At 35.6% G+C, this 72,089-nt stretch overlaps 1 protein-coding gene across 2 annotated transcripts; it reads left to right on the forward strand.

Annotated features, from left to right (window-relative positions):
- The first annotated feature begins 7,110 nt into the window (after positions 1–7,110).
- On the forward strand, positions 7,111–37,796 carry LOC149796237 (ras-related and estrogen-regulated growth inhibitor-like). 2 transcript variants are annotated; one of them, XM_089964213.1, is made up of 4 exons: positions 7,111–7,583; positions 13,641–13,697; positions 32,041–32,114; positions 36,176–37,796. In XM_089964213.1, the coding sequence occupies exons 1-4, from the start codon at positions 7,511–7,513 to the stop codon at positions 36,584–36,586; spliced, it is 615 nt and encodes a 204-aa protein (XP_089820339.1). In that variant the 5' UTR covers positions 7,111–7,510; the 3' UTR covers positions 36,587–37,796. The 2 variants fall into 2 exon arrangements, with proteins under 2 accessions (XP_089820339.1, XP_089820340.1); XM_089964214.1 differs by lacking the exon at positions 13,641–13,697.
- Positions 37,797–72,089: the final 34,293 nt, after the last annotated feature.

Raw genomic sequence — 72,089 nt, forward strand, 5'->3', positions numbered from 1 at the left:
CACAGATATTATTAACTTTTGTTATTCACGAAATGGGGATTGATGTTCGGTACTTAATTAGTGAGGGACTAAAAATGGCTTGTCAATCTCCGCCTTACCTATCCTTCAGGAATCATTATTAATGTGAAATTTTAAGATAACTGTCACTGGTCATCCTTATGAACGGAATGTTAATTTGTAGATTTTCTGATTAAATTCATTGTAAACAAGGGTTCAAAAATAAGTGCTAATTCTGATGTCGTATGTATGGAACATTGTTTTTCTTTTTCCGAACATAAGTAACTCTCTATTCTTAACAATATGTGTTGCATTGGAGAAGAAGGACGATCTTCATGAGAAGAAACTCAAAACGAAAAAATATCTGGTGTGAACTGATATTTATGTAGACTTCTGCCATGTATAGGGGGTGCAAATTAAATGTGCAAAAATATTTTTATAACCACGAATCTCAATTTCAGTATTTCAAGACGCGTTTTCAAACATATGGATTCCATGCTTAGCTTGTGAGAGAGTCAAATAATATTACTATCTTGGAATAGTTATTAGTAGCGAAAGGACTAAAAAATAAAATAATAATTTTGCATATCGCTAGAACCAGCTTTTCGTTGAATGTGAGTTAGCTTGTACAATTACGGTTTTGAAAAATAAATGAAATGGCAAAAATCATACTTCGCATAAGACATCCACGGCTAATGTTCCTTTACATTTCATTGGCATGCACGTTCTTGTAGATTGATAGCTGGTTGTTCTTGTTTATTGCTGGATGTAAAATGATAGGACATCTAGCTGTGAATATAGAAGAGTTTGGCATAGTTCAGCCAAGATATTTTGAGGTTAGTAAACAGTACATATTCTTGTAAACAAACCGTATGATTAATCATTATTAAAGACAAGTCATTATTCAACTTGGACGTTCAGATCCAAGGTCGATTGCTATGAATACATATTTCCATTTTAAAATAAACTCATGTGTCCTGTCTCTTTATATCATTTTAATTGCGTGGAAGATTATTAAAATTCCCCTTTCTTGCACTGGTATTTTTAAAATATGATTTTCTTAAATTGTTTTAAAAATATTGTATTCTATCCACTTTAAAATGCCAAACAAATCCCGTATAGTCAAATACAGCCAAAACATACTATAATATTTGACTAACTTAAAGTTACCAATTGGTTTAGACTTTACATACTCTTGAAAGAATTTTAACTATTTACATATAGTTACTAATTACATCGATTTGGGGCGTGCATTTATCATGCAGACTTTTCACATGTTTCAAGCGCACCGTTATTTAAATTCCTAACTAATTCGTTCACAATATCTTTTCGGTTGTGTTCTAGCTGATGTTAGTACATACAAACTATCCTTTTAAAGTCAATTGCCTATACCATTTTCGGCCGATGTACAAAGCATCGCTGTTCCATTCTATTGGTTAGTTTGCATTACTAAGGGAGGCAACTATGAATTCGAAGAGATGTCGTTAGCACAAAACACTGAAATAACTAATCAATCCGCCAAGGGGTGGATAGGGTTAACATAGCAAAACCTTGGCTAGCGAAGATAGATGCTTATAATTAAGCCCTTGAAATGCTAAAAATGCTAGAGCTTCCGTTTCATCAGATCACAAGTTCCTTAGAGTCAAATATGAGAAGAAGAATTACCGCAGGTTTGCTGCAATACTATACACAAAATCTTATTCCTATAGTTAGAATTAATTCTAGCACTAGCCTCCGACCAAACAAGTGACACTGAGCCACGGGTCAACATATCTTATATCCCACTGATGTTTTTTTTTTATATAGATACCCATCTTAATGTCTAGACTTTGCTAAACTTTATACTTCATAGCAGTAAATCATACCTCCACCTATCTAGTAATATAGTATTGTTTCACATCCAAGATTGCTTTCCTGAAAACATATTATTGTGTTCAGATGATGTTATTTGAGTTGAACAACCTTAAACTAACAGTACTTGAACTCACCTGAATTATTGTCCCATCACATTTTTGTTAGCGTAGGACACGCGATGGGTTGCAATTATATAATATGTAAAGCCACCCTAAAAATGCAGCTGCTCATTTTCTAGTATATTTATTGATACCTTAGTGTGAGATCATGCTGAGAAATCATTACCGGTAAAACAGAAAATGAAATTAGAGTACCCAGTGGCATAACATAAATTGTAGTATTATGCTCCCAGATGTGAGAGATCTCGTGGCCTAACGTAAATTGCAATGCTATGCTTCCAGATGTGAGAGATCTCGTGGCCTAACATAAATTGCAATGTTATGCTTCCAGATGTGAGACATCTTGGAGAGCGTTTATTTATTATTCTTCCTTTTTTTTTCTTCTTCTGTTTGCACATGTATACAGGGCAAGGATAACGTATCTGTCTTTTTTCACATTTGATATGAGACTGATCTTTATTGAATATAAAGCGACTCACAATGGAATGTAATATTTGCATTTGGCAGTGTATGACAAGGAATGTTTTCTTTAACATGTTTTAAAGGACAAAAGTTGCATCTAACTTTCGTTCTGATTGTTTTCATCCTATGTATGTATGTGTGTGTGTGTGTGTGTTGTTGTTGTTGTTGTTCTTGTTGTTGTTGTGAAACGAGTAAACTATAGCTAGGGCACTACTTTGTGTTCTTTAATATTGAAAATTAATTGAACAGCTATACATGATTTGTATAAAAATAATTCCATCCGTTAAGTAAGTCTATGTCCCCTGTACAAAAAGCTTACTATTTGGAATAAAGTATATGCATCGGCCTAAATGTATACCATTATGATACATGTGAGAAGATGTTCAATATTAGATGATGTCAGGGGTTAAAGTTTATTCAGTTCATACTTTCAGGTCGCCTAGACTCTGACCTTTTCTAATAATGGACTTGCCTACCTATAAATAACTGTACCCTTCCACATTCGACCTTTGGATTACTGTCTTGCCAGCGACAATAGTGCATTTTGTGGACTATTTTTAGAAACGTATATCTCTATTTAACTTGTAGGAGCTAACGTTATTTCTGAGGATTGCTATATATAGCAACCTAATTGCATTGTCTCCTGACCCTAAGAGCTTATCTCCTGACGTACTGGTGGCAAAAAGAGAGCACCAGTGACACATTAAATTTATCGGGTGCATGTGCACTTGCTGCAATACGGGATTATCAGGAACTCTCAAATGTTGCATCTATTTATCTGTGATACTCTAACTTCCGCACGTTAATATGTATCTGTTTCATTTACATTGGTATCTGTTTCATTTACATAATGCACAACCTTCTGAAGCTGGTATATCTGTCAAACATATTTATGTATGTATGTATGTATGTATGTATGTATGTATGTATGTATGTATGTATGTATGTATGTATGTATGTATGTATATGTATGTATGTCTGTATGTATGTATGTATGTATGTATGTATGTATGTATGTATGTATGTATGTATACATGCATGCATGCATGCATGCATGTATGTATGTATGTATGTATGTATGTATGTATGTATGTATGTATGTATGTATGTATGTTATGTATGTATGTATGTATGTATGTATGTATGTATGCATACATGCATGTAACAGCCAGCCAAGAAAAAACGGCACAGTCAGATGTCCAAATCCCGATCGCAAGAAAAAGATAAAAAAGTATATTTTTTAATTAAAAAAGCAATGTAGTTTTTTATCTTTTATATACAAACCATAATATGCAAACCATAATTTGTAAACTGGCCTCGGCGTTCTTGGTTTGAACACCATCACATAATATATCCAACAGCAAAAAGATAACCTCTTTTAGTCACCTCTTGCAACACGAAGGAGGGCGCATTGGGTCATGAACCTGCTGTGGGAATGAATCGTAAGAAAGGGATCTCTCAACTGTAATCCATCTCATGGAGGAGATAAAGCATTCCGAGGTCAATATTAACGGTGATGTTCAGGATATAATCCAGACATATGTTAAGCTGGATTACAAGATTGAAATAACTGAGAGATAGCTTCCTTTCGGGGAAAAAAAAAAGCTGTGCAAATTTAGCTGGTAAACTTCTTATTTTATGCTCCTTCTTATCACTTTTTGAAACAAAATGTTCCTACCTGTATCTTTACAAATGTTAGGCATTTGAGGATATTATGGTCTGTAACGTCGCCCTCTTACTAAGACGGGTGGTTAATTGGATTTGGCTGGCGTTATCTAGAGGATGACCTCCCTCGATATTATAGCTCGGCGGGAGTGAAAGAAGAATATAATTTTAACAGAGAACAAATTAATAACGGCAATTCCAATTAAAGTTAGATTATATCAATATAATTTAACAGGAGTGTCCAATTTGGATTTATTTCATCATCATAACGAGCGATGAAAAGAGCCCAGTGTCCACGATTGATTTGTATCACTTTCCTCTTTTTTGACCGTATATCAACGCCTCCTAGTTCATCATTCCTAAGCTCCATGCCTTGCCCCTTCATGGACTTCCTTGTCCTTTTATTCTGATTTTGTCCTTCTTTTCCTCAGAGTTCTGTCTTCAGACTGTCCCGTCTCTTTCCCAGAAAGCTGTTCCTTAAAGGACAAAATTACCCCTATATTTCTGTATACCCCAATCTCTAAGATGTACATAAAATTCACTCACGTTACTCAGAGCATGTTGGCTATCCACACACTGCGTAAATTCTGATTTAGTACGGTAGGACATTGACTTCACTTCCAGCGGCAGGTCTTAAATTACCACGTGAGCGTCTATCGAATATCACCGTATCCTTTTACATGCTACTACATCTTAGATTACTATTGCATGAAATTCACAAATTGTAACTCACGGCAATCCTTAACCTACAAGAGTATTCAAACATTTCAAAATCAGATATAATTAGGTAATTATCGTTAACTCATGACTGTATCGTCCTAACAAACAAAGGAAGTTATTTCATATCACCCTATGAAATCCTACACATATGAACATTTGGATCGCATGCAATCAATTCTACCAATGAACTAATAACTGTAAAATTAATTAAAAGGCAAATTGCATAACAATTCTAATATCAACACTTTCCATGAACTCGAATACAATAAACTGCATAATAACTCTAGCATCAATACTTTCCATGAAATAGAATAAAATAAATTGCATAACAACTATAGCATCAACACATTTCCATAAAATTGACTAAACGATACATAATATGGAAACCTAATCATAGCAAACACATTTACATAAAACAAACAATAAAATAATAGCATATTACGTGAAACTAAAATTGCACATCTTATTGCTCTTCTCTTTCAGAACTTGTGCGTCCTAGCACTGAAACCTGCCTTTCTTTTTGCAGGACGGCCATCTGGTCCGTTTCTTGCACTATTCTCTTTAGGCTTCCTCGGATTCGACTCCACTTCCTCCTTCAGGAAATTTCAGACTAAAGAATTTCGACTAAGGTCGTCAATTTAAAGTCTGATTGCTTTAAAGTGTACGCCTTAATTTATTCTGCCCAATCGTAGGCAGCGTTCCAAACTTTTTCCCAAAGAAATAATTCCTTTCAACCGGTTTAGACAGCTCGGACTCTATGAACGACGGTGCGTAACAATTTCCCTTTTGAAAAAAGTGATAAGTGGACATAGGTTCCTACCAATCGGTTAGGGTTGGTAGCTCAAATGTTTACTTTCTAAGGCTGTGTTAAGATAACCCGGTCAATTTCACTGAGTTGGAATGGTACCCCTATTGAAGTTTACACTGACATGGGGAGATGAACGAAGAAAGGTCGAAGTGACCCATCACAAAGACTTTTCTGGCTTAAATGCGATAAAATGTTAATGCTTAATGCATTCAACTTTACAGTTCACTGCAATTCAAAATTCGACACTTCACATGGTCCCATTATATCCCAATAGTTAAAGCATTTCTAGGATAGGAACCGTGCTCCTATTATATGAAAACATGGAAATACATATATACCCACTTGAAAAATATCCCAAGGTCAATGGCAGAGTTTAAATCCAATGGGGAGAGAGAGAGAGAGAGAGAGAGAGAGAGAGAGAGAGAGAGAGAGAGAGAGAGAAACTGTCTGACAAGATAACACGTTGTAAACCACGTGCATTTGTCTGTAATTCTCGATGTCAGATAGAGTTATAGCAAGTCATTGGATGTCATTTTAGAGGTAAGAATCACTGCCATTTATAATTAGTCTGATAACGTGACAGTTTATCTATTCACATAGGTAGATATGTGGATGTGTAGATAGGTTGGTTGGTAAATGAGAAGGTATATTTATGGAGAGGAGAGAACACTATCAACCAAGAAAAGTATTCTTTGAGCCCAGAGAAGCAATACATTTAATGTATAATAATGAATTAACTATTGCCGGTACGAGAATATTAAACAGATAAATTGTACATATGTACTCCATATTGTCACTTAGACCATAATGCAACATTATAATGCACTTCCTTAATTCTGAGATATCGGCTATATCATTCCGTGTCATTTTCATTTTGCATACATTACAACATAGGCTGAAGACACGGGCAGGAGTATCCGTTACATAAAATGATATACATTTATATTTTTAAATGTCAACATTATGAGCTAGTGGATTATATCTTCCATTTTGTTATATCCTTTAAGTGAAGATGAGGAAGAACATACAGACTGGGTCACTAGACATTTTCTAAACTGACAAAATAATTCGCTGTTCATTCAATTAAAAGTACCTGCATCCTTGATAAGCGCATGACGTTCGTACCAAGTCTAAAACATTTTGGGCTTCCTTTTTGTGATTTATCAGACAATTAGCACATTAAGAAAACATCTTGATAGCTTGCAATGAGGGTCTGAGAAACGTCATTCATACAAAGTGAGTAATTTCAAGTCGTAGGAAAGAGACCATGTCTCATACGTGTTTAAAGATAGAAGTTAAATATTAACAGTATAATTGGCAAGGCACTGCGAAGATAACCCGTTAGTACAAGTGATGAATTGATGTTTTGTGTTTTGAATATGGCACACTCAGCGAACCCTTGCGTTTCTGCTGGGTTCATTAGCACCTTCAACAATCGGTGAACAAGAAAGACTACACACGGATTTTGAAACGTGATTACAGTCGGTTGATGATTGATTTCTATCCTTCCTGTGTACATTGTTTCTGCCACATGTAGGAAGCGAGGAAATCCTATGCAGACTCTGGCCGAGACAAGTCTTAATGTGCAATTTGGGATTTTTTAGGTGTCATGATATCCTTGTACCTTGATAAAGAAACGAAACACAGTCTTCTACTATTTTTGGAATAGCAAGCGCTTGTAGGATAAATCAAATAATCGAATGAAGTAATCGCATGAACTCGTGGACTCAGGAATGAACTTTATGTCCATGAGTTTTCTAGAATACTATACAGACAAATGTGTTCGTTGAAGGATATATTTCGGTGATTGTATTTTATTCCAGTTGTTGCATTGCTTGTAGTTTGTTGTCGTTGCTTGGATCTGTATCAAGAAAATAAGAACAAAATGTCATCCACTAGCAAAAAGGGCGCGGACAGCAAAATTGCGATGCTTGGAAATGCAGGTGTTGGTAAATCTGGTAAGTACGTTTGTACACCTGCGCTTTCTCCCTACGCAGTGCCGGATTACCATTAAGCTCACTAAGCACGTGCTTAGGGTACCAGCCCAACAGGGGAACAAAAAATTCATGATAAAACTGAATGAATTAAATATGACCATTTCAATCTACATGCATGTGTATTTTGATTTGGAATGATGGCAACACTGGTATTTTCCCACCTTTGTTGGAATGGGTGGGGTCACCATAATATTTTCAATACTTAGGACCTTGGATGGCCTGAATCCGGTAATGTCCCTACGATACATTTTAGCAATGTCGATAGAGTCACTGATATTTTTACAGTAAGAAAGCAAATATAGCAAATAGTTTGGGGGAAAACTTTATTTTCAAATGTCTTTTTAAAAATTTAGTTGTGATAATTTATGTTGTGTAGATGATTAAAAATTACCGTGATTAAGAAATAATTATTTGGATACAATATCGTGCTTTGGGAGTAAACGGCTGATTTTGTGGGTTTGCAAATTCGTAAGGTCACGCTCTTTGCGATTGTATGGGGATAAATTTCCTGAGATTAAAATACTTTGTATTTTGTGGAGTCACTTTAACACCCAATCTGCTTATTATTTTTCTTGGCAGATTTAATTTGATTTTTGCAGTATGATTTAGCTTTTTGTACGTTTGAGATTTAAGTAAAACTTGCTGCAACTCATCAAAGACGCAGAATTACCAAGTTCTATTGTATAGATTTGGAAAACAGTTTCTAGGCCAGAAGGTTTTATTCAGTGAATCAATAGGCATTAATTAATTATTTAAAGTTTGAAGCAATTTCGTCATCCTATTTACGATATAATCTGAAGATGTGTATTTGGTCCATGTTCAAATCTTGAAGAAAAAAATTTGCTCCAAGCCAAAACGTATTATGGGGATAAATATTGCTTTAAACTGTTTTACTCCAAAGTTGATGGGGAATTAAGAACGAATCGTGTTTGAAGAGCTATCGTTACAATTTTGGTACAGAGCACACTTTCATATAATTTAGAAAAATGTAGAAAATAAATAAACTCTCAAGCGACTTATTTTTTATTCTTGTAGTATCCAAAAATTACCTGATGTTTCATATTTGTTTCGTTTTTGTCTTGATTGTTACCGTTATTGATGTTTTACAGTTAAAATATTTTCCTTTACGTCCACGAGACATGTCCCATTCACATCAGGAATGATTCAGTCCCATTTATTTAAATTTGTTCTCATCAGTTAGGTCACTTTTGAACTCATTGTTTAATTTCCCAATACAAGCATGGTCTTACATAGGAGATGGTACACCTTAACTAAATAGAAACCTGAAACGACTGAACACTTTCATTCATGGTTCAAAACCGTCAGAAAGAAAGTGGAACTTAATAACACATTAATGAGCGTTAGGATGAATATAAATGGAAATGAGTTTAATTTTTGTATAGATAAAAATCCCTTCCAGTGACGTTTCCGACCTTAGCATGCCTTGTTTACATTATATATTGTATACAATTTCTCACTTCAGTTGAGATCATGTGACCCAACCAATATCCTCGATTACCTTAATTGAACTTTCTGACATGTTCAGTCAAAAGTCAAGCATGTTTTGCATCGTCGTCAGCGTTATCTCAGTACTTAACGCCAGTGAGAGGGCAGTCGGTTAATAATATTTTAGTTTTAGTGTCATAATTGAATTTCCGCTGAAGGAAAATTGGCGTTTCAAAAGTAAGGTCCTTTGTGATTATTTATCACGTTTAACACAAAGATAATATGAAATAAGCAACACATTCGACAAGCACTGGCGAATTACTGACTCCTCGGGACTTTACGCCAAAGCTGAACGAGATCTCGCGTAACACTGTGGAACTGTATCGCAACAGAAACTGTAACTTTATTGCTCTGTATATATTTTGATTTTTTTAAATTATTGCTCCTGTTTATAATTATAAAAAGAACTTTTTGTGTATTTAAACTGATTGGTTTATACCTAATTACATAATATTACTTTCCTTAAGATTAATTGATTGGATATCTTGAGTTTTTTTCCCCAATAATCAGCTATGTTCCGATTTTTCTCAAAGCATACGTTATGGAATATGTTGATATATACATCATTTACAAGAGCTCGTTCATACCAAAGACTTTTTTTGTTTTATAAAAATGTTACTAAGCAAATGCCTCGCGTGGCGCTCAGCATTAAGAGGTTAGTGGTAGGACTGGTCGACCCGGTGTCTGGATTATGTGACTGTTTGGGACATGATGCTACATATCTGCGGCATGATGCCCAACTGCTATACATCACTATAAACTGCCACACTGCAGATATCGTAACGATAGTTTCTTTTTCTTTTTTTTTTTTTTAAAAAGTCTACGTTAAAAATCCAAATGTAACATCCAACAAGAGCTCGCTTTGCTACTCCCGCATAAAAATATGTGCACATCATTAATGGTGGATGTGGATGAATCTGATTTCACACGGGACTGCTGCCGTGGTGTGTGTTATGTTTAACACAGAAGAAGACGAAATGTAGTCAATGACTCCATGAGAATATTGGCCAATATTTTCGCGTTGACTGATTTATTCATTCGTTCATTCATTTAGTTGCCTCGTCATCATTATCATGGGTTAAAACTTTTGGCCTTGACACCAATAAATAACTCACTGTTCGCCTCTGACATCCTAGATTCAAGCCTTGTTCCATTACATCCAAGAGTTTTTGGTAATCCATCTATGATCGAATTTTTCATCAGGATACTGCAGTTTTCTCGAGTTTCGCTTTGCTTTTCGGACCAATCTAAGGACAAGATTTACACCGTCGGTTATTTAATGCCAGGATAGACTTTATTGGTCACCGATTTAATATCGAATTTTTCTTTACGGTAATCCATTTGTATTCATTTTACATGTGCCTTGATGACCGCTATGCTTGGTAACGTTTGCACGGTCAAGTGCTTCTTGCTATGACAAACGTTAGGACGATTCTACCAAAACATGTACCAGTATTTATTCTTTCTCAACACATTCATCACAACGAAATAATTAAATGATCCGTACGTAGTATTTACAGCAGGCCAATTATACTGTCCATATTTAAATATTTAAAAACATTTTCCGTTTATCATGAGAAAAACCTGACGATGCTTCGTTAGAACCTATTTGTTTCTAAGTTTAACACTGCAGAGATTTTCTGATGCAAAATGAAGTTAGACTCGGCTTGAAATAAATTGTAGAAAGGTCAATGCATGTGCATTTCGCCTGGATAAGTAAAGAAAACTACCAGTATCACAGGTGGTGTAATCCGTTATGCGTCTTATCCGATTTGTATATCTTAACTATGTCAGTACTATTCCACCTAAGATAACAGACTTCTATCAAATCACATTTCCGGTATTAACTTAGTCTTGTTGACATTTGTGTTAGCCAGGTACGTCGCCAAGAATAATGTTCATATTTGCTTCATGCCTATTATCAATCTGCTATTTCATGATTGAATCTAGTAGACATATAAGGCAGGAAAATGCAAATAAAAGAAAACAATAATCTACACGTCCTATATTAACAATACCCATTAAGTATTAAAATGCTGGCACAACAAAATTTAAATTAAATCATTTTAGAACAAGTCGGAGACTACATGATATATTTTTCCCGTTATGTGTGTTTTCATGAAGAATATAAATGGAGTACGGAAATTTCAAAAGACTTGAATCTTACATTTACATCAACGTGCCCCTTTCAATACTTTAGATGATTCATTCCAACCTGAAATAACAAATTATCCAGAGCTGCAGATAGACAGAGCTGTAGATAAATATGTTATATATTCCTTTTCCGGCTCCCTGACTGGCCATAAAAATGGAAAAGTATGAATATTACAGGACATGGCTTATGGTCGTCAAGCTTAGTAAAGTTGTAATAAAGTATGAACTCCTGCATATCCATTTTACCAAGATACAAATTCCAATTTTAAAGAAAGAAGTTTTTGATCCGATTAATTTTTATGCGTCTATCATTACTGGTTGTAGAGACAAAAGGAACAGCCAATAGTAGGGGTTCAAGTTTTAGTAATAACAACAATGGTTTTTCCTGAAGATTAATTGGTGCAATGCAAGCTCTGCAATTCCGTGCAGGTCACGATGCCAAGCAAGCCTTTAAGCTATTAAATCTACCATTTAGAACATGTATACATTAATTAAAACTATTTGTTTAAGTATTGAGCTGCTGAACAAATGCTTTGAGAACACGTACAATATTATGAAAAATCATACACGACTATACCTGTGTTTAACTTGGATCACAATTGTCGCGGAATTAAAAGTGTACAGAAAATTGATGCAACCAGTCACGTGGCCACAACTATCCATTTCTTAATCACCAAGAGCAGAAATTTCATTTGTCTGATTGCAGGAATTTGCTTTAATAAGGGACTTGCTAGTAAGTCGAGTCCAATTGAAAACTGCATAAACCCAGATCTGTCGTTGTATAATGCGCTGGCAGATATAAGTCAATGAAGTTTGTCAGAAGCGATCCGTAGACAACACCATATAGACCCTGATCTGCCGACGCATCATGTGCCACTCAGTCACATTATCCTGAGAGCAGGCCGACCAGTCATAACACTAACCTCCTGATGCTGAGCGCCAAGCGAGGCAGCTGTTAGCTGTATTTAATGCTTTATGTAAGATAAATACCTTTATAAATGATCCAAGAATATTATTCCTTTTATGTTTTTTTAATATTTTTATAGCAAATATCTTTTCTTCATGCCTACTTAATTCCAATATTCTATTAACCCGATATCCCATCCGCCAGACTTACAGGCAACTCTAGATGTCTAAGTGTATCTCTCTGTCTGCTTGTTTACCCGTCTATAAAGATATCTCCCTAACGAATAACGTATATTTTCTTTTTATGATTATTATAAAACCCTTCGATTTTGCAAGGATTTGGTTCTCTATTTTCAGTCTGTGTCAATGCGATTGACGGCCTAATTACTACCTCGATGAAACGAAGTTCCGAAATTTTACATTAATTTTACTGCAGGAGGTTTTCTGCAAATTTTGATTGCACATATAATACTTCAGACTGTGTTTCTTGTCAATTTGACATTCCTGTACAAACATGACTGAGCGCTCCAAAAGAAACTTATAGCAGTGGTTCCCATTTTCCAGGTCGCTACCCAAATCACTGTCGCGACGGGTAGCCAGGATTTTTGTTGAGTTTGGCAAAACTTATCATAATGGAAACGAGGTCGTGAGGCTCAGGAAATATATTTATTTGGGTCGCAGCCCAAAATGGCTGGGGACCATTTCCTAAGAGCGTAATTATCATTGCATAACATATTGGAATGATCGCGAGTATTTTTGAAAGGATTATGGTTGCCATTTTTGTTTATTTCTGCATTCAAATGTGTATTTTATCTGTTGGCGAGCTTGCGGTCTATTTCATTACAGAAGCTGCACCCAAATGTCCATTGTCACTTAATTTCAGTTAACAATTGACACTATTGCCAGATTTCTCCATTGTTCTCAGACATGATCAGCATTATTACCATATGTAATCAAGAGTTTTCTTTAAAAAAATTAATGGGTATTGTTTTTTTGTTGATCGTAACATGTACACGATACCGTAAGGGTGACAGAATATTGAAAAGCAACAGGTCATGTAAGTCATTGGCATATTATCGAGTCATGTGTGGAAAACTAATTACAAAAAAGGTAATACTTGGAGCATGCTTGCAGATCTTTGGGGTTCATGTTAATGCATTCTTAATGGCGTGTTATCATTGATTGATTGTCATTGATTACATCGATTTATACTTGATGGTCAACAATATTGACACATTCCAAGATCTATTCAATGCGCGCGCGCGCGAGAGAGAGAGAGAGAGGTCTGACTAACACATATAAGGGAAGATATACTTCGTCAACAGAAAAAGAAGGTAATTCCAAAGTGATATCGCCACTGTAGCGATAAAAGCGGTAAAGCCACTGTTACAATACAGTTTTTGTCTTCTACCAATGCTTTATTTCAATATCACAATATTTATTTCTTTGCAGCCCTGGTCGTTCGTTTCCTGACACGGCGTTTCATCGGGGAGTATGACCCAACTCTGGGTTTGTATGAATTTGACTTTTTCAAAATATAAAAGCTACTAATTTTAACAAAACAGCTATTAGCTTAAAAAAAATCTTTCCACTTCGAAATTCATCAGCTGTCTGTCAAACACACTCTGATGCAATCTATCATCAAGGCTGAAGTTCCCTAAGTGGCCCCACTTTGAGATCAAAGGAGTCGATCAAACGTGGTCTAATGCAAGATGAAAGTACCCTACACGGCCTCACTTTGAAATCCTGTAGCAGTCGTTTAAGCTTCACGTCTAAAAAATGGTTGGGAACCATTGCCTCAGAGCCGACTAAAATTGAACAAAAAATTTTAATGATAGCGAGTGGAAAAATATGATGATCAACAACCTGAAAATGACGGCTAGTAATCGCTATTTGTTGTTATAAGAGAGAGAGAGAGAGAGAGAGAGAGAGAGAGAGATTTAACACAGCCTATCAGTCCAAAAACATCTCTTTCAGGTACAACAGTGAACTTTATTCACCCTGAATCGCACTGTACAGTCCTTTATTCAGATCTGAATGAAGCACAAGCGACTCCAAAGTGAATCTATATCCCTGTTCCCTTTCTCTGGTATTTTCGAAGATCGATGAACCACAGTACCCTTGCAGCAATCGCTAAGCACATTACACGTTCAAACCAACCCGCCACCATGACAGCGGTTCTAGAACAATTACCGCCCCCCTCCCTGGCAGTTACACCCTAGTTAATTACTTCCCGGTGAATTACCCCTTGGAAAGCTACCCCCATGACAGTTTATACCACATTTTGGAATAAGGGATTATATTGTAATTCATGAAACCAAACAATTTTGTATTGCAAGGAAACTAATTGTACTCTATGTTTAGGACTATTGAACTTTAAAAGTGCAAAGTGAATGACACACAGGAGTATAAGCTGGGGACAATTGGAATTTAATCTAAGTCACAACAATTATTTATCCGTTTTGTTGCAGTAATATCATGTGATAGTTATCATACATTTGGTTCTCATTTGGAAATTGTTATTATACTTAAATAAAAATTGGTCATATTTGGTACACATCTGGCACTCATTTAGTACACATCTAGCACACACGTAGTACATATTTGACACACATGAAGTACACATTTGACACAAGATGTAGTACACATTTGGCACAAGATGTAGACGAAATTAAATTTTAAATTTCGAATGCAGCGTAATCTTTTTTTTTAACAGCTACTGATGATAAATTGGTCGAACATTATCAACTACCTGACATCTTATTGTTAATAATATTGTATGACCACCCCATGTTTAATATATTGTATAGGGACATATGTACTACATAGAGCAGGGTAGGGGACTCTAACACGGGTCCCGCAGAATGATTGGCGTCACAAGGTGTCATGAGAGATAACAAAGGTGGTGCGGCCCTTGGGTCGTTGAAATGTCCGCATGCGGCCCTCAGGGCGCTTTGAGTTTGAGACCCCTGGAGTAAGGGGATTAAAGACAATACCTGGACAATTAGGAGTTATGCAACTTATCCAAATTATACGGAAGCTCGTCACTTAAATAAGGTCATTAAACCTATTGTTGACAGGTAATATATTACATAGGAGCATATGTTTTTGTTTGATTAAAGCACCTTTTTCACATGAAGACATCTTGTTATCAATATCGTACAGCCGCCCCTTGCATAGTTCTTACATCTGGTTTTACTTATTTGTTCAGTGTATGTGCTTATTGTATACAGGGGAATGCCCCTGTCACAGCGGTAGTTGTCCTAGGGAAATTGACATGGAAGGCAATTGACGGGGTAGGGTAGGGGTGGGGTGATTGACGGGGGTAAGTGACCGGGGGTAATTGTTATGCCACCCATGACAGCAGCATTGATATGAAAGCAGCGATTTCCTCATCATCGCTAGCTAAGGTTCCGATAACCGCATCTACATCTCGGCTTAACGAGCACACATTTCTGTGCTTCGGGTCTGTGAATTTCATTGGATGCAGCTGCAAGCCACCGCTTCCAATCAAAATTAAGTTGTTCAAATTTGAACACTGTTCTTATGTGACCGAAACAAAGGGAGCACAGAACTTGAATGGACTGATAAATAATAAATTTTTCAGTGCCAGTTCGTGTTTGCACAAATACATTTCACTCAAATACACCGGTAATGGCTTCCCTCTGGTACATATCCATACTTTCGATGTTAAACTTACAAAGTATCCTTTTTAGGTCAATTCCCTCCACCGTTTTCGGCCGATGTACAATGCGTCACGCTATTAGTAAGTTGGCATTACATACTAAATGAGGCAAATAATAAAATCCAATAGATGTCACTAGGACAAATCACCAATATAGCTGCTCGATCCGCCAAGGTATAAATAGGGTTATCTCAACCTTGGCTAGCAAAGATGCAATATCCTTAGAATTATTTTTATGGCCAATCTTCATAAGGATATCTTCAAGTGTTTTTGATGTATTCTGTCATTTCTTCATAATATCAGTATTTCGTTGTGTTTATTTGGCTACACGGAAGTCCATCATTGGCTACATGACAGTCCATCATTGGCTACACGACAGTCCATCATTGGCTACTTGACAGTCCATCATTGGCTACATGACAGTCCATCATTGGCTACATGACAGTCCATCATACTTAACAAAGTTAGCTTCGTTTAGTGTTGAGAGAAAATCAAATCATACGAAGCTCCCAAGTAGTCAAGCAACGTGCGTTATTGCGCGGTGTTTGGATTTCATTAATTTCATAAAATACGTGCAAAATGTAAAAACAACAACAACAACAACTTTAACAACAACAAAAACAAAAAGGATCAAATATTTTTGTTTCAAATGTGTTATTCCTATAACATAAGGTATATCATGTACAGGTTATTGACTGATTATTTTTGGGCCATGTGTCATTTGGCGCAGAAGACCCACGCAAGCTTGGACATTATACACTACATAACTACAGGGCCAATAAATTTCAATACTCTTATATTAGCTTGCACATTCAAGTCAGGTCCAACCGCAAACAACATGGACCCTTATGCACCTTCGCAACACCCATTGATTAATCAGGACCTGTGTTGTATGTTCTACTAGTTTGACCTAAGAAACGGATTAGATCTAGATTTCCCAGCGTATTATGCGACGACAGATCTGGGTCTCGGCTTATAGGAGAGTGCGGATGTTAAGTTTCACTTTCCGTTAGAGCAGGGGAGGGCAAAATACGGCCCATGCCCTGGTTTTGTCAGTTAATTTAAATCATAGGGCTTGTTTTATCGGCCCCCCCACCCCCGCCCCGGAGGAGTAGCCCATGCCTGCTTTAGTAGGTAACATGTTACCAGTTGTCTCAGTTAAAGCCCGTCAGTATCTGCCCTGTATAAATCTGTCTAACATCTACCCTGTTTAAACATATCAGTATCTACCCTGTATAAACCTGCCTAGCATCTACCCTGATAAACCTGTCAGTATCTACCCTCTATAAACCTGTCTATTATCTACCCTGTATAAACCTGCCTAGCATCTACCCTGTATACAACTTTCAGTATCTACCCTGTTAGTATCTATCCTGTATAAACCTATCAGTACCTACCCTGTATACACCTGTCTAGCAGTGTCTACCCTGTATAAACCTGTCTAGTATCTACTCTGTAGTAACTACAGATTAACAAATTGACCGCTATCGCTTAACCGTCTTGAAGCAGCTGTTCCGATTTTTGTTACCGTTTTCATGACATTTGTGCTTGTTGCCTGTTTTCGTCTACGTTATTGTGTTCATTATGTATTAGCTGTTCAGTATGTATGTGTTTCTTCATCTCCTTGTTTTGGAAACGATAACAATTAGACTATCTCTCAGCTGTCTTGCTCCACTTCTAAAACTTCCTTCGTTTTTTGAACAAACCGCCATCACGTGATACTCGCCAGTCAACCCATTTATGCTATGATGAACCCTCATTAATTGCTTTAAATTATCACTCCTTGGCTCTCCACACCACATTGTGCTCTAGACTAAACGAACTGGGACTACATTCATCATCATTACTTAAATGTAAACAGAAGCGAAAGAGGAAACTTTGTTTCAAAGCTGGCCGGCGTAGAACAGGAAGAAGAATTCCAGTTATCTCCCTTATACGCTTTCCGACTCAACAATTTTAAAATTCGACCGTTAATTTAGATAACCTAATTCAAATCCCTATTAATTCGTCATCCTTTGTGTCAATTATCCAAGAGATACCTCTGCGTATTGCATTATTCAATCCCCATTCAGTAGGACGACCAGAAAAGTGCACAGAAATAGTTAATTTTATCAACGACCAGAATATCGACGTCTTTCTCCTGACAGAAACATGGCTAAAAACATAAGGCGATGAACCCAAGTGCGCGGATCTAACACCCACTGGTTTCTCCATCAAGTCGTTCCCCCGTAACTCTCGCGGAGGTGGAATTGTTGTCATCACAAAGAACTCCATGATCAAACGTCCTAACCACACCACAACATTCAATTTCGACCACACATCGTTTGAACTAGTCCAAACCACACTAACACTGGAGCAAAGGTCAGATAATTTTTTCTGCCTATACCGCCATCCTCCTAGTAAATAAAACAAGCTGACTGACTCTCTCTTTTTGGAGCAGTTTCCGAATCTCCTGGAGTATGGAAATTCGATAGGTGGCAACCTGATTATTCTTGGAGATTTCAACTTTCACTTTGACTGTCCTGGAAACCCAAACACATTAAAACTCCTAGATTCCATTAATGTTTGCAACCTCAAACAATCAGTTAACCAACCCACCCATAAACATGGTCGCATTTTTAGACTGGATTCTTCATAGACCTGATGATAACATTCTACGGTCCTCCCTGGTATCCCATGAACTTCCATCAGATCACCTCTGCATTATTTGCCATCTTGACATATCAGTCCCTAACCCTCCACCTTTATCTGCTTCTAAGAGAAACCTCCGTACGATAAATAGAACCAAACTACTGCATGACATCCAAGCAAACCTAACAACTTGCTTACCTCCTACAGCAGAATAACTCGATGACTGCCTGCGTTCATTACTCGACAAACATGCCCCAGCTACCAAGTGCAGAGTATCACTTCAAAAGTGTTCTCCATGTTATAGCAGTGTTAGGGACCAGCTTTGCACTGCTAAAAGAGACCGCCGTAAAGCTGTGAGGCTCTGGCTTTCCACCAGACTCACTATTCATAAGCAAATGTAAGTAGTCGCTAAGAAGAATGTCACAAATATAGTCCATGCAGCAAAATCAGCCCACCACACTACTAAGATCATGGAAGGTTCCAGCTGCAAAGAGCTCTTCGAGATTACTAACAAGCTAATGTCAAGGAACAAATCAACACCACTTCCAACTACCTTCTCTCCAGTCGACCTGTTTGCAAATTTCTTCCGTGACAAAGTACAAACCATTAGAGATAAGCTTGACACCACAATTTCAATTGACTCGTCGTCACCATACAGTTGGGATACAGAATTTGAGTAGCATTTGAACCTGTCTCTATGGATTTCGTACGTACAATCCTGATGAAGAGTGCACCAAAGTCATGTGAACTTGATCCAGTTCCAACATCACTGCTGCTTGAGTGGTTAGATCCAGTATTGCCTTCACTAACTGATGTTATTAATACCCCTCTCTCATCAGGGGAATTCCCATAATTTTTCAAAACTGCCATTGTAAAGCCTCTGCGGCAGAAACCAACACTAGACCATAACGATTTAAAGAACTACCGCCCAGTTTCTAATCTCCTATTCATATAAAAAATCTTAGAAAAGGTTGTTCTATCCCAGCTTGTATCTCATCTAAATTCAAACAGTCTTTTTAGCAATGTACAATCTGCATATCGCCCTTGCCACAGTCTGAAACTACTCTTATATAAGTAGTTAATGACATTCTCTATGCTTTGGATAGCGGAAAGATTACAATCCTCACCCTCCTTGATTTGTCTGCAGCATTTGACAGAATAGACCATGATATATTACTTCACCGTCTCCTGCATGTATTTGTCATTCATGATACAGCCTTACTGTGGTTCAAGTCCTACTTGGTCAACAGGACACAAATTGTGTCTGCAAATGGACTACACTCCAGCCCAGTTGATCTATGTTGTGGTGTTCCACAGGGGTCTGATTTTGGACCTGTTCTCTTCATTCTATACACTCAGCCGCTCGCAAGTGTCATAGATCATCATACAGTGTCTCACCAATTGTACGCAACACCAACATTAAATTCACACAATCAGTAAGAAACCTAGGTGTTACTCTGGACAGTAGTCTCGCATTGCACCAACATGTCATGAACATCTGCAAAACTGCATATCGTGAGCTGAGACGCATCAGCTCCATTCACAGATATCTTTCAGTTGATGCCACTAAAACACTTGTGTGTTCATTAGTACTTTCAAGACTGGACTATTGTAACTCCATTCTGTCTGGTTCATCTCAATATCTACTCGAGAAACTTCAAAAAGTTCAAAACACAGCTGCTCTGATCATACTTAGAGTACCACGATCAGAGCACACCTCCCCGCTGTTCTGTACTCTACACTGGCTATCCATTCGATCCAGAATCAAACACAAAATTTGTTCTCTTTGCTACGTTTCACTGACGGACTCCAGTCCAACATACCTATCCTACCTCACCCATATATGAACACACCGGCAAGATACTTGCGCTCCTCTTCTGACAACTGTATACTCATTATTCCCAATATGAAAACAAAGTAATATGGACAGCGTTCTTTTGCATACCAGGGCTATGCAACATGGAATGAATTGCCCACTGAACTTAGACACAAAAACACAGTGATCCCATTCAATAGTTCTCTCAAAATTCACTTATTTCGAATGCAAGAACAAACTTAAAGACCTAATAGTATTTCCTTCCTTAAATATTTTCAGCCTGTTTTGTATGTTTTCTAATTTCATGGTGTTTGTTTTTGTAGTCATATCATTATATGTTTTTTTGTCTTATAGGTGTTGCCTAATGTTGTAAATCGCTTAGAGCTTCTAAAGATTAGGCGCTATACAAAGTCCTCATTATTATTATTATTATTATTATTATTATTATTATTATATCCTTGCTCTTAGCTGGCAAAATACTTGCTCACATCATTATCAACTGGCTTATTGCGCTAGTGTCAGAAGATAACATCACCGAGTGGTTTTCGCCCAGACCGCAGCACCGTTGACATGATCTTCGAAGTGAGACAAGTCCAAGAGAAGTGCCTTGAGGAGAATATGAATCTGTATGACACATTTGTGGACCTGACAAAGGCTTTCGATACAGTCAACATATATGTACTGTGGGTAAAACTCAAGAATCTTGGTTTTGTCCTCAGAAATTTGCCAACCTGATCCGGTTCTTTCACGATGACGTGACTGGAGAGATTCTCTCAGACGGTGAATCCTCTGAGAAATTCCCCATATCTAATGGTATCAAATAGGACTCTGTACTCGTTTCGGTACTCTTCAACCTCTTCTTCACACAGGTGCTGCTCCATGCCATCCGCGAGCATGACCTTGGTATGTACGTTAGATATCGCCTGGATGGATCAGTGTTTGATCTCCGTCGCCTAGCTGCAAATAAAAAGACACTAGAAAGACTCATCAATGAAGCACTCTTTGCAGATGACTGTGCCGTCCTGGCCCATGAAGAGCCTTGCCTACAGGCAATCGTGGACAGGTTCTCTGAAGCCTCCAATCTATTTGGATTCACAATTAGCCTAGGAAATACAGCAGTCTTCTTCCAGCCCGCGCCAAACACTGTCCTTTCACAACCCTGCATCACCATTGGCGACACTCAGCTGAAGATTGTGGACAGTTTTAAATACCTAGGCAACACATTATCCAGTGATGGCTCCTTGGACAAAGATATTACTGCGACGATCCACAAAGCCAGTCAAACACTCAGACGAATCCGATCCAAGGTTTTGCATCACAAGAACATACGCCTGTCAACAAAGATGAATGTATACAATGCAGTTGTCCTCACGTCTGTCTTGTATGGCTGACCAGAAAAGCCAGTTCCACCTTCGAGGATGACTTCCGCCAGTGTCTTGCTGAAGCTCGTGAGAAATGTCACAGAACTGTGTCCCAGCCAACTCCAACCACCGGTATCCCATGCCCCATTTGCAACCGTCTGTGTGCATCGTAATTTGGACTCCGGAGCCACATGCGTATTCACCATCGATGAGATCGCACAACTTGTCTTCCTCGGCCCTAGATACTACTAAGAATAGTATCTACTCTGTATTAACCTTTAAGTATCTACCCTGTATAAACCTGTTTATCAGTATCTACCTGTATAAACCTGTATAGTATCTACCCTGTATAAACCTATCAGTATCTATCCTGTATAAACCTGCATTTCAGCATTAACCCTGTATTAACCTGTCTTTAAGTATCTACCCTGTGAAAACCTGTCTATCAGGATCTATCCTATATACATCCATCAGTATCTACCATGTATAAACATATCAGTATATACCCAGTATAACCCTGCCTATCACTATATAACCTACAAACGTATATGACAGTATCGTCCCTGTATAAACATATTTATCAGCATATACCTATCTATCAGTGTCTACGCTGCATAAACCTGTCTATCAGTATCTACCCTTTATAAACTGATATATCGGTATCTACCTTGCATAAACTAATCTATCAATATCTACCGGAATCAACCTATATATCAGTATCTACCCTGTATTGACATGTCTATCCTTATCTACCCTGTAAAAAGCTGTCTCTAAGTATCTACCCTGCATATACATATCTATCAGAATTTACCTTTGATAGGCATATATATATATATATATATATATATATATATATATATATATATATATATATATATATATATATCAGCATCTTCCTTGTATAAACCTATCTGTTAGTATCTAACATGTATGAAGCTATATTTCAGTATCTACCCTGTATAATGCTGTCCATCAATATCTACCCAGTACAAACTTGTCTCTCAGTATCTACCCTGTATAATCATGTTTATCTACCCTCTATAAACTTGTCTATACAGGACGGTTCAGAGGGGGAAAATTGTTCTTGTTTAGCCAGCTGTTCTTAAAGGAATCACTACGCTAATTAAGTACATTATATATACTTTCTTCATTTTCTTGTTTTGTAATTAAGTTTTGTGCCATCAGTTAAAAGGTCAGATGCATCAAGACCCTCTCACTTATGTTAGTCACTAACCGGGTAACAACATATAAAACCCAGCATATGTTATGTTACATGAGGAAATATTAGCTGCATTTAAATGCAGTGACTAAAATTTAAGTGCTGGTTGCCTTTTCTGAATCGGCCAAATAACATTTGCTTGCTTGGGCATCCTTCATAAAACCCACAAAGCTTTAATGCTGATTTATACTGTATGAAAGTAAGATTCTTTATTGATAGTCAAATCTACAAAAATTCTATATATATCTGTCTATCTGTCTGTTTGTTTGTCTGTCTATCTATCTATCTATATATCTATTTATCTACCTACCTGTCTGTTTGTCTATCTATATATCTGCATATATATATATATATATATATATATATATATATATATATATATATATATATATGTGTGTGTGTGTGTGTGTGTGTGTGTGTGTGTGTGTGTGTGTATGCAGTGGCGTAGCTAGGATATTAACGATTTTATGCAAAGCTTTCCAATGTGACCCTGCCTTTATTTTTATTAACATATTAATATCAAATGCCAATGCCATAATTTTGTACTCGTTAATATGTATTGTCAGTAACGGTATTTGATGGGTGGTATATTGTCTGTTCCTAGTTTATATCTTAAGTGTAAAAAATAATTTATTTGGATCGGATTGTATGCCCCCCTGATTTTGTTGGCCCATTTGCTTTGCATACTCTTGCTATATCCTAGCTACATCCCTGTATATATGATATTCTTAGGACTACAGTAGGACGCATTCTAGATTATTGTACGTTCCACATACTGGCCAAGGAAGAAGTAAATCAACCTATATTGCAGATCTCGGTTAGACTTATCGATTGTCTCGTACGATGCGTGCTGTCGAGCAAGAACTGCTATCGCTTTTATGTGTTTAAACTTAACTCCGAAATAGATCATATAAATCTGCACCTGCAAACCATACCTAGTTGCTATAACATATACACACTTTAAAGTTTAATGACCCCTTTTGGGAAGATTAAGTATTTATACCGAGCCTTATATATTAAAATACTGTGAGAAACAGATCTATTCAGCTTTCGCAGTAACAAATATACAAATATATATCTCGTACATTCGTATTTATACAGTTACTCCATTGTCATCTTGCTGACTGTATGCTTTGGTATTTTGTCAGCCAAACTAGCCAATGCATCATGACAATATAAACTTTATTTCCACACAATGTAACCTCAGAAGTAACACATTTGCTTGAAACTGAATGAAATATTGCTGAATCTATTTCACACAATGCACACAGATTAAATCGACTTCTTTCATATACAACTTATGTTTGATTGGACTGGGTCATGTTGCACTACAGTGAATCATGATAACTTCAAATGATGTTTGGCTTTCGTTTAAAAAATGAGGCAACATATTCTTTACGCCTTTTGCATTAATCGAGAACACAGGATGATGGTTTTCGGAGTCTTTTTTTATACATGTTTTAGGTCATAATATACATAACAGTTGCAAAAAGCCACCTACGTGTGTATTCAAAGATAGCAAACATTCTCCGAATGAACTGATACACGAGAATGTAAATTTAATTAGTTTTTTTTTTATATCATATGACCTATAACCGCAAGAATTCGCTGGAAGACAGTACAATGATGGAGTCGTTTTATGTAAGCGTGCAAAGTTAATTCATTAAAATAAGCAAATTGAAAAAATATTTTTCTATGACAAATATAACGAGTTTATTTAGCAATTGTTACTATTAGGTGTAACACATTATTGTTTTGGGCAACATCGGCAAGTATGACACTCAGGGGCAAACAAATAATTCACAGAGGCCGTGAGGGATCTTTCTGAGGTAAATTTGAATCAGTTTCTTTTCAACAAAAATTACATTACTTTTAGAATGTTTCTGTGTTTTTTTTTATTTTATCTCCCAGTAAAATGATTTTAATAAATAACAGTATTATTAGAATTAATACTATGGAAACTCTTGTTTTGTGTACCTAAGTAAATATATTTATGCACTTTTAAGAAGAGTTAGTCATGATCTTGGTATGTGTTGCCTGACTTCTGTAAAATTACTAAAAATTGAGTATTTATTTTGTAACACCTCTCCTGAAAAATAAACTCCAACATTTGCTGAAAATTGTGCATTTTTGACTAAACCGAATGTAAAGAGATAAAAAACAAACTTGCATCGGAGACGAAGTAGCCACAAGGATAAAATGGAACTTGCTCATTTTTAATTTAACGTAATATTTTCATACAACACTAATCCTTTAGTAAAGAAATATCACATGGCTAAATATATATTGTTCTGATTGGTTATATGTATATCACATGGCTAAATGTTTCTTTTTCCGATGGGCTACATGTATATCACCTAGCTAAATATATATTTTTCCAATTGGCTACATCATAACACATAGTTAAATATTTATTGTTCTGATCAGCTACATGTATATCATGGCTACATATATCTTGTTCCGATTGGCTACATGTATATCGCATGGCTAAATATACCTTGTTCCGATTGGCTACATGTATATCACATGGCTAAATATATCTTGTTCCGATTGGCTGCATGTATATCACATGGTTGAATATATCTTGTTCCGTTTGGTTACATGTATATATCATGGCAAAATACATGTTTGTTTGTTTTTTGTCCATCGGCTACGTGTATATATCATGGTAAAGGTTAAATTCTTCCGATCGGTTCCATAAGTATCACATGGCAAATTATCTTGCTTGGATTGGATTTTTTTCAAGGCAGTGCTATGGTGTTGAGTGTTCATGCTAATATTTGCTCTGCTCAAATATTCAACGCTGAGTGAGTGCCTTAGTGCAATGAACGTTATACCAATATGGTGTTAATAATTTGTTCATTCTTAGTTTGCTCAGCATTATGGATTATTTAAGTGATGATGATAGGCCTACATATATGCTTTTCTGTTGTTCGACCATATTTATTCTTTATCTCAAGATACCAGGTCAAGAATAATTTGGACAAGCTGATACGAACAAGGACACATTTACTCTGACCACATATGTACAGAGAATAAAATGCCCATATAGTATGCATTAAATCTAGTAAAACATAACAAAATATCTGGACCAGGGAAAAATCTACGGAGGAGAGTGTGATTTATAAGAGTTAAATTGATTTTGTATATAAGATCAGTCGGGGGAACAAGTTTTCTTTCCAAAGAAAACGCGACTACTTCAGTACTAATAATTATATAAAAAACATGTAAGTAGTGATGTGAACAAACACATTGCTGATCCCTATTGCCCCCCCCCCCCGAAAAAAACAACATTTCCATTATGATGAGCTTCGACCTGTTCCTCGAGCAGCTTGTGGCCAGTTTTAAGGCTATATTTCACCGCCACTCTAGTTAGATTACATCACCGAAGGGCTAGTTAATCAATCTCAAATATGAAACTGAAAGAAAACCAGACTTCTACACAAGTAATAAACGAGGACGGGGGACCAGAGTGGCCGAGTGGTCTAAAGCGCTCACCGTCACGGATCACTGCCATCTCACCTCTGCCTGCGGGGCTTCGAGTCTTGGGTATGGATAATGTGGGTATATGATAAAGTTTCCGGTAGCTTCGCGTGGGTCGGTGGGTCTTTCTGTGGTTTTCCCGGGTTCTTCCTCCAACATTTATACTGGCCGTCATGTATAGCCTATCGTGTGCTGAAAAATGGCGTTAAACCCTATGACAACAACAACAAACGAGAACCCTACTGTTACTACCCCTTGTAACCCCATCTCACATCATATGCTGATATAAGAGGTAATCCCTCAGCGACTAAACAGGCTAAGTACACACACCACAGCCTGAAACCGGATAAATACACAAATATCCAACTCTGAAACATGTCCCAGGATCCACACTTTTAGCAGACAAGATATGTTTGTGAATTTGAGACATTCTTGGGAATGGCATTCATGTGAATAGCCTAAAAAGATATTCATTGGAATGGTATATTTGGAAGACGAATTTACACTATCAGCCAACATATCCGTCTCTTTCGATTGGTAAACTTTCATCTGATCATGCGCATTAGAAACGCGAAATCAGTATTTGAGATAATTGCCTGTAGTGTATTATCTCGCAGAGACTGTATTGTATTTAAGTATAATCACGTCTACTCAAATATTGTTAAGAATTATGACAACCTTTACGTCTATTGTTAAAAAGATCGCTGCCCGATACGCCACTTCTTTGGAAAGGACAGAATCCAATCCTAACCTAAAGGAGTCAAATTGATACTATCGAGAATTGCAGGACAAAAGTGAGGTTGGCAGGCAATTTCCATTTATGTGTTTTGACAAGTCAGGTGGAACAAGGACCTGAACAATCTAATACACAAATCATTAAGTCTAGTGGGCAAAGATAGAGAATGGGTAAATATAACTAGCTGTGCCTTGAGTGTGGTGAAATAAATCACTCAACCCTTTATTGCCGACACAAGGAGCTTAAATGTCATTCAAAACAGATATTCAGTCCTTTTTAATTCTCACACGCCTCCTACGGTATTATTTCTAACACCGGAGAAAGATGGACAGTTAAATTTAAAAAAGTACCCAGTCAGCAATGCCGAAGGTTTAGGTGTATAAATAACTCAAGATGAACAGTATAATAATTTAATAAAAGAAAAACAAATGTATTCAACAAATGTCTCAATAGCACTTCTTTCGAACAAACACAATCAATGATCTATTCACAGTTGCCAATCATTATTCCATCACATGAAATTAAAGGGCTGAAGGGAGAATGTTTCCTTGCTCGTGAAAAATCACCACAGACAAGAGCTGAAGTAGTATTTAACAACTGCATAATTTTTAACATAATTATAATCAAAAGACTTCCGTTTTTTCCACATATAAACCGGAATAACTTACAAGGCAGCGTGCTGGATTTTCTTGATTTTGCCAAAGCTGGGGTTTAGTATTTCTAACATCTAGCGTGTTTAGACAAGTTCTCTATTTAGTTTGTCTTTAAGAAATTCCAGAAAGGTCTGACCGTTGGAGCCTATATCATTTTGCATCCACCAAATACATATCTGTATTTTGCCGACCGAATCAGATCTAAGGGTACCGTATTAAACAGACAGAGTGTGTTGATAAGGTTTTCAAGTATTGCACCACCTAGTAGGCCAATTTTCCATCAATTTTAAATGTCATCGCCAGAAATTGGCTCCGTTTTTCAAGGCAAAATTGCCCTTACCTTCACGCTTTAGTTGCATTTGTTTGCTTTTTACAACCTAGCGCAATTTAGGAATAAAAACTGGCAGGTTAATCGCATTTGCGAAGTTACCTTCAAACTTGACGAAATCCTTCTGATTGAATTTAGCTCATAGTTTGACCCATCACTCTTTTGTTTTTACACTAATCAAGCACTTGCACATGAGATTCTATACTTCATTTGGGGGGGATTTGATGAATCTCGCTGTTTTTGTTTAACTCTGGCTTTTAGTAGCTTTAGATGATGCAAGGTATTACTGAAATGTTTATTACTGGCGTTGATCTTGAACTAGGTTTAGCTGCATTATCTTTCCCTACAATGGTAGGTTGTGTTGTCATCAAACCACACTCTGTATGAGACAAACACATCCTCTTATATTACTTATATGTTTATTATTGGACTCCTTGGTGACAATGTCAACTATGTATAAATAATCGACTGGCGTCGATCTTAAACTAGGTTTAGCTGCATCCTCTTTCCCTACAATGGCAGGTTGTGTCGTCAGCGTCAGATGTCATGGTTGAGCCTCTTCCACGGTTAGGGGAATCATTGTGAGAGACAGATCTGTTTGAATCATTGCTCCTCTGCTGATGTCATCAAACCACACTCTGTATGAGAAAAACACATCCCCTTATGTTACTTATATGTTTATTATTGGACTCCTTGGTAACAATGCCAACTATGTGTAAATAATCAACTGGCATCGACCTTGAACTAGGTTTAGCTGCATCCTCTTTCCCTACAATGGCAATTCATGTCACCATGCACAATATCTATTGGCATGAAAGAAAAATCAGGTAGGAAGTGATTATTGCTGTTAAAGTGTATTGAACTATTAGAGGAAAACGATGAAAGCGATGATGTTTCATTTTCTTTGAAACATGTTGAAGAGATTGTTCAACATATTGCATGCTATATTGTTTACAGGTTATCAAATAAATCGCATCAGGTGATATGCAGTTAGTGTTATCACGTAGAGAAAATATCTCTTTTGTACTAAAGCTACTGAAAGACGTACTTTCTCTTATGTTTGCACATTGAGAACACCGGTGTCTGTTACATTTAGATGACGAAAATTGTCTTTTTTTCTGTCTGTTTAGTTCTAATTAGAACATCTTGCAAATTCTTGGGTCTTCTATAAGCGAGAATTGGTTTATTGTTTTAAAGTGATTTTACGCTGGTTTTATTTGATAAATTTAGGAGACTGTACTATTCATTAATTATACGACATATATTAGGTAATGAAGGATTATATTGTATTGTGAAAGGAATTTTTTTTTTCTTCTCTAATTTACATTCTGCTGTGTTTAAAGCCTTATGGGGAGTCAGATTACGGTCTTTGTTAAGCGCATAATCAATTATATGTGTTGGATAATTTCTATTTTGGAAATATGTTTGTAATTTATTCAACGAATTTTGTAAATGACAGTCATCTGAAATAATGCGTCGGTATCTTTCGGCCTGGCTATATGGTATACCATTTTTACATGACATGGAATGATATGAAGAATATTCCACATGTTGGTGGATATTAGTTTCCTTGATATGAATATTTGTATAGATAGTATAATCAATATTGTTTGTTACATTTACATCTAAAAATGAGACATGCGTATTAGATGCATTATAAGTAAATTTAATCGTCGGGTGAAAATGATTTAGGCGATCAATACAAATTTTCAGTTCTTCAGTTGAATGGTTCCAGATCATACATATATCATCAAAAATCTGAACCAAACAGATGGATTGAATTTTTCGTTTTGAAGAAAATCCTTTTCTTATTTACCCATGAAAAGGGAAGCGTATGAAGGAGCCATAGGACTACCCATTGCCGTACCCATTATTTGGATGTAATTCGTATCATTAAATTGAAAATAATTATTTTCCAAGATAAGTTGTATTATTTTACAAATCTCTTAACTAGATAGTGTGCTATTATTAGGATTGTTATCAAGAAAATATGTGCTTGCTTCAATATCATCTGCATGCGGAATGTCGGCATATATAGTGATGTTACATCTAATAATACCAGGACTGAGTTATCAGATAGCTGTGAAATAGACTTCAGCTTTTTAATGAAATCAGTAGTATCTTTAATGTATGAAGGAAGTGATTTCATTAAAGGTTGTAAAACACTATCAATAAATTTGGATAGGTTTTCAGTATATGAATTACAACCTGATATAATTGGTCGTCCTGGATAATTTGAAGGTAAATTATGGTCAGGATTTGTGCGAGTTTTGGGTAATATGTAGAATTGAGGTGTACGTATGTTAAGGGGGAAAGTATCAAATTCCTCATATACGGAATTATTTTTAGCAATCTCATTAATGCATGTTGAAATTTTTCGTTTAATTTCTATTGACGGGTCTTCGTTAACATTTTTGTAGTATTTTCCATCATTTAATTGACGTTCAACTTCTTTAACATAATCTTCTTGATTAATAATAATAATAATAATGTTTGATTTATCAGCATTTTTATTCACTATACTGTCGTCATTCATCAGATTATGCAACGACTTAATTTCGTCCTTAGAAATATTACTATGATATTGCTTTTGATGATTATCAGTTAATATCTCTTTTGTGATCGCGTCAATATAAAAATCTAAATATGAATCACGTCCACTAGGTGGTGTTAAAGATGATTTAATTGTGTTAAAATAATCCATTTTTTAGGATGAAAAGAGTTTTACTCTCTGAATTGTTGTATGTTTTATCAGAAAAAAATTCTTTTAATTTTAGGCTTCTAGAAAAATTAAACACTTCTTCAGCTAATTTAATTTTATTGTGACATTTTGGTTTGGGACAAAATTTTAGCTCTTATCCTAGCAGTATATAGTCATTATCAGCTAATCTTCTACGTGAGAGCTTTTACACTGTTTCTTTACCTCTCTTAATTTATTTTCTTCGCTTTGTTTTCTTTTTTCCAGTCTACTTTTGGATCTGTGGAACCTCCTATTATATTGTCTTGTGATGTCGTCTCTATTAGCCCTTGTAAAATCTTTACCAGGTTTGTCAGTGTCTTTCTCATGGTCACTGTTTCTGATTCCACCCGTTTTACGGATTCTGCGTATGTCTTTGTTGTGCCCTGGGGTGTCAAGTCTTTTCGCTGTTGCTCATCATGTTGATTGTTGTTTGAATTTATAAAATTCCTATTTATGTTGACTCTTTGGTTTACTGATGTTTTGGGAGGTGATTTATGTGTATTAATGTTCCTTGCTGTAGTTCCTTTGGGTTTTGAGTACTTCCTTTCTTGCTGTTCATTACTCATTTGTTGTGATGATTTGCTACTTTTCTGTTGCCGCTTACTCTATTGTTTATGGAGTATGTGCTGTTCTCCAGTTTTTTTTCCAACTTGTTGACTTTTTTCTTCTTGACTCTTACATGGCAGTTGCATTTTTATTGCATACATCCACTCTGGTACCTATTGAATAAACAACGTCCATATTTTGATAGTAAATAGTTGTAAAACAAAGTAGTTCGGGGGGGGGGGAGGGGTGCAATGAAACTTCCTACGGTCGTAGCTAGTACGTAATGAATATACCGCGCAAGACGTTCATAGAATAATTTTGGGCAATCATTAACTGCGATGTCTGCATGTAAATTGCACTAAGCCATAATATAATAATATGCAATACGTAAAATAACAGTAAATGCGGTCCTAAATGACGTCATGTAAGTATAATGCGTAATGACCAAGCCATCATAATATATTTTAGAATCAGTCCTTAATGCTAACTGCGGTTTCTTAAAATAATATTAGTAATTTTGTCACGTGATTAATATAACATTGCATAAGTACTTTTCAAATGAAATTTATGTGATTCGTTTCATAGATTCCATTTGAAATGGACACTCAGACAAGATCTACCGATTATCATACTACATAGTTATCATTGTTTCAGAATATAAATACAAGCATCATACAACCATTGATGATGAGTCCGTTGCCATGGAAATTCTGGACACAGCGGGTCAGGTACAATTATTTATCCATATTTCTAACGCATTCATAATATTTCTTAATTTTTCCGTACTCGTTTAAATAGAAGTCGTCAATCAATTAATATATAACTTAATGCAAGTTTTGCATCGCGTTAACTCGTGCTCCCGTGAAAGAAAATTGCAATTATATCTTTTCGTGCTTTTTTTGTAAATGTTTCTTTTCATAGAAATTTGTGTCTTTCTTACTAAGTTATATTCGTGCAGCATATGCTATGAAAGGCAAAGTCCAGGGAAGCCATCGTAGCTAGTCACGTGTAGGGTCCTTCAGTCAGACATATTGCATACACTGACCGTAACTGCGTCAATTAGTGAAGACGACTACACATAGACCAAAACGCTGCTGTTGGGAACCTTTCATTATTTCTGATATTGCTTTCCGCGGTAGAAAACAATATTATAGTGGCCGATTCAGTGGTGAATCGCCTGCACGCATGCAAAGGATTCAACAACCCGTTGCCTGACAGACCGTCATTTCGGAGAAGAATTGCTAACAAACAAAATGTTTGGAAAGCTTGGATTCTTCTGAAATGTTATCTATAGGGTATGAAGTCATACGAATATCCGAAAAAGACATATACAAAAAAGAAACCTAAGTCGAGATATATAGTATCGACATATAGGATTTGCCCTTTCTCGATTCGTCTTCCAAATATATTCTCATTCAGTGGTACTGGATAGAAAAAATTTCAAAGGCCCATGTTGCACTGGATCGCTGGTAGAGGGATTCGACGTGCGTGCAGGGTACAAAGGTCAGTCCGAATAATTGAATTATTTCGTTCTGAACCAACAGAAATCCAGAAAAGCTTTTTGTCGAGACTATGGCTCAGTCACATGACAACCATTGACCATTTACAATGAATCTGGTGCTGTAATGTTTTCCGTTATGGCTAGAATGACAGACAGTAATATTAAGAAAGGGACATACAACAGTTTGCTGGTATACTGAAACCGGAAGCTATTATAATTGCAACGCAGAACTCATTTGCTAATGACGTTTATGGTTTTCTTGTTTTCTTTTTCTGATCTTTAAAACCTTTTAAGGTAAGAATATTCTTCCTGAGTGAAACAAAATCTATTTCGGCGTTGATAGAATTTGCATACTCATTTACGCCGATCCATTTTCCAGAATGAAAAATGTTAGCCATTGTTACAATTAGCAAGCTGAATGAACAAAATTAAATAAATATGTGTTTGCAGAGTTGAAGAAGTATATATTTTGGTTAATCATGAAGCCACTTTTTCCTGGTTTGAAGGACCGTAACAAAGAGAGAACTTTAGATGTTTCCTAACATTCCAATGGTCGTGATGTAACTGTGCCATAGTCTCGATCTGCCAAAATCTGAGTGGCAGACATCTTTCGGAGGTAATCCTATTCGAGTTGAAAAGTTGTGATCTAATGGTTAAAATCAAAATGGATGTTAGCTTTCCTTAGTTGCGACCATTGACTACATATTGGAGTTTATTTTGACCTCAAGTAACACCGATAGCAATAATACGTCTGTATCATAATTCATATCTATGGAGAAACGAGGGACGAGAAACTGATAAAAGAAGTGCATATGGTTCCAAAGTTTCCTGAAAACGGTTTGTTTGACTCTCAAACTGCTGCATGACTGTTGTGGAGGAAAAAATGGGATATTGTTATGTATATTTAATTTACTTGTTTGTCTGTTAGTTTTATCTTTTTTATTTCAGTACATGCTATTGTAATGTAACATTGTTTACTGGACTTTACCTTGTTCAAAAAATGGAGTTAATTTATGCTTGACCTGATTGACTTTCTTTAAATATCTTTTTTTATTTCATTTATGCAAAGAACTAAAAATAGCTTCATTATACTGTATGTGTATGAGCTCATTAACTGAATTATTATTCAGGTAAACAAGAAGTGGTAAATATGTTTATCAGGGTCAGGGTTTTGGAGATTCCCATGTGAATTTTATAGGTCATTGTGTTTTGAGTAAACAAAATCATTCTATAAGGTTATTTTCCATTAAATATTGGTTGTTTTTAGAAAATGCTGATGTGATCTGAGGTCAAACAGAGAACTAGATTATCCTTTGACGGTAAGAATTTCACCAGTTGTTATTTTACATCTAGAATATTAAGCTGCGTTATGTTGTGTCCAGTTTGGGTTGCATTTTGTTTTCTTTAAATTATTTAACTCAATTACTTACTTTCTCGGGAAATACAAAAATGCTCTGACAAAATTATTCGATAAAGACATTCATTGGAATTTATACTGAATTCAAATCTTTAATAATATTTCTGTTATTCAACAAGAGTCTGTTGACACATCAGTACTTCGCTGACCACAACAGAACACGTCATCGCCTTCAATTTCGGATCTTGTCGGGACTTGAACTGAGTTGTATTCAGGACTCTTTATTACTAGGACTTATGTCATAAATTCTTGGATTATTTTTGGATTTAATTCGCAATACCAAACGTTCTTTTTTCTTATTTTTCACTTTGTATTATATGGAAATAAATTATTTGTTAAATTTTACAAGGCTTGTTGTCGTCTCTTTTTTCTGTTACTTATTTTAAGAGCATCGACTCGTAACAATATAAAGAAATGAATGTTCGCCTTGAGTTTCATATCTAATATGATTTAAATTCATCGAGGCTTATCTTATGAGCAGTTTTGTTAAGCAACTTTAAACAATGTTGACTCCACTCAGTCTCTCCCCCTCCCTCCCTCCCTCCCTCCCTCTCTCTCTCTCTCTCTCTCTCTCTCTCTCTCTCACACACACACACACACACAAACAAAACACGAACGAAAACACACTCTGTCAGCTATTCATGGTAACATTACACGCGGTAGTATTGGGAGCCTTCATAAAGTCTGCTCTGAATTCACCCGATCCCTACATTGTTAAAGCCTTAGAGTTAAAAAAGACCCACAAAAAAACATATCCTGTTAGTAACATCGTTTGGTACGATATACTGACTCGATGGTAGCTTGCAAACATACGTCGTTCATTTTTTTATGTTCCACAGGAGTAGCTGATTGGTCTCACTTGTGTCCGCAGAGGTTCGAGTCTCAGGCTCGGCCAACGTCGGTATTTGAGAAAGTTTGCCAGCAGGTCGTGGGTCGTTGGTTCTTCCCTTGGTTTTCTCCGTCCGTTTCCTCTTCCCCCAAATATTCTGGCCACCATGTATAGCTCCTCGTGTGTTGAAAAATGCGTTAAACCCATAACAGCAACAAGTTCCAAAAGAATGAAATTACGCGTTTGAATCACGATGACTGAGTTCGCGTGACGTCAGTGACTGGCATTGGGCGTGGCACTATGTAGCTCTGAGGCAATGCAACTTGTGAAACATCTTAGTCGTAGCAAGAATCTATAGGAAATTATCCGACATGGGAAGATATATATCTTTACATTTTTCAATTATTGTCAATATTACTACTTAAACATAATCATCTTTTTCTTCAAACTATTTTATGTTGTTGTACATAGATGCACAGTATCGTATAAAGAGTTGAGATCAAGATCATTCTAATTGGATACTTCTTGGCCTTCTTCCAGTGGCTGAACAGCTGCATATTTTAAGTAACGCTCAACTTTGCTCTGAATTTTCAAGTTTTTCCCACTGTGCTAGCTGTTATTGTACTATACATGTCTTGATCTTCTCGAGTGAATATATATATATATATATATATATATATATATATATATATATATATATATATATATATATATATATATATATATATATATATATATATATATTCATTCATACATTCATTCATTTATCTCTTCAGTAGATAGATACATGCCAATATATTCATATGGTCACATATCTACATACGGGTTATTTCATATACAAGGTAAGAGTTATCTGAAATTAAAATTGTAGTTCGACAAGCTAGACATACATCTAACACAATTACTGGCAGAAAGCCGAAGTTAAACTGTGAAACAAAAGCTACACATGTTAATACTTACGCAGGAGAGTAGACAGACACAGGGATATAAATGATTATTACTTAAGTGCTAAGCCACACTATAACATATTGCTCCATTGCAGGAATGGACGATTGAGAGAGAGGGTCATGCGAGATGGGCCGATGGATTTGCGTTAGTGTACGCAGCTAATGACAGGCAAAGTTTTGAAGAAATATTTAAGATGAAACAAAACCTGGACGATATTAAAAAGTCAAATTCAACATGTGTCCTTGTTGGAAACAAAACCGATCTATGCCATGGTAGAAAAGTCAGCTATCTGGAAGGACAAACTTTAGCTACGTGCATGTCATGCGCATTCTATGAAACTTCTGCTTCCGATGGTGGCGAGGAGATATACCAGTTATTCCATGAACTTCATAGAGAAATAAAACGGAGGAAACAAGTGGAAACTAGATCTAGACGGAAAAGTTCAGCTCATCAAGTTAAACATGTTTTCAATAAAATGTTCAAATCGCCGGGCACAAAACAATAACTTGACCAAATTGTCCAACAAGAAAATATCAAATGACAGTGCCAAATTGAATTAATAGTTTTGTTTTCTCTTTTTAAACACTTCAGATTTCATTATGATTAGGGCAGATGTGCGGAATATTTCTGTTTAAGAATATATCCAGTCGTTTGTATTCATGGAGTAAAATAATTATTAATAGCCAGAACCGTAGAGAGCGATCACGGGCCCTGTGGTAAGAAACACCCGGTCCTCTCCAAGTTCTTGTAAAACAAAATTTTTCTTTTATAAAATTAAAATGTGTTGTTTGGCCTGGGCCCCCTTACGGGTTGCCCCTCCTTTCTTGTCGGCCCTGTTAACAGCTACTAACTACTGATAGCTGTCGCAAAATACGAATATCGCAATGGTAAACTTTTATTCCGCCAAAATATTTGTTACAATACATCAAGGAAGTTCGAACCGATATTATGGTATTCATGAAAGGAATTTGTAATATTACTCACATGATGTGAATCACAAATCAGAATATCATGCTTTTAAAACAAATTTCGCCATCTCATAATAATGGTCAAAATTTTTGGCAAAGTCGGCTAGTTTACTGAGCCGCTTAGATTCTTAAGGTTAATCAGTTCAACAGTCACGTGTTACGATCACGTCACTGCGCTCATCCCGATCCTAAGGAATGCGATCGTGTTTCTTCATTTTCAGCACGTCATAATGGAAAACAAAGTACATTTTACCAACTTTAATTTGGATATTCAACCCTATCGGTTTAAATCTTTGCTTGATAAAAAAAGAGTGACAGTGAAACTTCCTAAGAATCTGACAGATCTTTGAATCGGAGGCCACCAATCCACTTGGCACTGGTGAATTGTTTGTAATATTTTGAATAAGATTAAAAATGAAATTATTTATCTTAAATATTCAACTTACAGAAACTGCTACTAATCGAATTAACGAAGCATAGGAAATAAAAATAAGTGCTTCACCCCTACAACCTCTCTTAGACCTTACTCATGTGAATTATTTGATCGTATCATTGCAATGTCAGCTATAAAACGTATAACCTCTTAATTATTTATTTATTTATGTATTTATTATTATTATTATTATTATTATTATCATCATCATCATCATCATTATTTTCATTATTGTTGCTGTTGTTGTTGCTATTGTTCTATGATGCATTTGTTGTATTCTTTTTCAAAATAAAGCAGTCTGCCACTTTAAGTTATCATTCCCTTGAATGAGAATCTTTTAAACTAGCTGAAAATGAAAAATGAATCAGTTTTCGCAATAATGGATAAAATAGTATAAATTTAAACCTGGTAGTAACTGATAGTTGTAAACGTTATATAGACAACTAAGTCCCAAAGGAAGTGGGCTATGCCATTATAGTTCTATGACTCTATGGTATCAAACTTTGCAACTTCAAAAAGAGCGAAACCAACAAGTTTAGTAAAATCCTGCGAATAATGTATTTCCCTAAAATACAAAGTTTAAATTTAAAAGGAACTTAAAGCATTGTGAATTAAATCCCAGATGATCCTAAAAGTTCTATCATAAATCGAAAGGTATAGAGTGTTCTGAATGAATCCTGTTATTTATTGTCCAGATGTGAGTATAGCCTTGAAAGAGCTGATGAGCCAACAGTCTTGGTGTTTCACAATGATATAAACCAGAATGTCCTCGAATGAATTCACAGTAATCGTAAAATAGTGATTTAGTACAAAATGTAAATGAGCACTTTAATAATTTTAAAATAAATGATTCCTCTTAAGTTATATCTAAGCACAAGTAACAATTATTTAAGATTATGATCGTTTAGTAGGGATGATATGATTCTGTGTACTTCAAACTTATATAAACCTCTAAGAGTCAATAACATGATCAGGATGTGGGACATTTTCTCATCATACTCGAAAATAAGTCTCTTCTAGAAGATTTTAAGACTAGACTTTGAACTCACCTATCAGTAAACAACAATACAAAAAGAAGGTAGCCTTCTGGAGCTGTATATTGTCTAAAAGCCATGTCAACGTTTTTAAATTATCTTAAAGTACAATCGACAATCATGGAAACAATTGGCTATTTTATACGTTGTTTACAAATGACCATTGTAATCTACAATAATGGACAAAATGGCGTTATCAAGGGAATGACCTCCCTCGATTTTATAGGCCGGTGGGATTGGATAGATAGAATGTCATCAGAGACTATTGGGAAGAAATAATGCAATACGAGCCCCCTTAGACAAGAAAAATAACAAAATTTAATCAGTAACAATTAGTAGCGGCAACTCCAATTAAATATAGGTTATATCAATATAATTTAATAGCAGTGTATAATTTGAATTTATTTCATCATAATAACGAGTGGCGAAAAGAGCGAAAAGAGCCCAATATCCACGACTGATTGTCATATTCTGAACGCTTCATCTCTTCTGGACTTCTTAGTCTTTTATTCTGAATACGTCATCTAATACCGGATTTCCGACTTCCGTCTTCGGACTGTCCTGTCTCTCCCAGAAAGATGTTTCCTTAAAGGACAAAATTACCCTGATATCTCTATACTTATCACGTTATGTACGTACATAAAATTTCCTCACTTACGTTACTCAGAGCATAACAAGCTACCACATGCTCGATTACTATTGCATAAAATTCACAAAATTCTAGCTCAAAGCAACCCCTAAATTACAAGATTATTTAAACATTACAAAATCAGATAAAAATATGCGATTATCGTTAACTCAAGATAATCAGTATCGTCCTAACAGACAAAGGAAATTATTTCATATAACCCTATGAAATCAAACACTTGCGAAAATTTGGATAGGATGCATTCGTCAATTATATCAGTGAACCAGTAACTGTAAAATTAAAGAGATAAGTTGCATAACAACTCTAGAATCAACCGATTTCCATGAAACTTAATAACGATACATAATATGAATCATGGTCATGTCAAACACATTTGCATTTTAAACAAATCAAAAATAGAAAATAGAGGGAAAAATTAAAATTGCATACCTTAATGCTGTTCTCTTTCAGAAATTGTACGTCCTACCACTAAACACTGTCTCTTAAAAGACAGCCGGCTGGTCCCCTTTTCTTGTTTATTATTCTATTTAGGCTTCCTCGGAGGTACTTATCCTGTCTCAGGATTTCGGACTAAAGAATTTCGACCCAGGTCGTCACTTTAAATTCACATTACTTCCAAAGTGTACTCCTTAATTTACTCTGGCCAGTCGTACGCAGCGGTTCCTAAATTTTTTCCCAAGATAATCATTTCTTCCGTCAGATTTTGGAGAGCCTAGAATCGCTGAACTACGTTGCATTTCAACTTCCATTTGAAAATGATAATTTGACATGGGTTCCTATCAAGCGGTTATGGTTGGTAACTCAGATGTTTACTTTCTCAGGACAGGGTTGCAATGTGCATATCAAATCTCAACGAGTCGTAGATGTTGGCCTTTCAAGCTTAACACGGATGGCCCCGAGTGGCCGAGTGGTCTAAAGCGCTCTCCGTTACGGATCACTGCCATCTCACCTCTGTCTGCGTGGGTTCGAGTCAAGGATTCGGCCAATGTGGATATGTGAGAAAGCTTGTCAGTAGCTTCTCGTGGGTCGGTGGTTCTTCCGGGTTCCTCCTCCACCATTAATACTGGCCACCATGCATAGCCTATCGTGTGCTGAAAAATGGCTTTAAACCCCGCAACAACAACAACAAGCTTAACACTGACATGGGGGGGGGGGGGAGGGGGAAGAAAAGAAGCAAGGTCGAAATGACCCTTCACAAAGAGTTTTCTTGCTTAAATGTGATAAAATTTTAATGATCAATGCATTCAACTTTAATGTTCAATACTATTCAAAATTCGACACTATATGCATGCATACCTACCTACCTACCTACCTACCTACATACAGGAAAGACACACAGAAATTCACAAGCACACGTTACTTCGCTTGGTTTAGATGCATGTCTAAAGTACCGAAGTTTATTTCTATTATTAGGCTCCAAAGTTTGAGAAAAAGAGTTTTCTCAATACAGACAAAAATTGTCTTATATCCAATCCAATTATAATGGTTTTGTTTGGTGTGTTTTATTTCGGGTAATTCGGCCATAAATCTATTGTAAAAATAAAAAAGTCGTCATGTATGCACATTTACCGCAAGGAGGCTAACATAAATTCTCAACTCGGTCCACTGTGTTCTACGGAAGATTTTATCATATTGAAGAATTCGAATTAGTGCTCAGAGATGGAAGGTTTGGAAATATATTGTTTAGTATTTGGATAAAGAAAGCAGACAGATTAAAAGTTGTGGCATACACATCCTTTCGTTTCCGAATGACCCGGTGTTATGGAAACAGTGAGTTCATTGCTGCACATGGTAGACTTCACTCAGCCTAATTCAGAAAGCAGGTTATGCCTGTGTATTTAGTAGGCACGATTCTCCAGAGCTGGCCAAAATTTGGCGTTGAAAATGCCAAACAATGACAGAAATAAATCGCGGTGCCTAACCTTACAATCATGGTTTCAACGACCGATTCTGTGACCTCTGTCATATTGTCAGCTCCAATCCGACTTCAGCAATCGGAACATCATCGACCTTTTCCCTCATGTCGCGAAAGAAACTTCGGACGCAATTCTTCGTCGTTGGAAGCTATATTCAGAACTAATTTCATTCACATGGAAAAATAAGGAGACAAAGTCACAATCGAAATAGTATCGGCCTTTGCTGTCGCCACACATGTGATACGCTCCGCCGGAGGCGAATCACCAAAGACGACAAAATTGATATGTATTCCTACAACCACTTACGAAGTTATTCACAACTTGATCCGATTGAGACGTCAGGAGCCTCTGAGAAAGGAGACTCGCTGAGGTAAATAGATATCCTTTCTTATTATATAGTGTAATGGGAAATGAAGATTATAAAACCAATTAAATTTGTGCATTTTAAAATTTTTATTATGTTACTAAAATTAATGTAAGTATCTAAATGTTGCATACATATAAAGGTGGGGTAGAACCTTACAATGGCTCTAGTTCTTTACAACACCACCTCTAAAAATACGGGCTGAATATAATGTATTGCCTAGTTTCAATAGAAATTCTTCTTTTCCATATACAGACACACTTGACGGCATAAATTATTTTCATATAAATTATTACCAAATTAGTCAGCAGCTGTTACGACTCTATGACCTTAAACTATGCAACAGAAAGAAGTGAAGGCAACAAGTTTAGTAAAATCAACAAATAAGTGTTTCCCTGAGTACAAAAATGAAACTTCAAAAGACACTTGCAGTATTATGAATTAAACCCCAAATAATCGTCAGTGTTGTACCATAAATACCATATTAACGAATGTTCCGAATGAAATCCAATATTCTTGAACGTCCTGGTGCACTACAATGACGTAATCCAGAATGTCTTGCAATGAGTTCTCAATAATCCCAAAGTAGTGTTTTAATTCAAAGAGTCCATGAGCACTTTATGATTCCAACCAATAGTTTCAATAAATAATTCTTTTGAACACAACTACAAACGGTACATAGAATCCCAAAGTCTAAACAGGAAAAGGAATCAATCATTGTTTGCCAAATGTTCTATTTATATAGACTGAAACCTTGTCCATGTGCCAGTAGAATGTTCTGGAAAACGGAAATTTCCAACGGAAAATTCCACTGACTCTTGTACTCAGATTCGAATGAACATTTTGGATTTTCCCTACAAAGTGTGACAAAAATCAGATATGCATTAACTCCTTTCATAACCCTCAACCACGACGAACGAGTCTAAAGTCAGGAACACAATATAAATTACACACACACACACACACACACACACACACACACACACACATGCATACATATACATATATATATATATATATATATATATATATATATATATATATATATATATATATATATATATATATATATATATATATATATATATATATATATATATAAGAGCAACACTCTTCGAATCTCATGATTTCATATGGGGAATATGTTATGTATTGATCCTTCTTCTTTCTGTAATGTGTTATGAAAGTTTGTCAAAACATATTGTATTTGTCGAAATCCTAATCCGTGACATTACGCACTAGTAGATTATAGTATATGCAGTCGATATAACTTATGTTTTAATTAAGCAGGTAACAGTCTAGAAAGCATGATAGATGGCTAGATAGTTTTATGTTACGTGTTTAGGCTCTAATATGCATTAATTAAGAAAGAGTGAAAACAACAAGCTTTGAAAAGATTAACAAATAATTTATTTCCCTGGAAAAACACTGTAAAAATGAAAATATAAGAACTTACTGTTGCAAGAAATCAAAGCCTGAAATAATCAATGAAAGTCCACGAATTAAATTTTATAATTCCTTGTAATAAATTTCCGATTAAAATGTCAAGAAATATATTTGTCCAAGAATTATGTATGAGCACTCAAATATTTCAAGGAAAATAAATTAATAATTCCAAAAAATAAACTTTAGACTCATCTGGCCACAACGAAACACTTTTCAGCGTTCAAAGTAAAAGCCCAACTCAGAAATATCTCTCTAAACATCACTATTAAATCTAACTTCTGCGCAATTTCGGAAATCCCAGAATTGCGAAATATAGGCTGTTTACATATCTAAAGTCACATACTCCCAGTATGATGTTGATTAACACCAAACATTTTACTCCGAGAATAAAATAAAAATAGAAAGTTGTTTACTTGTCTCAGTGATCTCTGAATCAAGGTCGGGAACTAAGTCAAAAATAGAAACATTGTTTCCATTATCAGGTGTTTATAAAAACAGTCAGGTCAAACTGAAATTTTCTGAGGAAAAATGCCAAATGAAGTAAAGCAGATTAAATTACTTTGACATGTAAAAAATTAAAATAAAAAGGTTTCAAAACTTACAAGCAATTGAATTAAATCAAATATAAATTAAATCATATATATGTAATAAATAGATGGATGGATGGATGGATGGATGGACGGACGGACGAATGGGCTGGTGGGCGGGCGGGCGGGCGGGCAGGCAGGCAGGCAGATAGATAGATAGACAGACAGACAGACAGACAGACAGATAGATAGATAGATAGATAGATAGATAGATAGATAGATAGATAGATAGATAGATAGATAGGCTGGCAGATAATTAGATATATATTTAAATCGGTACAGGTTGATGTATAAACAGATAACGAGATATATAGATAACTAAGTTGTTAGACAAAAAACTACACAATTTATCGTAACAATAAAGGGGTGATAATTGCACGTTTTGACTGACTAGCCAAACTGTGAAATTCGACCATAATGCACTACTGATAGCTGAACACATTCTTACTGAATGAATCGACGTAAACCATGTGAAAAATTCTTTCCTTGTGAACTCTGTTAATAACCTTTAAGGTGATGTATCACGAAGGAAGGTTATATACATTTTGAGGGAACGCTGTCTATATAATAAATATACACCATATTTAAAGGATTTTATAATTTATATTTTTGTCTTTTATTATGTACCTTTTAAAGAATTTTAAATCTTTACCGTTTATCTTTTCTCTAGCTATACATGTTTGCGCATATTTGGATGGGTTTATCTTTCTCATTTCTATTATATGCGATTCTTTATCTTTTCTTTGCTTTGTTTAGTTTATTAGCTCGGCAGAGATAACGCGAGACAAATGGAGTCGAAGTTCAGTTATTACCCATTATTTCTGGATAAAAACGTCGGGCTATTTACATAAAAAAAATGATTTTAGTTTTTAAAGCTGACTGGAATTGGGAATTGTTGTCCGTTGGGGTATATTCTGTGAAATATAGTATATCCATCCCTAATCCGCAATCAAAAAATATGGGTGAGAAAATTACCTTTGTATGGTTAACGGATGACAATAAAACCTAATTCCCTTAATTAAATTCAAACAGTCCAACTGTTTTATTTATAATTTGTTGTTTGTGAGTGATGAGCTTCTTAGCTTCAGTTGTTTCTAAATGCGTGCCTATCGCTATGTATGTATGTATGTATGTATGTATGTATGTATGTATGTATGTATGTATGTATGTATGTATGTATGTATGTATGTATGTTTGTATGTATGTATGTATGTACGTACGTATGTATGTATGTATGTACGTATGTAGGTCTAAAGCGCTCGCCGTTACGGATCACTGCCATCTCACCTCTGTCTGCGTGAGTTCGAGTCCAGCCTCGGCTAACGTTGGTACGTGAGAAAGCCTGCCAGTAGCTTCTCGTGGGTCGGTGGTTCTTCCCTGGGTTTTCCAGGGTTCTTCCTCCACCAATTATACTGGCCGCCATGTATAGCCTATCTTGTGCTGAAAATGGCGTTAAACCCTACAACAACAACAACAACAACAACAACAACAACGTATGTAGGTATGTACGTACCTACGTACGTATGTATGTATGTATGTATGTATGTATGTATGTATGTATGTATGTATGTATGTATGTATGTATGTATGTATTGTAAAGATGCCTAATTTTTGCAGATTTTCTCAGCATATTTTTTCGCTTTGACTTAAGGGCTAGACCAGCAATAATTAGCTATCCTGCGATGGTTTGATCTTTCTTGTTTGGGGGCCAGATTGAATTTTAGATAGGACCCCCAGGGATAACGATCCAACAGATAGAGAAGCAATTTAATTTGGGAGTTAAGTAGCGGGAAATGTCAAAGTGGAGACAATCTATGCCATTTGGAAATAAGTGTCATAAAATGAGTTATTACAAACATAGCTATTAATTAAGGCGGAATAGAGATAATTATTCTAACTTCGATGGGCGTGTTAAATGTTTGGCGGTTAGATAACGTTAATTCTTCTTGGCTAAGCTAAGAAATGTCATACAATATTTAATTGACATGAATCTGTTCGAATTATTTTGATTAGATGTAATAAGAATAATGTGTTCTAAGGATTTCATGCATTACTTCTCATGCAAACTGTGTCAATATGTGAATTTATCTGTCATAAATGATGTGAATTATGCAAGCAAAGAAATGATTTTATTATGTCTCGATATCCTGTGCCAATGAATTGTTAGTTAACAAGCAGTGCAGTTAAGACAAAATGTGAAGTCCATTCATGTATTCATGTAATTAAGTTGTGAATTCTTTTCAATCAACAAATCGGCGCATGCCCACCTCCACAGTCTAGTTAGTGATGTATAACCCACAGGGTCGTAATACGGTATTGGCGTCGCGTTTATATCATAGTCCATTTAGGAATGCGGATAGCACTAGGGGAAGACATTAATAACATAGTTATAGGGATGTGCAGCAGCGTCAGGTTGCGAACTGACCCATTTTAGCCTTAGTTCGGTTGATTTACGATAAGACGATATCTGATGTGACAAGGGTAGGGCTTATTGTTCGATCCCAAACATAAAAAAGGCCTGCAAAAAACGTTAGCTTGCGTATTTATGTGTTCTTTTTAAAGGGGGGAAAATAACTCCATTCCTGCACGACGCAGTTAGAAAGAGAGCAGACAGTCGAGTTACTGTTGATGACTGGAGAGATAGACAGGAGAGGAAAAGGAATACGGCCACTCTGACCTGTCACCAACTTTGAGAGGACCAGAAGCAAACAGGTTATGAAAGCATGCTCCGCAAAATGAGTTCGATCGTTTACTCGGTTCTATGAAACAAAATTTTTGTATCGTAATAGCAATACGGCTAACTGCATTTCTTATAAATTTAGTAATTCTATTTTCAAAGAGAAAGTTTAACATTCAAATTTCATGTGTGATTTCATTTTATTGATGTATTTGATTAAACTGTATATTTTACCTACGGTCTGTTATTCCATCAATTAATTTCATATGTTATGATGTTATGTTGTCATTTACTCGATTCAATATATATATATATATATATATATATATATATATATATATATATATATATATATATATATATATATATATATATATATATATATATATATATATATATATATATATATATATATATATATATATATATATATATATATATATATATATATATATATATATATATATATATATAGGGAGTTTTCTTTTTCCGGATCGAGCCATTGTTGAAATAGGAATTTAATGGATGAATTAAATGGAGATCTGAGCCGAGATAAGGTATAAAAAATCAAGAGCATCCTGCTTAGAGAATATGACATTTTTACTAATTAGATAAACGTAAGAAAATTATACAGGACCAATGGAAGAATGGACCTCCACCAGAAAAATAAATTATCTGGAATTTCTAAATACATTTAGCAGTTCCGATTTTTATTTAGATGCGGCAAATTTCATCCGGAAATCGAGTGAATGTTTTGAATCTTAATTGTCCGGTATGTCTTCGTAACCTGATAACTGTTTACTGGTCACTCTCCAGTATCAACAATACTTGTAGGTTGGGATCGATTTGCACTGGAGCAATCTCTGAATCCCACTGGCCTACTCATGCATCGCACCGCTTTTAGCGCCCTCTCTCGACCGTCCAGTCTAATATTAGTCGCTCACTCTTATTTTAAGTCTCAATATCCCTTATATTCATAGTGGAATCACTTATATTGGTCGTGGAAGCTATTTTCCAGTTTTTTATTTGAGGTTCGCTCCTTTTCCATCTTTAGCACAAAAGTATCCTTACACTCATTGTTACGTGTCACGATTAGACTCTCAGCTATACGTCCCTTGGACAATCTTTGCAAGACTCTCTCCCGCCCCTGCATTCAAGAACTTTTCACTTCATGTGGAAACCTGGACAGCTAATTCTGTGGTGTAAGACCATTTTAAAATACGAGACTTCGCCTGGGAAACATCCCCATAACCATGAACTACTCATTCATATCTTACGTTTATCTAACCAACATTATTAACACACCCCACTCTCCAGGTTTGAAAAATTCTACATTCGGCCGTGGCCATAACTGCCAAACTTAATTGCGTGATATTATTCTGTAATTGCAAAAACGAAAGTGGTTCAACCGTAACATTTATCCAGCAGTGAAAACGACAAATAGACTGCGGAGGTGGGGTAGGGGTGGAGGTAAGGGATGGAGGAAAGGGACAGAACGGTACTGTTATTGAAAATGATTTTGCAATGACAGCATAAAACATCCATCAGGGAAAATGACGTAAATGTCAATGAATAATAATACTGCCATTCTGATTTACCGCAGTGCCGCTCACCTTCCTACAGCAGCGACCGTGCTCCCATTTAATAGAACCTGTATCCAAAACTAGTTGAAATAATTAGGCTTCATTTCGACTAGAAACCCTGGAGGGACAACCTGTGTACAATTCGTGCTAATTTCAGTCAAAATCACACGATAACGCCAACACGGTGTTCCGATGTAGTAACTGTTCAGAAGCAGCATACCTCGTCAATACAAGTGATCTCTGTTGTCATTTTAAAGGCAATTAATTATCGCTTACTTGGATAAGTTGTGGGCCATGCAAAATTGTTGTCTTTCTAAAACACATTCTAATCATCAGGATCGCCTGGAGTTGTAAACCAAACCTTGCGCTAAGGCAGCCGCTGCTACGTTCAGTCTGAAAAAGTAGTAAATAGTAAATAATTTAGGTAGATAGTAGTAAATCAATCAGATATTTCCATTTCGCTCCTTTAAGTTTGCTCCATTATATCGTTCGTTCTCTCCATATTAAGAGGAGAACAAGTAAGAAACATACTGGACATGCCATTTGTTTCATTAACAGATGTATTCGAAGGAGGTCTCCTGTTACGAACCCTTGCATGAGTGCGTAGCTTGTTTTCAGTGACAGTTAATTAGCAAGGCAAGCTGTCTATCTTCAAATTAAAAAACTGAAGATAAAATTTTCGACTTAAACAAACCAGATGTAGGAAATCGGTCGTGTAGCAGAAATTAAATTTAAGAACTTTTGGGTCGGCCTTAGATTGTACACAGAATGCAAAAAACAGACAAACCCACCGTTACAGACAAGAAGTTAAAAACAGGAAAACTCAGGATACTTGTGTGTTTTTGATCTTTTAACGTAACGTTAACAATTTGAGTCATATGGACACGACGTCGGCAGTATGGCTATTTATATAATTGTCTAGCACTGGGGCGTCATGCCGCAGACATTTCGTATCGTGCCCCACCCACTCACATTATCCTTGCACCGGACTGATCAGTCCTAACACTAACTTCTTAATGATGATCGCCTAGCGAGGCAGCTCCGAGGCGATCACTCTAATCACTTAGGCCAATCGAGCTGTGTAACTATATAGTAAAACACATTTGGCAGAATTATTTTTAATTTTTAATTTTTAATTTATTAGCGAGATTGTAAAGGCACACACAACATGAACGTATATATCGTGCTGAGGCAACCGGAGTAAAATGTCTTTTCCAAAGATACGCCACGGATGCCTATCCAAACTAGTATTGGCCGGATTCAAACCTGCACCGTTTTGGTCGCGTGTCCAGCGCATTAACCACTGACCTACCACGGCTTCCTCTATTGGCTGAAAAGCTGGGAAGGAAACGTGACATATTTGTTTCTTTAAAGGTATGTCATGCTCTAGGTAATCAAGGCTAAGTAATCAAGGTCTATGTAATCAAGGTCTATGTAATCAAGGTGTATATAATCAAGGTCTATATAGTCAAGGTCTATGTAATCAAGGTGTATATAATCAAGGTCTACATAGTCAAGGTCTATGTAATCAAGGTCTATGTAATCAAGGTCTATGTAATCATGGTCTATATAATCAAGGTCTATGTAATCAGGTCTATATAGTCAAGGTCTATGTAATCAAGGTATATATAGTCAAGGTCTATGTAATCAAGGTCTATGTAACTAAGGTCTATATAATCAAGGTCTATGTAATCAAGGTATATGTAATCAAGGTCTATGTAATCAAGGTCTATGTAGTCAAGGTCTATATAAACAAGGTCTATGTAATCAGGTCTATATAGTCAAGGTCTATGTAATCAAGGTATATGTAATCAGGTCTATATAGTCAAGGTCTATGTAATCAAGGTATATGTAATCAAGGTCTATGTAATCAAGGTCTATGTAGTCAAGGTCTATGTAGTCAAGGTCTATATAATCAAGGTCTATGTAATCAAGGTCTATGTAATCAAGGTTTATGTAATCAAGGTCTATATAGTCTAGGTCTATGTAATCAAGGTCTATGTAATCAAGGTTTATGTAATCAAGGTCTATATAGTCTAGGTCTATGTAATCAAGGTCTATGTAATCAAGGTCTATGTAATTAAGGTCTATATAATCAAGGTCTATGTAATCAAGGTCTATGTAATCAAAGTGTAAATAATCAAGGTCTATATAATCTTTGTATTTTGTGCCTTCACACCTTTATAAAATAAAATCAAACATATAGATCAGTTAAAATAAGGACAATAATCGAACTCCACCATCATCATCACAGATATAGAAATGATTCTTAACTAATGTCATTTTAAATAATTGTAATTGAATGGGTCAGCATTTTCCATTCTCTCTTTCTTACAACCATTTTTTCCTTCTCTCTTCCTCACAACCATTTATTTTTTCCACATCTCTTCACCCAACCCCTGACCACATAGATTAATATATTAGATGTCATCCTTAATTTTCTTATAGAAACTCTCAGTTATAATATGCAGCATTGATTTATCAATTTATTTTTCACAGTTGGCAGCGTCTGTGCAGCACGTGGCACATTGTAATGTATTGACTTTATATGAAGCCCCGAAGAAGAAGTCCAGTGTGGTACTTAAACTATATCAGATGTTAAATATGGTCAAAATACCATTGCAAGCACTAGTGCAGCATGCAGTCGGACTTCGCATCACAGATGAAAAAGTCTTCACGCATCAAATATCAGACAAACCTCTGTGTACACTAAACGTCACACCAATCAACATTAATTCATAGCATCACAGGCATCCAGCACACGCACTGTACACTAAATGTCACACCAATCAACATTAATTCATAGCATCACAGGCATCCAGCACACGCGTTGTATACAAAACGTCACACCAATCAACATTAATTCATAGCATCACAGGCATCCAGCACACGCATTATATACTAAACGTCACACCAATCAACATTAATTGATAGCATCACAGGCATCCAACACACGCATTGTACACTAAACGTCACAATAATCAACATTAATTCAAAGCATCACAGGCATCCAGCACACGCACTGTACACTAAACGTCACACCAATCAACATTAATTCATAGCATCACAGGCATCCAGCACACGCATTATACACTAAACGTCACACCAATCAACATTAATTCATAGCATCACAGGCATCCAGTACACGCGTTGCATACAAAACATCACACCACTCAACATTAATTCATAGCATCACAGGCATCCAGCACACGCATTGTATACAAAACGTCACACCAATCAACATTAATTGATAGCATCACAAGCATCCGGCACACGCATTGTACACTAAACGTCACACCAATCAACATTAATTCATAGCATCACAGGCATCCAGCACACGCGTTGTATACAAAACGTCACACCAATCAACAATAATTCATAGCATCACAGGCATCCAACACACGCATTGTACATTAAACGTCACACCAATCAACATTAATTCATAGCATCACAGGCATCCAGCACACGCGTTGTATACAAAACGTCACACCAATCAACAATAATTCATAGCATCACAGGCATCCAACACACGCATTGTACACTAAACGTCACACCAATCAACATTAATTTATATCATCACATGCATCCAGCTCACGCATTGTACGCTAAATATCACACCAATCAACATTAATTCATAGCATCACAGCATCCAGCACACGCATTATACACTAAACGTCAGACCAATCAACATTAATTCATAGCATCACAGGCATCCAGCATACGCGCTGTATACAAAACGTCACACCAATCAACATTAATTCATAGCATCACAGGCATCCAGCTCACGCATTGTACACTAAACGTCACACCAATCAACATTAATTCATAGCATCACAGGCATCCAGCACACGCACTGTACACTAAACGTCACACCAATCAACATTAATTGATAGCATCACAGGCATCCAGCACACGCACTGTACACTAAACGTCACACCAATCAACATTAATTCATAGCATCACAAGCATCCAGCACACGCATTGTACACTAAACGTCACACCAATCAACAATAATTCATAGCATCACAGGCATCCAACACACGCATTGTACACTAAACGTCACACCAATCAACATTAATTCATAGCATCACAGGCATCCAGCACACGCGTTGTATACAAAACGTCACACCACTCAACATTAATTCATAGCATCACATGCATCCAACACACGCATTGTACACTAAACGTCACACCAATCAACATTAATTCATAGCATCACAGGCATCCAGCACACGCGTTGTATACAAAACGTCACACCACTCAACATTAATTCATAGTATCACAGGCATCCAGCACACGCACTGTACACTAAACGTCACACCAATCAATATTATTTCATAGCATCACAGGCATTCAGCACACGCATTGTACACTAAACGTCACACCAATCAACAATAATTCATAGCATCACAGGCATCCGGCACACGCACTGTACACTAAACGTCACACCAATCAACATTAATTCATAGCATCACAGGCATCCAGCACACGCGTTGTATACAAAACGTCACACCAATCAACATTAATTCATAGCATCACAGGCATCCAGCACACGCATTTTACACTAAACGTCACACCAATCAACATTAATTCATAGCATCACAGGCATCCAACACACGCATTGTACACTAAACGTCAGACCAATCAACATTAATTCATAGCATCACAGGCATCCAGCACACACATTGTACACTAAACATCACACCAATCAACATTAATTCATAGCATCACAGGCATCCAGGTCACGCATTGTACAGTAAACGTCACACCAATCAACACTGCACTCTTAAAATAGTTTTCGGTGAAAAGGGACATTATCTTGAGTTTAACATTATTTGTGATAATGCCTTTCTAAGGATTTGAAGCATATTTCTGCATATAATGTAATTTTGCTGTGAAGGTGGAATATGAAATGTATCACAGTAAAGGCAGTTGTTTTAAAATATAATATACCATATGCCAGATGAGACTTAAAAGAAGTGCGGACAATATGATCTCGTAACATACACTCATCATTATGATTTCGTAACATATACTCATCATTATGATCTCGTAGCATATACTCATCATTATGATCTCGTAACATGTACTCATTATTATGATCTCGTAACATATACTCATCATTATGATCTCGTAACATATACTCATCATTATGATCTCGTAACATATACTCATTATTATGATCTCGTAACATATACTCATCATTATGATCTCGTAGCATATACTCATCATCATGATCTCGTAACATGTACTCATTATTATGATCTCGTAACATATACTCATTATTATGATCTCGTAACATATACTCATCATTATGATCGCGTAACATATACTCATCATTATGATCTCGTAAAATATACTCATTATTATGATCTCGTAGCATATACTCATCATTATGATCTCGTAACATACACTCATCATTATGATCTCGTAACATATACTCATTATTATGATCTCGTAGCATATACTCATCATTATGATCTCGTAACATATACTCATCATTATGATCTCATAATATATGCTCATCATTGAACCCAATCTCTGGCTCGCCTCTCAGTTTTGGCCCATCCATAGCATAAAGCGGAGCGTCTTCATTGTCAGTCCATTCGGTTTATGCCCAAATTGTAGACAAGTACATAAAACTTTTACCTGATAAGCATTGAAGAAAAACTGTCAATTTAACACCGGTCAACGCAAGAAATATTTTTGTCATATAGCTTTTCATTTTTTAATCTTTAAAGTTTGCGAAAATTTAACATAAACTATTTGTTGCAGCATGGTGTTTTACGGCACTGTAACACAAGAAGGTTATTTGGTGCTGAGATAATTGGAGTCAAGTGACTTGCCAAGTGATGCACCATGGTCGGATTCAAACGTGTTCCCTATCAGTAGCAAGTCCGACACTCTAACCACATATTCTCTTGACTCCATTTTTTATACGGTGCAGAAACCATGAGATTACATTAAAACCAGAAATGCCAGCCTGTCCGCTTCATTTCTATCTTTGACTTGATTTGCCTGCATATATGTATTTCTATCGTACATTATGTCTGACACCATGTCTCTGTCTTTGCTTGTACGTGTGCCTATATAATCACGAATTTATGAGTACTCAAACATGTTTATATAGATGTTGATTACATAGAGTGAATCTTAGTTTGTTTTTATTTCCTTAAATGTGTATTAGTCAGATTCCAGTGGACACATCTCTCACGTAAATCAACTGAAATATGTTCTCATTGTAAATACAATCCTTCTATTCAGATCGACCATGTTATAAGGGCTTACCTCTGCAAACATGGATGAGTTTATACCAAACAGGATTGGGGGTGATGGGCGATTGAGATGAACACGAACGACTTTCAGTGGGAAATATTCAAATTATTTGCACACTAAATGCCAACCGCTTTTTTCCTGTTTTGTTCAACACATATTTAGCCCGTAAACATAAAGAACAGTTTTCTAAAGGAATATATTATGACGAACGTAACCCTTAATTGATACTAGACTGATCCATAGTTCCATAATATCGTTGTCTTTTTTTATATCTTTGTATAAACACAGTAATTGCCGTTCTCGCCAAACATGTGCTGTATTTTACAATTTTACAAACAAAACAATAAATATGTTTCGTACTTGTTATTGTATTATGTTAGGTATCTATTTTTGTCGTCTTGTATGTAGGTTCGGATTGATGTTTACAAATAGAATAATTGAGGTTTAGATGCTACTGGATAAATCGAGTACAGATGTACCAAGCACAGCAAGATGTGCGTCTGTAAATGATATAACCATGTACATAAACTGATTTTCACGAGTTTTATTACTCCTTCTATTTGAAAAGTAAAAAGGTAACCAGTGATTCAGATTCCCAATATATTTCAGAAACTGCTTAAACAAAGTCCTCACATGATATTTTAATCCTTATGTTCTTGCACACTCTTTCAAAATGATATTGTAGTGGAAGCAATACGAAAGAACCTGCCATGCATTTTAACTTGTTGCGTTTGAAGAATTTCGAAGATTTACATGAAAAAAGAGAATATATTCGTAATAATCGTTGCTTGGTGTCAAACTCTTTAATACAGTAAAGTCATCGCAAAATGTTTCAATGAAAACATCACCAGTCACCAGTTCTCAGTCATAACCTAAATAACGTGTTGCTTTTTGTTAGATTGCGCACTGTAAAATTAAGAATATTCTAATTTCCAATACTAGTAGAAACTTGTTTTAATGCATGCAATTGAACAATATATGCAATAATAAATAATGTCACAATTCTGGGGTTTTAAGTGAATGATTCCACTAAACATTTGGAATTTCTACCTTGTGTTGGAGAGTCTTGTTGAAAAGATTGTGCATTAATGCGAATTTTATCGCACTGAAGATAAATCAGTACCATATGATGCCATATAATGACAGTCACGATTAGCTAATCTGAGTCGTCTTGTCCCGTATTACGGTAAAAATGTCAATGACTGGTATTTTAACAAAATAAAAGCTGTGTCCCGTAGCTCTAAACATTATTCAGTTGAGCAAGTCAGACAGACTTAAATTTCTCACTTTTATAATAGTTGCAAATATTAGTTTCAATCGTTTAGTTTTGCATTTACTGGTGGGAACGAAATTAGGAATACAGAATCGTCTATCTGCTTCGATGAGCAAATTTTAAAAAATCAAGGATAAATTAAAATATAAATAAATAAATGAATAAATAAGTAAATATCAGTTTTGTTCTTTCGTTCGTTTAAGATAAACACAACTATTTGTATTTTAACAGGGTATTTGCATGAAAATGTTAACCTGTATGATTAGAATAAGGAATATGAAAGAACTGGACCAGTCAAGCCATATAAAACAACACAAAATTATATTTTTATGGATCATCATCCCATGTAAGGATCCGAAAGATTCGAAAAGATCAAAATTCAAAAATATAAAGCACTACACCAGCCTCAGCCGAGAACATTATTTCAGAAATTGAAGAAAAAGAAACTAATTTCAAGCAAAACAGAAAGTAAATTAATGACCACTAATTGATTTTTTTCTCATCTCTTCAGCCGTTGATTAGGTACTATCACTGGCCAATGTCTGCTCTCTAATTGAAAGGTGCATTTAATCATGATCAGTAGTAGATAACTGGACTGGTCACAACTGTGTAAAATAACTCAAAGATATTAAAACAAATGCACCGAAAGCAGTCTAGGTAACGTGAACTTATTCTCTCCTCATGCATTCCCTGATAGTCTTGACTGACAATTATTGGTCTTGCATGCTACACTACACAGGGATAAAATGAACTAATGAACAATAGCGCTCGAGGTAAACAAATTGAGAACCCAAGGAAGGAACAACAGTTCAAATATGTACAGATGGGAATAAATTATGGCACTGATTTGTTTTGTAATTACAATTGGACAGACTGCTTTTATCGTTCGTAATGCCTTGTCGAATCTTGTTTTGTCCTAACCAAAACAAACAAACACAAACAATTGCATGATATGTAAATATTTCTGTCATTCAAATTCACAAGATCATCGCTTCCATATGATATGGTTATGTGTTTAACATGAGTTGTTTGTCAACGCATTCTTGGCATATGAAAACAAAATAGCTCAGATACAAGAAGAGATTCGGGCTCATAATCCAAGTTTCACACTTTATCACGCTTTTGATACAAGCCTGAGTCATCTTAAGTTTATTTTGAAACAGTCAAAATTACAAAACAATGAAGTTATAGTATCTTGGAAAAATTTTCGGATATAATAATGAGAAAATTTACGTATGTCATGCTGCTATGTTTTCCTGTCCATTTTGCTGAAACGCTGTTTGACTTGAATTAAACCGGATATCTCTTTGTATGATCCGTTTGTATTATCTATGTTCAATTCATGTTTTTTTTTAATTCTTTATTTTCAATCAAACTATAGTAATTGTTATTCCTATATGAATCTTAATTCGTTTTCCAGATGACTCTGGCACTGTCTATGACACGATCTTTGTCCATTTTTTCGCTATCTCGCAGGTGGTGTAATCATTTATTTGATAATCATTGCTTGAAGATGATAATAATGTAAACTCTCGATTCAAAAAGGATGATGGGTATACTATAAGAATTCCACGATTTTGCAAAGCATGTGATTGACGTATTTGGTGATGTCACACTAATTGGAGATTCTAGACTTTCAGAAGACGTTCTCAAACTTGTATAAGGAAGACATAAAGGACGGCTTTGGTATGAAGAAAGTACAATATGAATTGATGAAAATCAATATCAAATGCACACCAGAGCATTCCGTTATGTAAAGCCAGATGGTAAAGAAATGTTCAATCTTAAGGAAAGGCGGCATCAGAACAAAACTTGCAAACAGCATTACAGCTTACCAGACTGGAAAGTTATTGCTGGTTACAACAGGCTACAAAAAACATGGCGATAAAAAGGTATAACCTCTTGAGAAGGAGACGCAACCTAAACGTCCCCTTGAGCCAGTAGGCCTAAAAAGACAAATAAAAGTACCCGATCAAATATTGATGCGAGCAAAATGCACAAATGAACCTTTTGATCGACTGAGACTATTACTGATTAATACCATAGACGAATTCACTGTGCAAATCTTCCACGTGTAAGTGACTATTCACAAGATGAGAAGAAGGATAATACAAGTGATTACTGAAAAGCTGTATCGCAAGATTTTAAGAGCACAAATGTACACCGTATGAGGGACGTTTTTAGATTGATGATGAAAAATATAAATTGACATGTTAGCAAAAATTGAAAGATTAAAAAGATTATTGAAAAAGAATGGTTCGACAATTGCAAGTATAGATACGACGATAGCGATGACTATATCAACAATTGCAGTCTCTGTAGCAAATTTGGCAAGAAATGTTTTTCATTTCAGTACCCTCTCTCCACCTCAGCTCCAACATCAGTTCATCCAACTACACTTTCTACTTATCCTACGCCAACTTATTCATTAATATATTGCTTGAAGCATTGAACCAATAAATTCCTGGTATTACGGGTGGTATGACACGTTGGGAAATAAAGATTTCTGAGTAAATTTTTCCTTTCTAGCTGTTCATGTCATGTTACTTGTTTTTGTATTAGTGTATATGTTATTTGCCATGTAGTCACTTGATCTAAGTAAATTTTTGTTGCTTCCGACGATACTATATATTTTCATGAATATAAATAAAAGGAAACTAACCGTCATCAACAAGAGCAGAGTCAAATTTCACTGTATAATCTGTTATGTATTGCTGATATTTGAACATAATTTTTTCATCTGTGTCGTAATCTTACACTCCTAAAAATTGATAGTTCCATTAAACTTTTAACAGAGCCTGATGCGGTCGAAACAGACTGTGCAATAAATGTTCTGATTTACACACGGGCACCTGCAATATAGATTACATGAGAATATATACTTCTATCTAGGTATTGCCTCATCGTTAATCCGCTGATATCTTGCAAAAAAGTAAATTCAGACAGTAGGTTCTTCTTTGTTTACCATATAACTGATCTCATCAGCTTACAATCTTCGTCAGTATTCAAAGTTGCCTGCTTCACAGTTATATTTGCGTTTGTAAGCAAGTAACGTAAGAGCAGGTGAAGGGTAATGGTGTTTAGTTTTATGTTATTCTTACACATTATCAATCAAGTATTTGTTTTTGTTTTGTTTTTCCTTCAGGTCTCTCAACTCATGGTCTCTTGCAAATATAAAGTTATTACATATGTATGCTATTGTTTCGTAATTAAATACATTATCATCAGGTAAGGGTACTTTACATTCCGACAGTAGTTTTCGCGTCTTGAAGTAAACCTAAGAATTTTATACTGATTTAATCAAATTTGGTGTTTTTCTCCCTAAACGCCAGTAGAAAATTCTACAGCCAGCTATTTTCTGATTACAGAATCGCACTGTACACTGTGCTCTGTATCTTTCAAAGAGTTACAATTTTCAAATTTAAAGGGTTACATTTTCAAAAATGTTTAATGGCTTCTAGTTCAAATATTGAATACTTTCATTGTGCATTATTATCTCACTGAATTTGTTATATTAATTTCGTTAGGGCCAGACACTCAGTTTATTGCACTGAATTTAATCGCTGGACACGGCGAAGGAACTACACTAGCTTGTGTTCCATTATTTAAACTCTACAAATGAATAATAAATTTTGTCTGGTACAACATGTATTTAACCAACATTGACCCTTTTTCCGTATTGAAATAAAATTTTCTACAATACCGTAGTTTGACGAAATTTGAGGGACATTTAAAGGTCCTCTTAAATGCAAATTTTCATTTTCCGCTCGTCATTCAAAATCTCACAACATAACTTGTTGTCTTTTACTTCTTATCTAAATTACAACCTTGTTTTAGATGTAGGTTCAATTTCATAATTTGTTATACTATGTCATTTCTTTTGTGGTGTTCTTCTGCTAGAACATTGTTCCCAGTGTTGTTGTATTATCGCGTTTGTTATGCATACTATTTTGTTCTTTATTGATAACTTGAGTTGTTTGAATATACTTTCTTTCTTCTACTGTATTGTGTTTGCCACATTTATCACATTCCGTACATATGTTATAAACTCAGAAATGCAAAGTTTTCATGCTCTTTGACACTGCTATGGATATATTGTACTTCGTCATATTAAAGAGTGGTGTCGTCTCCGTAAGACAGTGTACATTGATACATCATCTCTAGAGGCGAGCATATTTGATACAGCGTCTCCGGAGGAGAAATGTACTTCCGGTGCATACTTTATTTAGAAGCATGTAATATTTTAATGACTTTTGAAGAGACTTCGCATTTCCAGATTCCAACTGTTTGAGACTTAGCATTTCCATCTGTTTCATTTATTATAAATTTAGGTGTTCCAAATGTTCCAGATTTGAGGAAGCCGAATAAATTTGTCAATGGATATCGTTTGTTGTCCACTCTGTTTGCTTACACCTTAGACTTATTTGTACGTGATGAGTGCTAATTGATCCTTTAATCAGACTGGATAGGTCAAACCATTTTCTTGTCATTTTGTGCTAGATAAATACCACCACATTCTAGTTCTTAATGTTCTGCTAATCCTTTCTTTAGGATTAATGAAGATTATTCATTATTTTTCGTTTCTAACAAATCCCCATTTTTCTCGTTATACAATTATTTAAATTCATGAAACTGTAGATTTGTGTGTGTGTGATTTAACGTAGCTTTAAAAAATTGTCAGTCATATCCCTACGATATCTGCAGTGTGGCAGTTTACAATGTTGCCTAACACTGGGGCATCATGCCGCAGAAATGAGCATTTTTTCGGATCAAATAACGTCCCACCCAGTCACATTATCCTGACAGAACAAAATGTCATTCACTTGCAAGGTATATTCCGGGTGGGGGGTGAGGTAAATTTTAAACGGAATCCACTGGTCTGAATGTGAAAATCTAAGGTCTGGCACGATATTAATAATGGCAAGGGGAGTATTGTTTTGGTAAAGAACTTGCGATGTAACTTTTCTTCCTGGATTAGAATCCTAGAAAGCATGTCTCTTACATGAAACATAAAAATATTTCAGCAGCGGGTATGTCCCTTCGTAGCAAAAAAAAAAAAAAAAAAAAAATAAATAAATAAAAATAGCGGAAATCCTCAAACAACAAAGGACGTGTTGTTATTTTGCCGAAAAAAGTCTGCAGCTAAGCAGAACATTAATTATCAACGGTTTAACCTATGATCATTAACGAAACTCCTATCTTCAGTCGCTCCCAACATGCCATTTTGACTAATGCCTTGCATAGATTTAATTAAATTTAATGAATTACAGGTTGATATCCAACGACCTGAAACATATCATGTCAGCTTTGATGGACGTGAATGTTGCCTAGATTATTTAAACCATGCTGACCCTAAATGGTAGGCGAAACCTTATTGCGTGTCTTATCTCATTTCCAGAATTCATTATAGAAATATCAGACTTAGACTGCTAGAGAACTAGAGTATCATCAGAAATTTTGGAATTAGTTACGATACTGTTTTAGGTGTTGTGGAGGTTATTAGATAATTTGCTGTAAATATATATCTTTGGGAATTATCGTAACAATTCAGAACATTAATATGTATAGTTCACTTTCTACATTTATCCTCGCATATTTTAATTGCATGAATATTTGGAGACAAAAAAGTAGAGGAAAATAAAGCAAAGAGAAGGAACTTTGACAAGTAAAGATTTCAATATGTGTAGGTCAGTAAAATCTGTGGAATATTCCAAGAGCATATTTTTTGCAAAATGAAATTTCCACGACGTCGAAAGTCAGTTACGGTATTCCTTCATGTATTTCGCTCGTTCATTTGCAGATTAAGCATACACGGAAATATCTTTTCATAATAGGCTTGCAGCCAATAATCTATGCTGTGCATTTTTCATTACCGTATACACGTTATGTATCTTCGTATAAATAGTCAGCTACCATGTCACGATCGTAGGCAGGGTAACAATGCAACTAAATAATAAATTACTTCCCATTTGGCGGACTGGATGTAATAGTCGCGCTCAGTAAGAGAGAACATGATACATACTCTAGTTCTTGTATGCTTTAAAGCAAATAACATAGACCCTGATCTACTTTGCTTCATGAGTTGGACGATCGTTGTTTTATCTATTTTAAAAGAAACATAATGTTATAAATAGGGGTTGAGACCCTAAGTAAAATATTTTCTCTGTTTCTCTAAGGTGCCCATCACAATGCTTGATATTGTTTCTTGCACCGTACTCAATTTCTAAAGTACCTAATTAAATGTTTCTCATAGAATAAACTTCCACGACAAAGTCGTAGGAACAAAGCACCAAATAGTTCAAGGTTCTACATCAAAGGCTTCAGAATCGATCCAGGTTTAGCTGAAAGTGCATTCTTTTGGGATCGGCATACAAACTTCATATGTGGAAGTGTGACCAGAACAGCCATATGCAAAATCCAGCTATAAAATATAAAAATATTGCCATTCTGGCGCCTTAAAATATTGATTCAAAAGATGAAGAAAAAAAACTATTTGTCATCTGGCAACCCGGTCAACACATAATGCTTTGCTACGTTGCTGAAAGGTTTTGAGTTGATTACGTGGGAAAACAACGTTCTAGCAACGTTGTTGTAAGAGGTTCTAACAAAGCTGCTGCATATAATATAATATAATATAATATAATATAATATAATATAATATAATATAATATAATATAATAATAGCAATTGTCCTTTTTTAGCGAAAATATAGAAAATTACAAATAGCACGTATGTGCATTGATTATGACAATTTGCACAACAAATAATATCATTTTTACAAAGAAAATATGTAACGTTTTTACTACGTTGTACCAATGTCGTGTTTACCATTACAGTATTAAGAGGAACTAAAATGGTTTCGTACTTTTTGTTTTTATTTTAAAATGAAACAACTGAGCGACGTTTGCAGATTTTGTCTAAAACTATTTTATTCGCCAGTTATTTTGATTAGGATTATGAAGTACGATCCTGGCCTTGTAAATTGTGTACGAATCAACGAACCGAAGTTTGTAGCTCTTTCTGTTCCAACCTAACGGCATCTGTGACTGAGACGTGGAATTATTGCTGCTTTCACCTGAACAATCAAGGTATGTACACTAATCAGTTAATCAACAACTCGCATTTTACGTTTCAAAAGCAACGTTCCTATTGCCAAAGAGATTCTGTTTTGGCTGAATAGCCTACCATGTCAACGGCCACTATCTTCCAAGTGTAAACACCGTGCCGTAAGCGCTGCTGTGCGATTTTCTAACGAAAGACGATGTCCATTTACCAAAGTATTCAGTCTATACATTGATATCAGTTTTCGTTTTTATGTAGCCATTATCTGGCCCCTATTTAATAAATTATATGAATATACTGGGGGGATTTTAGCGAGATGACGATGAGTTGCCTGTTTACAAAAAATGCCCTGAGTAACCGTTTCATTGTGCATGTACATAGATCAAGAAAGATAGATTAATCGTTCTTGACATCCCTCCATCTTGGTATAGTAAAACAAAAACTTAATAAATTCAAATCGAAATCGAAAGTAGATATTTATACTTTGACATATATATACATGTTCTGTGCATGAATGTAAACGAAAGAAATTTCATAGTAAAATGTAATTGAATTACAAGCATGAATGAGTGATATAAATTGTGCACGCAAAACCATGGCAAAAAGGAATAGTTTAAAATATATTTTGCAATCTAAATACAGAAACATCTACAATACTAATACTAATACCATTATTATTATTATTATCATTATTATTATTATTATTATTATTATTATTATTATTATTATTATTATTATTATTATCAATATTATTATTATTATTATTATTATTATTATTATTATTATTATTATTCAGAGAAGTAAAATCCACTTTTGCGGAATCTAATTTCACCATCCACTTGTCAATGATAAACGAATCCAAACGTTACCGTTTTACTCAGATTAGCAATATGAAAGGAATGACAAGGACAGCGAATACAGTTTCATTGTACTAGTTAGCTATTAGTAGCGCTTCATATGTAAGTAGTTCTGCACTTGTTAACTATACTTTTATATATCTAAGTAGTTCTGTACTAGTTAACTGTGCTTCTACATATGTAAGTAGTTCTGTACTAGTTAACTGTGCTTCTACATATGTAACTAGTTCTGTACTAGTTAACTGTGCTTCTACATATGTAAGTAGTTCTGTACTAGTTAACTGTACTTGTCCATATGAAAGTAGTTCTGAGATGATAAGTGACTTTGTTCAATCATTAAAATTATTTTTCAATACGCAGGTGCCTGAGCAGGCAACCGTATTAACCTTGCTTTCGAGGATACAGATTCTAATACGAATATTCATAAAACCTTGAAATAGACAAATCAATGATAGTAAAACATATGCTGTATTGTTTTCTTTTTTATGCCTACGTGTCTAGACCACTCCGGTGGCCTAGTGGTTCGAGCGTCCGCCTCGGAAGCAGGAGGTCGTGGGTTGGAACCCCGGCCGAGTCATACCAAAAACTTACAAAAATGGTACTAACAGCTTCCTCGCTAGGCGCTCAGCATTAAGAGGTTATTGTTAGGACTGGTCGGCCTGGTGTCAGGATAATGTGACTGGGTGTGACATCATGCTGCATGTCTGCGGCATGATGCCCCAGTGCTATAAATCACTATAAACTGCCCCACTGCAGACATCGTAGCGATATGACTGAAAAAATGTTGAAGCTACGTTAAAAATCCCAATCACACACACACCTAATTGTCTCTTCTCAAATACCAATGTCTAAGCCCAATGCATGTAAAGTTTGCTAGTAAAATTATGTGATGCTTTGTACTGGTCAAATGATAATTTGCAATTAATGTCTTATGCTTAATTAGAATATTTTCATAAGGGAAACAATCTTTGCTTTTAAAAAATGTTAGAAGAACTACAAATAAGCTGTTTGATCAGGGAAAATACAACAAGAAAGAATTTCCTCCTTCCTAACTAGATGGTCTGTAAATTTATCCCTTTTAGTGAATTTCATTTTTGTAACCTCACATCTTTGTTGACGGCATTAAGAGGATTTAAATGAGATCCTGCCCATCATGTTATATGGCCATTCAGCCTTACAGTTTCATCTTGCCCATCCTGTTATTTAGCCATCCAGCGTTACAGTTTCATCTTTGCCTATCCTGTTATATGTCCGTTCACCCTCGCAGTTTCATCCAGTCCATCCTGTTATATGGCCATTCACTCTTACAGTTTCATTGCCGATCATGTTATTTAGCCATCCATCCTTTGTTACGTGTTTAGGCTCGAATAAACAGTAACACAAAAAAGAGTGAAAAAACAAGTTTTTAAAAAATTAACAAAATAATTTATTTCCCTGGAAAATTACTGTAAAAATAAAAAATTAAGAACTTACAATTTTAAGAATCAAATCCAAAAATAATCCAAGAATAATCCACAAATAAAGTTTTAGAAGTCCTAATATTGAAATGTTCTAATGATTTCAAGTTCGATTCCCGACAAGGAATCGAAGATGGAAGGCGATGACGTATGCTGTATCCTGTTCAATGTTGTTGTCTACAGTCCCTTGTAGAAACACAAGAAATAATTCTCCGGTTTCGGAAATCCAAGTAAAATTTTTAAGAAATGTCTTTGTTCAAGAATTTCGTATGAACACTCAAACATATTTCCAGAGAAACGAATTAATACTTTTGAATCCAAAGAATTTGAATAAACATTAAAATGTAATTCCCAAAATGACACACAAAAAATCACCTTTACATCCCAGTGTTCAGAAGTCCAACTGAGATTATTTCTCTAAACGGTTTGAAACTTGAATTGTACGCAAAACAGATGCCCGGATAAGGGTTACGTAATCATGTTTACAAATAAAAAAATCACGTAGCCCCTGTATGCCATTGATAAGAACCAATCATTTTACTCAGAGAATACAAGTTGTTTACTTCATTAAAAACTATTTACAAGTCGAGGGTCACGTATCCGACACAGCTTCGATCTTAACCTTATTATTCCCACAATAATAAAAAATAACTTGTTGACGTGGCTGTTACTAGTTTTGAATTAAGGTCGGGAACCAGGTCAGACTTATGTTTACAAAAATGAAGAGTCAAGGTCAAACTATAATCTGGAAAAAAGTATGAGTTCTTAGTAAACAGAACTACGTTATTTTGACATATAATTAAATTAAAAAATAAAAAGATTTTAATACTTACAATTAAATAAGATATAAATTAAATAAAATATACATAACACCTTACAATTTCATTTAGCCTTTGTATGGCCATCCACCCCAATAGATTCATCCTGCCCTTTTTGTTTTATGGCCGTGTATCCCTACAGTTTCATACTGCCCATCCTGTTGTTCGGCCATTCACCCCAACAGTTTGCACAAAAACAACTAAAGTGCATTTAGTTTGTACTAATATTAGCACCGCTCCGGTGGCCAAGTGGTAAGAGCGTCCGCCTCGGATGCGAGAGGTCGTGGGTTCGATCCCCGGCCGAGTCATACCAAAGACTTTAAAAAATGGTACTAACAGCTGCCTCGCTTGGTGCTCAGCATTAAGAGGTCAGTGTTAGGACTGGTCGGCCTGGTGTCAGGATAATGTGAATGGGTGGGACATCATGCTACATGTCTGCGGCATGATGCGACAGTGCTAGACATCACTATAAACTGCCACGCTGCAGACATCGTAGCAATATGACTGAAAAATTGTTAAAGCTACGTTAAAATCCAAATCACACACACACACACACACACACACACACACACACTAAAATTAATACCCTACTTCCACTGCCAGCTGAATACTTATTTCACACCCAGAGCTCTTCGTGCATAGTGTCATTAAGTTTGAAGATATTGGATATACATATACTTGAATCTAATAGTCCTATTAATAAAACAGTGCCGATTTTAACCACATAAATATGTAAATTGGTGTTCAATTTATTTTATCCTAATTATTTTCTTTTGATTCGTCTGCCATATTAATATAATACTACTCCCTTTTTGAGTATAGTCAAGAGGACTTTACTTCCTGTTTGAGTACAGACAAGAGGCGCTTACTTCCTGTTTGAGTACAGACAAGAGGTGCTTGCTTCCTGTTTGAGTATCGACAAGAGGTGCTTACTTCCTGTTTACGAATAGACTAGAGGGCCTTACTTCCTTTTGAGGCATAGGCAGGAGGAGCTTACTTCCTTTTTGAGTACAGACAAGAGAAGCATACTTCCTTTTTGAATATAGACAAGAGGATCTTTCTTCTTGTTTGAGTATAGACAACAGGAGCTTATGGGATGACATGTGCATCCGTTAAGACAAGTATGATGTTACCGCTTCCCTCTATGCTAATTGCAAGAATTTTCAATTGCAGGTTCAGCTGAAGGATTTGTTGGGTCTACATGAAAATGGTGCCGCTCGGCAACAATATGGCTGCTAATGTGACCATCTTGAAAATCTTGTCGCTACTACTAGACAGATGCTCATATCAGATGGGGTTTTCACTAAAATAATTATCAAAATATTGCCAACCTGACAACAATATGACCTCTATCATAGTTTTCTTGAAAATCGCATTGCTTCACCTTTCATACTGACATGGAGTTTTCATCTAATAACTTGTGATGTTTATTTGGTCCCACAAGAAAATGGTGCTGATCTGACATCCATTATGGTCAACATGGCATCCATGTTCAAAATCTTATAGCTATTCCTGCAATTTATTTTCCAAAACAGTTATTTCACCCCGTCCTTTTAGCTACTAGATTTCAAAATTGCAGGTGAAACAAACTGGCGTTTTTCCAGAAATGTATAAAATGTTGGATGAATTTAATCTAAAAGACTTCAGGGAATCTTACATTCTTTCAAGGCTGATTCGAGGTTAATAAATCTGAATAGAAACGTATTGTTCAATTCCATGTCCATCATTTCTTATGCTGCTACGAATCTATGGTCTTAATCTAAGTACCAAAAAAGAGCGGAAACCAACAGGATTAGTAAAATTTAACAAATCATGTATTTCCCAAGATTACAAAGTGACAGTTTAAAAAGAACGTACAGTATTGTGGTTTAAATCCCCAAGGGTCCTAAAAGTTTTATCAGAAGTTCATTTTCTCATCAAATTCACACACACACACACACACACACACACACACATACACATACACAGACACACACAGACACACACACACACACACACACACACACACATATATATATATATATATATATATATATATATATATATATATATATATATATATATATATATATATATATATATATATATATATATATATATATATATATATAATCCCTTGTTGAAACTTCCAATGTCCAAGGGCCACATCAACATGTTTACCTTCAAGTGATACTGACCTTACTATATAATCTAAACCATTGACAATAATTATATATACAATATGTTGTTTATATTATAAAAGGACATCAGTCAGGTAAGCAAATATCCTACCGTCAATTCTGGATAAAGGCCAATCACACAATACAAATTAAATATAAATAACATACAATCATGAATAAAGGTCAATCACACAATGCATATTAAACATACATAGCATAAAATCATGGATAACAGTCAATCACATAATACAAATTAAATATATATAACGTACAATCATGGATAAAGGTCAATCACACAACACAACTTGTATACATAACATGCAATCATGGATAAAGGTCAATCACATAATATAAATTAAATATACATAACATACTATCATGGATAAAGGTCAATCACACAATACAAATTAAATATACGTAACATACAATCATGAATAAATGGATAAAGGTCAATCATACAATACAACTTAAATATACGTAACATACAATCATGGATAAAGGTTAATCACACAATACAAATTAAATATACATAGCATACTATCATGGATAACAGTCAATCACACAATACAAATTAAATATACGTAACATACAATCATGGATAAAGGTCAATCACACAATACAAATTAAATATACGTAACATACAATTATGGATAAAGGTCAATCACACAATACAACTTAAATATACATATCATACAACCATGGATAAAGGTTAATCACACAATACAAATTAAATATACATAACAATATGAAATTACTTTGAACGTTAGACATTATAAAGTTATTTCTCTTAGACGAATGCAGAATTTATTGCTCAACTGCAATTGGATTTCCTCTGTAAAATGGGAATTAGGACAAAATTTCCGGGATCTCTTGAGTCATATCAGCTCGTTACCAATTTTTGAAATAACAACGCTCTTTCCATTTCCGGTACATACTGACTGCTCCTATGGAATAGTTCGACAGGACAGTAAAATCGAAATGAGACCTCTCTACTTGGGGAGGTCACATCACAGGGCGACGTTTTACCCATTGTGAACAGGTGGCATTCAAATCCTCGAGGCTTGTATACGTTGTATGTGTCTCAGTAGGAACGTACTTCCATCGTTGAAAATCTTGCAATAAAAGTGTCAAAGTGTTTAAAATATTTGACATGACACACTGGTGCACAAGAAGCATTAAAATCGAGATCTTTATTGCTCTCAGTTAGTCTAATCGAATGGTTTTATGACGTGTGGTATTCAACAGGAGCAGTCTGGACAATTCAAGCCTGCATTAAAGCCCAAGGCCCCCAAAAAGTCGTAGATGCCAATATAATGGTCCTAAACATCTTTGGTTTTCATTAAAACCAAATAAGATCGACGTTTCGTCACATTATTAGTCATGTAATTTCTCCCTCGAACTGAAATCCCGACCATTTTTCAATCCGCTCTTGAACGGCGACATCCGTGGGTCAACCGATTTCAGTCGAAAGCTGCAACACAAGATTTGATGACGTCACCGTTGTAAACATGAGACGCTAACAACACACGCCAGATTGTCTTCAGCCGAAGTTCGTGCTTCAGTGTATATTCCAGCACCCCAGCTGATCACCAATATACACTAGAGCCCAATTTTTATCTAATGCACGCTTTTCTTATCAGGTCCATTTAAAGAAACAGAGTATGCCTATATTTATTTGCTCTTGATTCAATGCGTGCGCCACTTGCGAATGTTGTTATTAAATTAGTCACTAACGGAATTTGTCGAATCACATCACTATTTTTGGATCATTTCTGAAAACGATCGGAGTTACGAGCGAATTCTTTGACTAAATTAATTGGTACCACCTCTTAATTCAAAACTGAATATTTTAACGTCGTTTAAGCCAAATATCTTGTTTATTTCAAAGAAAAGTTTATGCCAGAGAACTTAGTTTTGAAAAATAGTTTCCTTCCTTCCAAACTTTAGTTAGATTGGAAGAATGGGGCTTTAAGTACACGTACCAAGGAAAATGTGATTTTCATGTGTAGGCTTTCATAATTTTGTTTTGCTGATGGAATGATTCGTTTTATTTGACGATAAATAATTTGCCGCAAGTTGTACTTCACTAAGATTTCTTATCTAAAATTGCAACTTAGTTCCTATATACCAGTATACTGATGCCCTGTCATTGTGAATTTATTAAGGACCGGTCCCAGGGTGTGTGGTTATAAGGGTGTTAAGTGCAAATGATGGTGCTAAGTCAATTTTATAAACGCTACTAATAAAGAAATATATTGACTTAATTCAGGCTTTACTACCAACTGAACATGACCGGCCAACCCGTCCTGTAATAATGATACATTGATACGCCCCGAGTTAGATTATTCCTCGCACGCTAGCGCATGGGTTAGTGCAAATGTATGTATGTATGTATGTATGTATGTATGTATGTATGTATGTATGTATGTATGTATGTATGTACGTACGTACGTACGTACGTATGTATGTATGTATGTTTGTATGTACATGCGTGCGTGTATACATATGTATTTATGTACGCACACACGCACGTACGTACGTACGCACGCACGTACGAACGTACGTATGTATGTAGATAGGCACGCACGCACGCACGCACGTATGTATGTATGTATGTACGTACGATTTGTTTTCAAGTGTAAGCTAATTTATAGGTGCATATCTTTTTTCTTTCCTAGAAAGTTGTTTTTTTGGGGGTGGGGGTGTTAACGCCATTTCTCAGTGCAGTATGGGCTTTATATGATGGCCAGTATAACTGGGGGAGGAGGAATGCAGGAAAATCCTACAAGAACCACCGACTCACGAGAAGCTACTGGCAAATGCCCAGATTGGTCGAGCTCGAGACTTGAACCCACACGGACAGAGGTGAGATGGCAGTGATCGGTAAAGCAGTCTCTTTTGACTACTAGATCACCCGTGGCATCTCCCCATACAATAAAAATATCTATAAAATGGCAACAAATCCGTCTTTGCAGAGGTATAATCCTGTCATACAATTTGGTGAATATCGATCTAAAGGAGTTAAGTAGATACAAGGATTGGATTTAAATTGTCTTTAACTTCTACATATATTTCGATTTACGCGTTTGTTTAAACAAACAAACTAATACGATGCAATGTGGGTAAAGAAAAAAAAAATGATTCTGGTCCACAAATGTAATCAAGATTAAATAACATTTTTCTTATATGATTACCGGTATATGAATGTTAGGGACATTTTAACAAGATATTTGTACACGAAATTCACAAAACTGGCCATACAAAGTTCGTGATTTTTTTTGTTGTTTGTTTTTATAGATATGCTACTAAACGTAAAACATTGGTGTTGCACGAAAGTGTACACAGGATAAGTCCACACACCGTCTAAGTCAAGTCAAACTACAAACAACAACGATACTGTCGTAGCATAATGCACCAGCGAATGTTGCTTATCTGCTGATTACTCTTAATAAACTGTACAGAACCATATCTATCGGTGCATTATCCGAAGGCAGATCCGGGTCTATGCAGTTTGCAGTTCGACACGTGTTATAAGCGAGTGATACGGTACTAATGAAGCACCACTTTTTAACATGTACAGTAATTTGGTACAAATACAAGAATTATTTCAAAATCAGTAAGATTTTGACTATTGAATAATTCCATTACTGCATTTGAACTTTATAAATAAAAAAATTGCCGGCAATGAATCAATAGACAAAGAGATAGACGTTTGTTTCTCTTTATCGGTAACATAACATTACTTAACAGTTCTGATCATTTTAAAAGTCAAACTGTCTTTTCGTGGTCGTGTGTATCTGGAGAATGCCATTGACAAAGGGTGTGTTCAAATTTCTCACTCAGGAGTATCGACCTAAATTAGCATACAGGGCTATTTGTAAAAACATCACGTAGTATATTTGTTCAACAAAAGGCGCGAACTCGTTATCACGAAGCTGCTAAGTTGCCTTTTATTCACCCATTGTTTTCAATGGGCTACCATCGGCAACTATCAAAGGACCACCGAACCAAAATCCGAAGGCACAGGAAATGGCAAGTACGGTACTTGCTCATCATAAAATGCGTAATGTATGCTCCCTCCCCATTTTGAAGATAAATCAATTTTTAAAAAAACACGAGAACTAAAGATAACTATATAGTAAATCAAAATCAAAGAAATAAAAGGAGCAATTTGAAGTGATGGCACTTACAGTTCGGATTTACATCTATACATATCTTAAGATACATGCATTTAGGCAATGCCATTTGTTACTCTACTGGAGGACCATCTAGTCTCAGAGTCAGATGAAAGGATTCATCATGAACACATTTATCAACTGTAATCGATATCATTGAAATCGTTACATTGCGTGCGGTTGAATTTGCTTGCCTGCAATTTTGTATTTTTTCAGACATCGTCTTTGATGTTCTTAAAGCCTCAAGTGGATTTTAAAAATGTTTCTTAGTGTG

Source organism: Sinohyriopsis cumingii, chromosome 7, assembly GCF_028554795.1.
Source record: "Sinohyriopsis cumingii isolate HCF-2022 chromosome 7, ASM2855479v2, whole genome shotgun sequence".
In the NCBI taxonomy this organism is placed as follows: domain Eukaryota; kingdom Metazoa; phylum Mollusca; class Bivalvia; order Unionida; family Unionidae; genus Sinohyriopsis; species Sinohyriopsis cumingii.

Excerpts from the sequence above, each read along its gene's own strand:
- LOC149796237 (XM_089964213.1), top strand. The coding sequence starts at position 7,511 with ATGTCATCCACTAGCAAAAAGGGCGCGGACAGCAAAATTGCGATGCTT. Across the intron at positions 13,698-32,040 it reads GGAGTATGACCCAACTCTGG|AATATAAATACAAGCATCAT; the intron begins GTTTGTATGAAT and ends TCATTGTTTCAG. Across the intron at positions 32,115-36,175 it reads TTCTGGACACAGCGGGTCAG|GAATGGACGATTGAGAGAGA; the intron begins GTACAATTATTT and ends GCTCCATTGCAG.